Below are 72,089 nucleotides of genomic sequence, written 5' to 3'. Positions count from 1 at the left end.
CCTCATCTTCAGCAATTCACATCCTGGATGGAGGCCGAAATCCCCAGGGAATTTTTATGGAGCAGGCAGAGGTGTGCCCCAGACCTGGAAGACTAGAATCTGGAATGCCTCAGGGTGTGTGGTGAGCAGGCAGGTGAATCACCTTCTATACCTGTGCCCAGAGTTGCTTTCTTAGCTGAGCAATAGAAGATAGGGGGAAGGTCCAATGTCACCACCAAGGGAGAACATCCAATATCACTTCCCTTGGTGGTGTCATTGGGCCTTCGTTGCCCTTTCACTTTTAAACTAGGAAGAGGGGCCAGGGACATTTTGGATCCTGATACAACTGCCTTAGTGAGGAGTGAGTCTGAGACAATGACCTTCTCTCAAATTTGCAAATTGTTTGGTGTCATCCTAAAAGAGCACATGTCACTCCTTGGTCCTGTGTGAGCATTTGTGGCTGAGCCAAACTGTTACTCACAATTTTTTTTTTTCCATTCAGAATTCATGAACAAGGAATCAAAGTAAAGACCCATTTATTATAGAAGGATTAAAGACAGGGAGAGCTAACCACCTGAATAATTCTGCAGCTCTCACCTTGGGAAAGCAGACAGCATCAAAGAGACATGGGCCATTTGGAGGGCAAATGCTTTGAAAGGATGAGTCTCTCTAGACTTCCAAATTGGACTTCTACCGCAGGCTTCCCAGCTCAGGTGTGAAGCCTCCTCTGCCCTGGCATGCCCAGCAGTGAGCAGCTGTCCACATCTCAGGGTCTTCTAGGAACCAAGGCTCCATCTGTTCTGGAATTCAAGGGCACTCTGGAAGTCATGGGATAGTTCACCCGGGCAAAGGGCACAGGAAGCAAGGACATTGCCGCAGCCAAGCTCTGCACCAGAAAAAGATGTGACTTGGGAAAGAAATCAGAAGCCACAGTGAGAAAGAAGAAACTCAGAAATACAGAAAGCAACCATCCACATTCAACCACGGAAATTTGTTTACATGAATTTATATATAGTGAAAGGGATGTGCATATAATAAAATAAAGATGATTATGAGCGGTTAGGTGTGTGGCTCTGGGTCATTGTGCTTTTCAGGCCAGTGTGGGGCTCTGGGTAGAAAGTCAGGCCCAAGTTCTGACTCTGTTATGAGGTCTGGTACTTGGTAGGGGTGGGGTCCAAGCTTCTTATGATCACATGTGACCTAGCTGTGTTTTTTAAGGGTTCTCTCCTTACCCACCCCCTCAAGGACCATTCTGTGGATCCTGTGACATGTTCCACCATCACCTATAGAAATCACTCATAATGTGGAGCTGTGAGCATCAGAACAAGAGCAGAAATACAAATACACTCCTGCCCACGTGCATAGCCACATTTAAACACAAACATGGTTAATTCAAAATGAGAGCGAAATGGACATCGCAGATCAGGCTGCATTTCCATAAAGTCGTGTTCATTTATTGTTTGGCACTTTCATACATAATGCGTACTTCAAGGAAACTCATCCATTATCCTCTCTTAACCTAAGAGCCCTTCCCTTCCCAGCAGGTCCTTTTACTTCCATGTCTATAACTCCAGTGTGCCTGTGACACACACACCCCACCATGCCCAGCCTCTTGGTGATTTTTGTTGGCTTTCTAAAGCCAAGTAACTTCCATATTCTCTAGCTCACATGTGACAGTCAGAGTTGGAGACAGAACAGGGTCCACGTTCTTCATTATACCGTTACTGGCTCTGAGCTGGGCCATGAAGATGGGAGAGAGGACAGAGAATGGGATGGCTCCTCTGTTGCTGGAATATTTTATTATTTGGTCACAAAGAATGGAGTCTATTGTGGCAGCACTCTGTTCTGTTTTCTAGTTAGGGAAGTGACGATGCTTGCTTCTGGACAGAGTGGCGATAACGAGGAAAGCATCAGGGAGTAAGCAGGACCAAGGTCTTCAGAACATCCTGGAATAAAGCTTGGAAGCACAGGAGATGACATCTGTGACTGTCTGTGTAAACACACAGCCCACACATTTACACACAGTGTGACCTGTCTTTACAGTGAGGGAATGAATGGCCACCAGGCATGTGCGCTCTAGATAGTCTCTCAGAGTTGTATATGGTTCATAGCTGTCTGCAAGTACTAAGTGATATTTGCTGGGATGCCACCAAACACTCATCACTTGTAATTTGGGCTTCATAATTATGTTTCTTGTCAGAAATTAATTCCTAAGCACTATGTCAAACTCTGTCCAGACACTCCTCCTGTGAAATCTATTCTTTTAGGAATGGTTTTACAGACCTCCGCAAACCACTGAAATGGTGACACCGGCAGGTGTTTCTGTCTCAAGGTGAAAAAACAACACTGAACTTACAACATACAGCTACAGCATGATGTGACAGAACTATGGGCTCAGCACTATCACAGAGATTTTAGCTCTCAGCTCTGACCCTCACTTCTGTTGAGAATATTTTCTGGGGATAGATAGATGGGTCAGCAGGTAGGAATACATGCTATTTCTTGTAGAGGCTCCACACTCAACATCTGGAAGCTCACAACCACTTGTACCTCCAGCTCCAGGGGAGTAAACACCCTCTTCTGGTCTCCACAGGAACTGCATGCACAAACACACACACACACACACACCACCACCACCACCACCACCACCACCACCACCACCACCACCATGCACATGTGCACAAGCACACACACATGAACACATGCTCACAATTAAAAGTTAAAATGAGCTTTTTTTTAAATTTTAAATTTTTATTTATTTGTTCACTTTACATCCTGGTACTAGTGCCCTCCCTTCTCTCCTCCCAGTCCCACCCTCACCCTCTCTCCCTAGTCTACCTATTCTCCCTCCCCTACTCCACAGAGAAGGGGAGCTCCACAAATGAGCGCTTTAAATTTTTTTTTTAGCAGATGATAGGTTTGGGCTACACCTGATCATGTGATGATTGTCCCTTGGTTGAGTTTCTTGTGCCACAGCATGTGGTAACCTTCAGTCTTCACAGTTACATAGAACAACACATCAAGACCACACAACAGTTGTTCTGAATCTAGCTCCCCATCTCACCCAGAAATGGGATACTTGTACTTCTCTGAGCCAATCAAGGATGTCATGGGATATGCCCACTATCAAAGCATCCTGTCCTCAAACATATGAGATATGAAGAGGGTCTGCTTGCTAACAGTGCTGTAATGTACTAGAATTTTACTAAAAAAACAAATAGAGTGTTTCTTGTCCTGACTACCATAACTACCAAAACCAACATTATAATAATGCCAATGGAGAAGGACAAATCTTGGGAAAGTGATAGACAAGTGCATGAATTGATGGTGGTCACGGTTTTAGAAATACATACTTGTACCAGAGTCACTGTGCTGGTGACATTATGTGGTCATTTGTATGTCAGTAATATTTGTATAACTGGTTTCAAATTTAAATGTAGTTATGTAGCCATTACCTCTGCCTAGATGCATGTTCTCAATTGAGAAGAGACTGTGGGAAGATTCATTTGTTGTAGAAAGCTGAACCCATTCCACAAGAGCCTGTTGTCACTAGGATGAGAGAGTGGAAGAGCTGTGTAAACGTAATATTTCAGAGTCAGTGTATTAACCGTGGAGCATGCACACACATGTTGATACACATGCTGAATATAGCTGTTCATTTTTAATTAGTGGGACTGGTAAACAAGGGGACTGGAAGTGCATAGTTTGAGGAGAAATAATTGAACCCTGGGAGTCAGGCTAACAAGTGACACCTTTAAGAGCATTTAACGAAAACCTTTTATGTCAGCTTCACAGGAAACTCTGTGACCTGTGAGCAAGACAGAAGTAAAGGGGACAGATGTGAACCCAGAATAGCAAAATTAGGAGGGCAACATGCATACACACACCAAGTGAGGGCATTTCCATAAGTTAAGTCTCACAAGATTTAAAAAAAAAAAACAACTTTTTAAAATACTCTCAGAATGTGTAGCTGTCATGTCATTTGCCCTTTTTTTTTTTTTTTGGCACACAGGGAAAAAAACATTTCCATGAGACTATGAAAGTCAGACAGAGCTGCTCACAGGGGATATGTTGTTGAGAGAATAAAGAATTTTGCAAGCAGGGAAACAGCATTTGCAAAGCCCAAGCCATAGCCATATAACATCTGGAGGATGATCCGGAAGAAGATGGAGAGAAGAAGCCCTGGGAGAGAAGGTCAAAGGCCATCTTTTAGGGAGTTATGGAGGCCCTGGCTGGTCATTATAGTCCCCTCACCCCCACCCCTCGCTGCCAGCAAGAGTATAACATCTTTAATCACAGAGGAAGGTATGGGAATAGAGAATGGGATGCAGGAAACCCAGGTAGGTGCTTGTCTCTTGTGGTGTTCTCATGTTACGGCAGTGCCCAGACACTGAAATGACCATGGGAGAGAGAAAACATGTGGATCTGTTGAAAAGGTGTGTGAGAAAGAATGTCACCGATTTGTTCAAAATTAAAGTGCAGGAGACAGAAAGGGAATCGGACACCATTTTCATCCATTTGCCATTAACAGGAAGGTATGCCTTTGAGAATACAGGAGATGTGATACAGGAAGAGTTCAGAGAGGGGAGGGTAGAGAAACTTCCTACTCCTGCTGTGGCAAAGCCACTCCACTGTTATCACATCAAACTTGTTACATACACTGCCACCAGCTAGAAGCATGGTACTTTATGATTCTTCAAAGGATAGAACTTGAAACTTAAAGAATGAACCCCTCAGATCCCACTGCTATTAAGTAGCGGGGATGGGAGTAGAAATAAAGCCAAAATTTAAATCTCTGTAAATGCAGCTTCACTTGTCAGGTGTCAAGCACTATAGGGTAACACTTCCTGTTTACAGGGCATTGTACAAGCCCTTGAGCCAGTACTGCTGTCTGCCCCGACTGGGGGCTTGAGTTCCCATCATCTAGTGCAGGCTACCCTCTGGACATGGCATGGCATTTGAAGATGTGACCACGATGATTCTTCCTACTGCTATACCTAAGCCAGGTTCGTAGGGTGCACTTTCCTTGGGGGATGTCCATTAACATAGAAATAACCCAGGTTCTGTTTTGATCCTATTCACTGTGTAACAGGAGAATGCACTACAGACTACAGCTCGGAGTGGGGGCAGGGGAAGTGGTTGGCTAATTAAAATGCCAACCACTTGATTAAAACAGTCCAGTTGTGGTAAGACTGTGTTGTAAGCTCATGTGGAACAAAGATTCGTCATGGGATGTCTTCTAGGTTGAACATTCTGCCCCAAACATGTTTGAAGTCACAATAAATAAACAGAATCTTTGCTTTAAGAAACTGTAAGTGCAGATTAGAAGCAAGCAGACAAATGAGTCCTTTGTAGAAATGGTGCTTCCTTCCCTTTAACGCTGACTAATTGACAACTGTGTGAGTCTTTTCTTTTTCTATTTCTTTCCAGAGGGAAGAAAAGATTTGAGTTGGCCGGGATCCCATTAGCACACTAGCTGGAGCTAAGCCATCTGTCCCAGCTGCTGTGCCTTCAACTGCCACTCCAATTGACAATGAACCCAGAGACCTCTAATAATTGTGACTTGGGCAGGTAATTCCTTCCTTTTAGGGTCCATCTGTCCCTGCTCTGCACCTCTCTCCTGGGGACAACACTCTCTAGAAGGCAGCAGTACACTGCTGGGTCTCAGGATCAGCCTTGGAGGAGAGAGTGCCAGGGCCTGGAGACAGCAGGCCTGCAGAGCAACTGAGAATTTGTGAGGTTGTAATCCTGTCACCAGGCACTCACAGCATCTGCCGCTCAGCTCAGCCTGTACAGTTTGGGGAGACTAGAACCAACTGTTTTCACTTGCCAGGCTTGCTTGTAAGAAATACATTCTTTCCAGGAGTTGCTTTTCTTTATTTCTTTATGCATTTACAATTTACCTCAAGCCTTTTTCTTTTTTCTTTCTTTCTTTTTTTTCTCACTTCTCTCTCTCTCTCTCTCTCTCTCTCTCTCTCTCTCTCTCTGTGTGTGTGTGTGTGTGTGTGTGTGTGTGTGTGTGTTTGCATGCACATGCTTATGAACACCCTCTGCTGTATATCCTGCATGATGCATATGGAGATGGAGGCCAAATGTCAACCTCAGACATCGTCCTGGGCGTCTTTGGGACCAGGTCTCTCATGGTTAGTGCTTACCAGTGTAACTGGAAATCCTGGCTCCTAAGCCCCAGGGTTCCTCCTATCTCTGCCTCCCTCGCAGTGGGACTACAAGTGCATGACACCTCACCAGGCTTTTTTACAAAGGTTATGGGGCTCTGAACACAGGTCCTACTGCACTGCAGGCAGTTAGTACCTGTGACACCTCCCAGCCTTTCTCTTTTCTTTTTCATGTCTGGCTTCCTTATGGTGAAACAGTGATGTAAGGTGCATGCCTCCATTTTTAGAATTTCCCTGTAGCTGAACACAGCAGGCAAGACCTGAGTCTCCTGTATGGAACATGACTCTGAGAAGTTATTTTTTACAGCTGACTTTACAGTCTGAAAACACCCATTTCGTGATGTGCCCTGCTGACTCGACCTTCCATAGCCACCTGGTGAGACAGAAGTGAGGAGTGAGAGATGCCAAGGGGCCAGGCTTCGGTGGCATGAAAGGCTGTCCTGCTGTTGACAGCCTGGCTGTGACCAGCATCTACTTCAAAATGCAAGTGGGGAGGCCACAGCCATAGCTCCATGGCTCTCAGAGGGCATGTGAAAGCAAATTCTTTCCCCTGTGCTGCCTACTTCTGACAGTGTCTTGTTTTGTACCCTTGAAATACATGAATAGGTCCCAGCTGCCAAGAAAGCATAGAAGGAAAACGCAGGGTGGCTAAGGTTGGTAGGCTCCCAGGATAAAAAGACAGACCGAAAACAAGCCTTTTGTGCATTCCTGGTTCTGGGATGCTGATAAAGACTTAGGAATCCCACAGAAATCATCACCATGGACTCATCTGAACCAAACAGACCTTGGGAGGAGACACCAATGACCTCTGTTCCACATACACTAAGAAAGCCTCACAAAGCAAGACCAGCGCCATCTGCAAAGAAGCCTTAGCATCAGCGCAGAGAACTGGCCCAGACAGGGTCAAGAGAAGCTGAAGTTCTCTGGAGCCTGAAAGGAGGGTGGGAAAGCTGGAAGCCATCAATGTCCTAGCATGAAGGAGGAGGAAAGAGTGGGCACAGAGCCTGAGAGTTGGGAGTAGGAGGCAGTGCAGGGAGGAAGGGAAAGTCACAGGCTTCCTACAGACTGGCAGGAGGATGGACCAGGCTAGGTGGGTAAGGCAGCATTCCAGGGTCAGAGCCCACAGACAAGACTAGAACTGGAAGTCAACCCAGGGAAGTAACAGGGAAGGTCCCACCAGGCCACAGACCTCAGCAAGATTGCCACATGGCCCTGAATTCTACCTGAAAACACAGAGGTCCTCCCTTGCTACCAGGTACAACTTTAGCTCCTCAAGATTCAGTAAAAGCAAGCAAAAAAATACCAATAAGCTCTTAAATGAGCTGCTTGCCAGGTTTAATGTGGGCATGATGATAAAGCCTCACAAGTCACCAAAAGAGATGTTGCCTGGGTTTATAAAAACAACAACAACAAAATCTGAAGGAAAGTGAGATTTTTTACATTTAGAATGTACTTTGAATATCCATTCTTGCATTCACATACATGTGCATGCATTGTTTGTAATTCCTTATCTAGTCACAGAGCAGACGAAACTGTTTCTTAGGGTGATATGTCAGGAAAGCCAACAGGTGTCCCCTCCACCCTGATCTCTTTCGGGCAAACATCTGCCTGTGGGTGTTGCTGCAACATTTGCAGACTGCGAGATAGCTTGCCCTGAGTACCAAAAGAGTGGCCTCAGGTCGGGACCAGATGGACCTGGTGATGCAGTACGCAAGCAAGGGAGTCCATTCAGTGATAACTGCGTGGCTGAGTCCATGCAGGGACTACAATAAGTAACTATAGGGTCACCGAGGCCAAGATGGTAGGATGTCAAGGTGAGTGACACAGGCATGGGATGGCCAAAAAGAGAGAACAGAAACTGAAAGAATTATGGTGGCTACTTGGAAAGGATGTGCTTGAGAGAAAGCAAAAACCTAACTGTTCTATCTTGAGTAGCCAAGGAGGACTTTCTAGGGAGGAGCCGAGCCTACAGGAGGTGGGACTGTAGCAGAGCATGATGGATCCTACACAGACAGGAGTCATGTACACAGGGCTGGAGGTAATGGAATCAGAGCACTTCTTTCACAACTGTTCTTTTAGCTTTCAAATCTCCAGAGGGTTAATAAGAAAATACGGCAATTGTCCTCTTTCTGATTATTGGGGAGGAGGGGGGAAGGAGGGGTGCTTCACCCACTTAGGTCCACCAGCTCTTACTAAACTTCTGTGTGTCTCAGTGAACACTTCATATATTTGTATCATTTATTCCCTTGATCACAAGTATAATTAATGTTTCTTGCTGGTTGCTTTGCTTTCTAACCTATGAAAGGGAGAGTAACCATTTCCATAGACAAGAGGTCACAGGGCTGAGAAAGCCCTCTCCACCCCCACCCCCACCCCCACCCCCACCCCAGCCTCCAAATCCCTGCAGTGTTCTCTCAGGCCATTTCCACCATGAACTGGAGAAACCTGAGATGCTCCCACTGCCTTCTCCACAGTTGGCCCAGGATTTTCCCATGCTGCTCTGTGTGCCTGGAGCCTTCTGTGCGATGGGTGTACCAGCTCTCCCACCACCTGCCAGCCCCTCTCAAGAATGGCCAGATCTTGATTGATAAGAATTCTAATAATGAAATGCACACTTGACATTGTTTCTTTCTGCAGTGTCACTGACTGATGGTCAGAAGTGGGAGGGCCTCTGTGCTCCACCTTCACCCAGCTGACTTACTGGAACATGGCTGCACCCAAGGCTGATGACAGAAAAATGAGATGTGGTACTTGGGCCCCTCTGGGTGTGTTTTGAAAGACCCTTGTACAAGCTGTGTAGTTTCCTTCAGTTACTTTTGTTACTTATTTCCAGTAGAGTAAATATCTGCACAGTTCTTGCTTCTCACTTCTGGACGACACTTTTGAAAGGATGTTCTTGAAATGTGTTAACTCCTGAGTGTGTATGTGCTACCTCCAGCACCACTCTCTGGTTCTTGTTGGGACAGCCACATTTTTTCCTTTGTACCCAGGATCAATTTTAGGTTCTGTTTGTTCAGCACTTTTAATTTGTGACTGGGTCTCTCTCTGCAATTATGTCCTTAACTAATATATACTATATAAAAGCTATTTTCTCAATTAAAAAAAATGTAGATGGGATGTATTGTTTCAAGTATTCCTTATGATAATCTTGGTGAGTCAGTATCCTTCTATCATAAGCCTGACTCAGACGTGATTTAATTCCCTGCTGTGTTTTATCCTATTCCACTTTTTGTCAAGGCTCTGAAGCAACGCTGAACATTTTAGAACCCTGCCTTTCAGAACCTTTCCCTCTATGCTTGAATGTTTTCAAGCATGACTAATTTGATTTAGAATTATTGTGGAAAGGACTTGTTTTGATATCATTTTCATGGTGTGGGTTATCAGGAAGACTTTAAGGAACGTTCTAATAAGACTCTCTATTGAGTATCTGTGATTTGGGTAACGCTGTGGAAAAACATGAACGAGGCAATGCATGCGGTATTGCCCTCAGGAATTTATATTCTAATTAGGAAAATATACACACTGCAAGTTTCACACATACATATACTTATAAGATTATTATTTTTTTATAATGTGTACCTGGATAGTCTTTAAATCATAAAAAAAAAAAAACATTGATAAGTGTTAAGAAAAATCTCACAGGCAGCAGTAGGTTTCCATTTTGTTCCTTGTGATTCTAAGCATGGCTGTGCACCTCTCTCCCTGTGAGTTACTTTCCCATGGATGATATTCTCCTGTGCAGGGGTACTGCAGTTTCCTTGTCCATCTGTTCATCAGATCTTGGGGTCAGGTGCAAATCATGGCGATAGTGAATTGGGAGTATGTACTTCAGATACCCTTCTGAGACACTCATTCCATTTTCACCGGGTGTGCACACAGAAGATGGATTTATGGGTCTGCTAAGGGTTGTATTTTTAAACCCTTTAGAAGTGTCCACATTTTCCATAATGGCTGAGCTAGTGTGTCTTCCTGCTGATACTATGTAAGCTTTCTCTTTTTACCACATTCTTGCAAAAATCTGTTCTCTTTGGCTGTGTGAAAGTGGCCCCCCTTGCAGGTGCAGGGTTCCTCCTCGCTGTGGTGTGTCTGCATCCCCTGCTGAGCAGCAGAGACGACAGCCATTCCCTACACCTGTTAGCCATCATTATGTGTTCTGTGGGATGTTTCTTTTCAAGTCTTCTGCCCGTTAATCAGGCCACTTATTTTACCCAATCAAGTTGAATCTGGTATTAACCCCAAAGGTACCACTGCACATATTTTTTTTTCTCATCCAGAGGCTACTGTTTCACTTTGCTGTTCCATTTGCTATGCAGTGGAAGCATGCTTTGATAGAGGGCTTATTATTTACTTCTGGTCCTGCTTTATGCTGTTTTGGTAAGGTACTGAATGTCTGCCATGGTGTGGAACTCATCATTGCCAGGGTCCATGTCGGTGAGCCTTTCATGTTCTCTTCTAGGGGATCTGTTATATCAGGTCATACATTTGATTCTTGCTCATCTTAGATATTTATTTTTACGTATGATGATAGAGCCCAATATCATTCGTTTGCATGTGGAACTATGATTTGGCTACCACCATGTATTTTTCCCATATTGGATCTTCTTAAAGCTTTGGTCTAGAATTCATTGACCATAAACTCTTGGGTTTACTTCTGAGCTCTCTGTTTGCCTCATTGATCTCTGTGCCTGTTCCTCTCACACTGTGCTGAAAATTTCCATCTTGTAGCATTTTTTTTTCAAACCAGGAACCATGATACCATCAAGCTTACTTGCTTCCTGGCTTATAAGCTTACTGGCTGCACAGAGGTTTTGGTGGCTTGTTGTGAGGAATTAGACCCACCTTGCACCTAGGAAGGTTTTAAGATTTGAGTCAAACTTAAAATCGTTTCAGCTTTGCAATTTTTAAGTAAGACAATTAAATGTTAGCATTAAGATATTTAAATAATCTTCACCATTCTAATATGCTCTTCTACTGCTCCAACCAGTGATGTGGGAGGAGGCACTGGGTCAAGGTCCTGCTTTATGCAGAGTGTGGTAAGGTGCTGAGGATTGTTGTAACTCCCTGTCATGCACAGCACTTGCTTGGATAACAGAAATGAGGAAGATTTTCAGCCTGAGGATCTCTTTGAGCCATGGCTCTTTGAATATAAACTTTTCTTTCCTTTGCTTAACACATTAAATTTGGAGGTGTGCATTGAATCACACAGTAATGATTTCATTTGTGTCCTGGAAAATAAGGGCAAAGTCAAAGGCTTCTCCTTGTCTCTGCTCGGTATGATGAATCAAGCAGAGCTGCTCACCCTGTGGCAGCTGTTCTCAACCACTTGGCGGAAATCCCTCTAGTGGCTGAACAACCTTTTCACAGGGGTCGCATATCAGATATCCTACATATCACATATTTACATTATAGATCATGACAGCAAAATTACAGTTATGAAGTAACAGTGAAAATAATTTTATGGTTGGGGGTCACCACAACATGAGTAACTATATATTAAAGGGTCACAGCATTAGGAAGGCTGAGAACCGCTGCTCCATGATCTACCAATATACTCCATCATGCCATGCAAAACTTTGCGGTTGTTGTTTTCTTAACTTATCTATTCTCCTTCTTTTGGCCTTGCTACAGATGGAACCCGGGGCCTTCTGTACACTAAAAACTGCTCTACCACTGAGATGCGTCCTCAGGCCCAGCTATATCCCAGCCCCAGATGTTTTCAAAGAACAGTTTTAAAAGGCAACACTAACACTTAGAGAACCACCTCACCTGCTTCATGCAGAAGAGCTAGTGTTCTGGTTGTTGCACCACACTGAAGAGCCACCCTCCCCAACTCACTGGAGGCCACAGCTGGGGTTTCCTCTCCAGCCTCTCATTAAGGATATTCAATCAATAACAGCTAGGGAAGAGGACATGGGCAGCAGGGACAGGACCTGTTTACCTGCTCAATGGAATATTATCCTCTCATTTCATTTCTTCTGAAATTTTATAGTCTAGATGCTTGATCTGCTATTGTTTTCACATAGCACTACTTCTAGTTTCCATATTTTAAAGGAAATAGTTGAAATCTCAAAAACTATGTAAACAGATATTTAAATTAAAATAGGTTATACTCACCATGACATGGTCAAGAGAGAGAGATGCTTTTAGACTGTTGGATTTCCATACTTAGATGGAGATGTCAGAAGTAGACATCTGAACATAATTAGTGCAAAGCTCCCTCGAGGCATCTTTTAATGAACATATAGAGTAACCCAAAAGGAAATGAAAAGCATCTTGTTGAAGGTCTTTGCCAAGGAAGGTTATAACAGGCAAAGGCCAAAGTGACACTGGTCCAGTAAGACTAATGTCATCAAACAAAACAAACAACAAAAACAAACAAACAAACCCCAAAAACAGGGGGTAAACTTGGACCAACAAGACTCAAGAAAGAAATAAAATTTTTTTATACAGTTTACATTTCGCTGCAGATCTACGGCAGAGGTTTTCCTAACATCTCTGTATTTCTATTACAAAAACTGAAAAATAGAAAAGAAAATGAGAAGGTATATGCAGCCAGTCTTCCACTATGCAAAAACTCTATGTTAGAAAGTAGTCATTTACAAATGGCACAAACTAGAAATATATATATATATATATATATATATATATATATTAGCATTTTTGATAGAAAACTGTGTCTTTGATGACAATGGAGCAATTCATCAATAACCCAGGACCAGACCAAAGAAAGAGGAGCTCAGGGCAAGGATGCATTTGCCATAGATTGGATAGATAGATGAAGAGGAAGAGGAGGAGGAGGAAGACATAGGTAAAGGTGCTGAACATGAATGCAAGTCAAAGGCCTTGAGAGTCCAGTAGTTACTTGGGTCAGAAACTACACACACACACACACACACACACACACACACACACACAATATGACTGTGCCATGGTCACTCGGTCCAGAAATTCCAGACACAATTAGGCAATCTGAAGCTCATGCTGAGCAGGTCTCCTCCCTGGTGCAAGCTCACCCATAATTTCTTGCAATCAGGACTGTGATTGCTCTCAGTGTACCGGCAGGACAGTGTGAAAATTATAAGCCAAATAACCCCTGATTGAAGCCTGAGAGTTTCACACACTGCCTCTGCCTCTGTTACTCTTTACCTCCTTGATTCCTTAAATAGATAATGTCCTTTATTAGGACATTGTTTTAACAGATAATGTCTCAGATCTGAGCTCTTCAGTGAGGACTTTGTAGAAGTCAAGTGACACAAAATTATCCTGCACAATGCTTAAATGTTCCTTATGGTCTGGGTCTCCAAGCCATCCCTAAGCACAACCTCATTACCCTGTATATGATGCTTTGAATAAAATGTCTTCCCTAGTCTCAGGCATTTAAATACTTGGTCCCAAGTTGGTGGCATCATTTGGGAAAGGTTAAAAAGTGTGGCCTTGCTGAAAGCAATGAGTCACTATGGTGGGTTTTGAGATTTAAAGCCTGGAATTGGGGTGGGCAGTTAAGGGAGGTCAGGAAGTGTGGAGAAACTGGGAGGAGAAGAGGGAGAGAAAACTGTGGCTGAGATGTAAAACAAACAAACAAACAAACAAAGTCTGGTGTTTCTTTCAGTTCAGTCTCTCTATCCCATGCCTGCTGTTAAGGATGTGAACTCTGAAGCTTCCTGCTCTGTATGTCATGCCAGCTTGGTGACATGTCCCCCATAACGACAGACTCTTATCTCTCTGGAACCTTAAGATCAAATTAACTCTTACTTCTATAAATTGCCCTACTCATGATGTTTTACCACAGCCACAGAAAAGTGACTAACACACCATGAAACCAAAACAGGAGCCGAACTTTGTGGCCCAGGGTGTTTCCAACCATAAAAGGACATGCAGTGTGATCCAGGGGTCATGTGAGCCAGGGTCTGGCTTATCAGATCTGCAATCTTTACTGGTGGAAGCAATAATGTGTCTCTAGAAAGAATACTCAGGGTAGTTGAAACTTCCATGAATGAGCCAATGAATTCTTAGTATTGAACAAAACATCTTTCTGAAACAACACTCTGAATTTTCAAAGTGATAACATCAGTGTTCCCCATAGTCCTCTGATGAGTCAAAAGTGGGATTACTCTCTTGTGATGATTAGCTGCACCTTACAATTGTTATTGATTAAATGTTAGAGCACCACCATAGATAAAATGTGTCTTTAGACAATGCATCATGAATACTGAGTGCAGACATGAATTTTTAAACATTCCACAATAAAATAAAATAAAATAAGGTTCTACTACTCAGATGACTTTTGCCCGTAGCACTGTAAAACAGCATCCTAATATTACAGTAACAGCACAGATCTCCTCATACCTGTTACCCTTGGTCAACACAAGAACTTAGGTTAAAGTTGACACACTGCTATTATAGTACAGGGGTGATTTCTAAGTTGATGTAATGATGTTTTAGATATCTGTATGTGGTCTACACTCATCTCTGCTGGTTGATGAGACAAATAAATGTCCAGACAAAAATCAGTGTGGGGAGAAAAGGTGTTATTTGGCTTATAATTTCATGCCCCAGTGTATTATAGAAGAATGTCAAGGAAGGAACTTGAAGCACCATGTACACAGCCAAGAGCAGGAAGAGTGAGAGAGAGGGCAGAACAACAGAGGAGAGAAGAGAGAAAGAGAGAGTGCAAGATCTTTGCTCACTTGCTGTCAGCGAGCCTTCCTCTTTAGTTCAGGGACCCCCATCTAAGAAATACTGCCAACCACAATGGTCTTGGTCTTCCGGCAGCAATGAAGAATCAGGACAATCCCTTACAAACATATCTGCAGGATAACCCGATGACAATTTATTATTAAGATGCACTCTCATGAGGTCCTAAGATGTTTCACTTGACCATTAAAACTAAAGGGGCTGGAGAGATGCCTTTTTAGTTTAAAGTCTGTATTGATCTTTAAAGAGTTCAGGGTTTGGTTCCCAGCCACATTGGGTGCTCACAACTGCATGTACTCCAGTTCTGGGGCACTTATGTCTCTTTTCTGGTCATTACAGTTTCAGAATGCATGAGCTTATACACATACGTGCATACAAAAATTAATAAATATTTTTAAAAGTGTGTATATGTGCAGATGAATACGCGTGTACCGCATGTGCGCACATACATATGGAGACCATAACTCAATCTCAGCTGCCATTTCGCGGGTGCCTTCTACTGTGTTTTTTGAGACAGGATCTCTAACTGTACTTGTAACTCACCGAGAAGGCTAAGCTGACCTGTCAATGAGCTTCAGGGATCTTGAAGATTTTTCTACCCAGCTCTGAAATTACATGCACACACTCATCAGTCGGGTCCACTCTCGGGTCGCGAAATCCAGCATTTCTTGGAAATGCAACACTGTCCACATGCTGCAAGGTTAACACTTTGGCAGCTAGACTATCACCAGAGGATTTTTATTTACATTAAGAAAAAGGAGGCTCTTGGCTCAGATTTGACTAGGACCCCAATCTAAGCACATAGTTAAATTGGAGCAGGGCCATTTGTTCTGTGCACCTCCAGTAGCTGAGTGCCAAGCTAGAACTGGAAACCATGATAATAAAGCTATGTGAGACACGGAGTAGGCAGCTCCAAGAGCTGGTGTCTGACATGAGCTTCCTCCCCTCAGCTTCTTCAGAGAAGAGCAGGGAATTGCCTGCAGGGTGAGGCACAGGGGGAGAAAAGGGAGGGAAGACGGGATTGGGAGGAGATGAGGGAGGGGGCCACAGCCAGGATAAAAATTGAATAAATTGTAACAAATGATAATAAAAGTGAGGGAATAGTATGGCAGGTTCTCTCCAGAAGGAGAAGCTGAAACCCTCATCTGCAGCTGGTATGGCATTTGGCCACAGGCCAATGCCCTCAAGTTGGAATGAGAATGAAGCTGGCGTCTAAGCAAAGGGGTCAGTGATTCCTGGAAGGAAACAGTATCTCAGCATGGCTCCCTTAGAAGCTTGTTATCTTCATTTAAAAATTGCCCACAGTAGCCAAAATAGCCTACTTCCTTTGGAAGCACAGTAGTAAGTTTGTGTGGGGGATATAAGTGCTTGTGTGTATATGGGAGGCAGAAATAACCATTTTATCAGAGCATGAAATTCGAAAGAAGTGGGAAGGAACTCTCAGAAGATGGCTCAGTCTGCAAAGCAAGGTTATTGGTCCTCATGATTTCCTAGCACCCAGGTAACAAGCGGGATGTGGTGGTGTCCACTTGTAAAACCAGCACTGGAGAGGCAGAGGCTGGAAGTTCTCTGGGGCTCCCAGGCCAGACAGTCTAGCATACTGGGAGAAATCCAAGCCCTTGGAAGACCTTGTCACAACAGTGGAAAGTGCCAAAAGAATGACAGATACATTGTTCTCTGGCCTACACAGATACACACACACACACACACACACACACACACTAAAAGGTGATAAGGTTTGTTTCTTTCAGCAAAAAGCCTTTACCCTATAGGTATAAAATTTGTACTCTCTTCTCTCTGGAGTGTATTTGTTGATGAAATTATCAAGCTCAATAACTGACATCTTGTTACTAAGAGATCTCATGTGGTGCACTGTTTTATGAAGCAACTGAGAAACTTTTTCATTATCTCTTATGTTAGACTGGATGGGAAATTTATCCTTCAAATATTAGTATTTAAATGCATTAGAGTTAAAATGGATTCCAATGTTCTTGGAGACAAAAAGTGAATGCCTAATACAAGATAAAGGCAAAGTAAATCCTAACCTGGGGCATTTCTGTGTAACTGGATTACCAAGCCTGTGGTCATGCTTTTAACCAGGGTGTCAGCGAAGCCAGCAGGTTCTGCTGCTCTGTGGAGCAGTGGCCTCAGGCCTGTTTGGAGATGAGATCCGACTAAGCAGGTCTTCAGTACCTCAAACTCCAGTACTTAATCATACCAACCATTGAAGTATGATAGCATTGCCTACCATGCAGTCAGGATGCCAGCTCCCTCTGTGTCCTATCCTTAATGGGACTCTCACAGTTTTCACCACTCAGTATCATCATCGACGTTAAGAACATGGTAACATAGTCTTCCATTATACTGAGTGTATACATTCAGGATTCAAAAACAAATGGTTTCTGCTGTGTTTGGGGTTTGATGCATCAGATGTTAAATAAGATACAGTCCTTCATACTAGAAGTCTATAGAAAAAGATATGTTCATCACCAAATTCTAGACTGTGGAAGGACAGATTGGGGATGTGTGTTCTACAAGACATGGGAAAAGAGTCTCAAAGGTAAGGACTTCCCAGAACAAGGACCAGGGTCTGGTGTTTAGACAGGCCAGAAGTTGATTGTTTTGAATGAAAAGTGGGAGTGCCACCTTTCCAAATTCCATCGGTCTGGACCACCCCTACCACTACTGAGTCTGCATTGAGCATTTGGTCCTTCCAGTCAGCAGCTTCTGAAAATGCCCCAGTAGTTATATCATGCCCTTCCTCTGGCAATTAAGCTTCCTTCTCGTAGCCACATATGCCAACCATACAGGAATGTCATTTATAAAATGAAGTAACAAGGATGCTCAAAGGTCTTGGCCCCTCCCTCACTAACCATCACAATGCAAGCTCCGCTTGTGGGAAGGCAAAAAGGAAGAGACCCCAGTGAAACAACCCTCATCCACTGAACCCTGTAGAACCTACCAAGCCTACTCGGAAGTAGGCGCTACCCAAGCTGAACTGATGGTCTGCCATGTAACAGCACATTCCTTGAACATAAGCACTTGGAGAGAGTGTGTTGTTCGAAGATGCTGAGTTGTCACGTAACAGGGGATGGCATTGTCATCAGTTATTGCCTTAGACACTGACACTGTGTGTATTGTTCAGAACTGCTGGTTTTCTGGGCAACAGTAGATGATTCTCTCATTGACAATTATTTCCAAGAGCTTCTGAGCATGGAGCTTCTGAGCACGGAGTTCAAAGGCCACCCTGAGATATGCATTTTAGTCACGATACAGAGAGTGGGAGGGAAAGAGATTACCAACAGCAAGATGGAGGAGTTGAAGGGTTAACTCAGAGAAGCACTGCACAGGAAGGCAGTTCCCAGAGGCTGGGGTGGTCATGGGACAGTCACACCTCACTTAGATAAAAGCTGTGTGTCTGGGAGATCCAGCATATGACTCGATGAACAGAGTTAAAGAACAGTGTGCTGCACTATTGGAAATGCTATGAGAACATGTTATCTGCCATCTAGCTAAACTTAGGCATTCTACAATGGATGCACATTTCAAATTATCATGTTGTATAGTACAAAAATATGAAAGATTCATGGCAATTAAGATAATCTTTGCAACATAGAAAGTTTTGTTAAAAATGTTCTTTAAATGTTCAGCAAAATTAGTATTGTTGTTTTGAAGAATTAGCTGTAGTTTCTAAAATACACAAATCAGAGGTCTATAAAGGATGGCCTCTGGACACAATGCCATTTGCTTTCTGTTATAAATAAAGCTTTATTGGTATATATCCACGAATACTTATTCATACAATGCCATGGATGCATTGCTCAACAACCCCAGAGGTGAGATGGTACAATGCAGAGTATATACACTAAAGCTTAAAACTACACAATCCTCCTTTTGCTAATATGCTTGAGAGAGGTGGAGATACAAAATGCATGCAGGGAAAGGAACTCATGTTCTGGGAGCAGATGCATACCACATGTGAGCATGTGGCACAGCTAACACATTCTGCATTATGGCTGTGGAACCTTGAGAACTAACTTTTTTTTTTAAACCGAGTCTTCACTCAGTAATTGTCTTAGGGTTTTGTTGCTGTAAAGAGACACCGTGGCACCACCAAAACTTATTTTTCTTAAACTTTGTATCAATTCTTTGTGAATTTCACATCATCCGCCCCAATCCCACTCATCTCCACATCCCTCCATATCCACTTCTCCTCCTTGCAATCTTTTCCCCAAAGAAAATGAAAACTAAAAATACTATAAAATGAAATAAAAACATCTCACTGAGCTACAGAAACTCTTATAAAAGAAAGCATTTATATGGGGCTGGCTTACAGGGTCAGAAATTTAGTCCGTTATCTTCATAGCAGAAAGCATGAAAACATGTAGGCTGACATGGTGCTGAAGAGGGGGCTGAGAGTTCTTCATCTGGATCCACAGGCATCAGGAAGTAACAATGATACACTGGCCAGGCTTGAGCTTCTGAGATCTCAAAGCCCGCCCCTATTGATATACTTCCTCCAACAAAGACACACCTACTCCAACAAGGCCACACTCCTAATAGTGCCACTCCCTATGGACCTATGGGGTGGGGATGGCATTTTTATTCAAACCACAATGGTAATTATAAATGTTTTATCAGAGATGGCTTTATTGTGTCTTATGTTTGTAATTAAATCTCCAGCTCCTAGGTGGGAATTTTCATGACCAACATGCACTGTGAAGTTCATTGAGTCTGTGTCTTCCTTTCACAGACTAGAAGATAAAATCAAGGCATTGGTGACTTCCCACCATGCACTGCTTAGTTAAAGAGATTCAAGATATTCTTACCTCCCTCTGTGTAACTGCATCCCTCTGGCATCTAGTAAGTATATGGCACTCCATACTCCTTGAGGTGAACGCTTAGAGCTCACTTAACGAAGTTCTCTGGCACCTTCCCATAGTGGCCACCACCCAACAAAACAGTTGAGTGACCTCACAACAGCCTCTCCTTTAGGTAGGTCTGTGATCAGGCAGCCAATGGGAAGAAACATGATTTAAGCCATTTCCAGGTTTAATCTTCACTGGACTAAGGTTTCTGAAAGCTGAACTGCCAAGGAAAGTCCCATGGGAGCTGACTTCAGGAAGGAGGGTCCATAGAGCAGTGCTGCCCTCCATAGGTGATAGCGCTACTGTGGGAATGGAGCTCAGCCAACACCTGAGCAGGTTCCTGACTGTGATTGCAATGCCACCCACCACTGTGCTTGTGTGGGGATCTGATCAGCATGGAGGGAGTTACTTGACCATTAAAATTGGAGAAGCCAGCTCTATGTAATAAAAGTACATTTTCCAAGGTCTATGAAGTCTTCAGCTTTTCTTGTTAGAGTGTTCTCTTCTCCACAGACAGGCCAGTCCCACTCTAGAATGGAAGCTGAAGACTCGTAACTGCCCCAGTGACAGTCACTGTTAACTTTTACTCATGTTTATCCTTGGTAGTACACCACAGCCTGAAATAAGTATTGATGATACATGAAAATGAACTTGATGGTCTGATTTCTAAGTCTGGAAAATTAAACAGTTATCAACAGTATAGGCACACACACACACACCAACGTAAACAGCAGAAATTAAAATTACAAAAGGATTCAAGGACTTAACAAGAGGAGCCAGTTCCTGTAATGAAACAACCATTGATGGGAAGTTCTGTTAGGTACTTACAGGAACGACTAGAGCCCCACACCATCGTCCCATCAGCGTTTTATGTTCATGTGTCCTTAGACTACAGGAACTATACTGAGCTGAGGAGAAAATGGTAAGAAAGGTTAAGCCTCGTGAAGTGCTTCACAAAGGGCCCCAGGAGAATGTCAACCAGTTTTCCATTGATGTGACAAAATGCCTGAGGAAATCAGCTTACAGAAGAGACTTGTTTTTATCCTCAGTTTTGCAGGTGTTGATCCCTGGCTCCATTGCTTTGAAAGTGATGCCCAGAATCAGCATGAAGGCTGTCGGATGGGGAAAAGCTGTTCACTGCATGGAGACTAGAGAGAGAGGAAAGGAGAGGAAGAGGGAGAGGGAAAGGGAAAGGAGAGCAAAAATGGAAAGGGAAGAGGAGGAGGAGGAGAGAATAGGGAGGGAGGGTCCCCATGGACCAACTTCTTCCACCTGGACTCTACCTCCTGGTGTTTATTGATGCCTGCTACACAGCACAATTCAGTCCATTGTAAGCAGTGCAGCAGAATGTAGCCTTCGTTGTCAATGGGAATCCATGGAGTATAATGAAGAGCAGGAGTAAAAGATCACAGCAACTTTACTGGAAGATCACACGGGAGCAGGGGCTTGACAGACACAAGCTCGCTTAGGTGCTCAGAGAAAGAGAGAAAAACTGTGGAAGGGTTCCTTCAGTCTAACAGCCAGCAGGAAATCTGAGCTTTATTCTCATGATGGGAATCCACTGGAGCACTGCAAAAGGCAGAGGAAGAAAGTTTGGGGCAAAGTGTATGAGCCAGAATCTATATTAAGTACATGCTGTAGGGGCCACCAAGATTGCTCAGTGGGTAAACACTCACCAATCCTGACAACCCAGTTCAATACTAGGAACTCATAAGGCAAAAGGGCTCTCTGAGAACTAAGGAGCTAGGGAGCTAGGGAGATGAGCAAAGTGATTGCTGTGCAGCTTAAGGACCCAAAGAACCTGAGTTGGGATATGCAGAATCCATTTTAAAAGCCAGGAATGGTAGCACATACCTAAAATCTCAGGCTGGGGAGGTGGAGACAGCTAAATCCTGTGACCTTGCTAGCCAGACAGTCCAGACAAAAGTTTGAGCTCTAAGTTTAGTGAAAGACCCCATCTCAAAAAGTAAGGTACTGATAGAGTAAGATCAGAAAGGAGAGGAGAACCTCCCCTATCAGTGGACTTGGGGAGTGGCATGCATGCAGAAAGGGGAGGGAGGGTGGGATCGGGAGGGGAGGAGGGAGGGGCTTATGGGGGATACAAAATGAATAAAGTGTAATTAATAAAAAAAAAGTAAGGTAAAGAGTAATTGTGGGAGACAATCACTCCCACAATCCTGGAGACTGGGTTGTCCTCTAACCTCCACACATGCACATGTGGGTGACCTCTCTCTCTCTCTCTCTCTCTCTCTCTCTCTCTCTCTGTCTTTCTTTTGAGTTGAAGACTGCAAATAATAGGAAAATACAGGCCTCGACTTGGTAGTCATTCAGGTTGGAGGTGTAGCTGAGGAGCGGCAGTACAGACAAAAAGTGAGTGGCATGGAGTGACAGAGACAGCTGGTAGGCTGAAGTTTTTTTTTTAATTTAATTTAAATTATATATGTATTTATTATAATTTATTTACTTTATATTCCCGATGGAGCCCCCTTCCTTCTCTCCTCCCAGTCCCACCCACCTTTCATCTTCTCCTCCCATGCCCTTTCCCTAGTCCACTGATAGGGGAGGACCTCCTCCCCTTCTATCTGACCCTAGCTTATCAGGTCTCATCAAGGCTGGCTGCATCATCTTCCTCTGTGGCCTGGCAAGGCTGCACCCCCCAGGGGGAGGTGTTCAAAGAGCCAGCCACTGAGTTCATGTCAAGGACAGCCCCTGTACCCCTTACTACAAAACCCACTTGGAAACTGAACAGCCAATGGGCTTCCTTTGAACTGGGGACTTAGGTCCTCTCCATGCATGGCCCTTAGTTGGAGTATCAGTCTCCTCAGACCTCCTGGGCCAAGGTATTTTGGCTCTGTTATTCTCCTTGTGGAGTTCCTGTCCCTTCCAGACCTTTCTATCTCCCTCTTCTTCCATAAGGATTCCAGAACTCTGTCCAAAGTTTGGCTATGAGTCTCACTACCTCCTTCAGTACCCTGGTGGGGCTGGAGTTTTAGGTGTAAATATAACCAGAAGGTGGAGAGCAAAGACTATTTGCTGATGTTACTTAACAGCATGTTAGTGCTATGTGCACACACATATCCTGTCAACTGTTTCCTTAACATTGGTGTTCTACTTTCTATGCTGGCTGATATGTTGAATTTTTTTTCTTTTGCAAATCCATCCGTTTTTTTCCCCCAGAATTATTTTAGCTAAATGTAAAAATGAAATAAGATATGCGGAACTCACATTTCCATCATCTGAACCTGTGAGGAAGACATATGCTCATTAGTTCATGGCTGATTATTATTTCCACTCTAGAATCAATGCATGGGGAATTCAGTCACAAGGATATGGAGAAAAGACTGAGAGTGGCCTCAGAGACCTTACCATCCTCAGAGGCACGCTGCATTACTGGCTGTTCAGCCTTCAGCCTTCATAATTCTGGAAGAGAAAGCCATTGCTTTTTTTCTCCCATTGCCCACGTTCCCAAAGATTTCTAAGCTCTTTAAAGACAGACCAGGACTTTCTTGGGGAGGGGGGGCTTTTGCTATTGGTGTGTTCTACAGTACACAACCAGAACATTTGACAAACTGCCAGGAACCAATGGAACCAGAAGGATACACGGAGCATCTCAGCTGTCAGCTGCCCTCTCCTCACAGGTATCCCTCCTGGGAACAGATGTTAGGACAGAACCCTCTCACCTACAGATCTCAGATGTAGAGAAAAACCAGGAAGGTGCGAACAATTTGAATTTACAAGCAACACCCCACCCCCTTCAGATGGAGGTTTATGACTTACTTATACTTTTATTTCCTGCTTCGAAGGAGAAACCCTACATTTTCTCACCTTCTCAATAGGCTTATGGCTACAAGCTGAATGTCTACCCAGTGGCAAGCCACTCATTAGCTGAGCAGTCTGAAGCCATTATCTTCACAGCAATGTATTAATGCAAGGCCATTAAACAAACGGGGTGCTCTTTGAAAATGGTTGATGAGGCTCATTTTGGATTATGAATATCATATTTATTGCTGTTTTATGTGTAACACTCAAATTGATGGTTAATTCTTCTACCAGGAGCTCATAGTGAGGGCCATTAAAAAGGGGAGTCATTTTCCCCCTTTTAAATAGGTAAGATGTGACCTAATTTTAATGGGAAAACAAACAAAATGGTTACCTTTTTAATAAATGTTGAAACCTGAAGCTAAGGAGAAGGATAAGTGAATAAAATGCTTGGCTTAAAAAAAGAAAGAAGCACAAGGACTTGAGTTAAGTCCTATATAAAGCCAGATGCATAGCACACATCTGTAATTCCAGGGTCTTTACAGGAAGATGACGAGCAAAGACAGCAGAATCCCCCAGAAGCTCATGAGCTAGTACGTCTGTGTGCACTGAACTACCAGCAAGAGACTTTCAAAATAGGCCTGGGCCTTTAATGTGGATATGAATGTCTCACTAGAAAGGAGAGCTGGCAGCTACATGGAAAGATTGTGTAGAGCAGTGGTTCTCAACCTTCCTAATGTTACGACCCTTTAATACAGTTCCTCATGTTGTGGTGACCCCCCAACCATAAAATTATTTTCATTACTACCTCATAAGTGTAATTTTGCTACTGTTATCAATCGTAATGTCAGCATCTGATATGCAAGATATCTGATATATGACTCCCAAAAGGCTAATGACCCTTGAAAGGTCATGAGGTTGAAAGCCACTGCCATAGAGCAATAAAGAGAAAACTCCCAGCTGACAACACCAGAATCCATTCCTATGGAGGGGCATGGGCTCAGCAGAGATCCTGGGTATGGAATATCTCTTAAAAATCTGAACGTTTTCCAAGCACAGCTCAACTCTGTGGTTCTTATTAAAATATCACGGGCAGTTAAATTTCGCCTCAAATTGAGGCAGTCTCTGTGTTAGCAACATTGTGACAAATCTGCTCAAAACTGTGTCATTACATTCTGGATAGCCATGGATAGGGCATTTGTAGTTGTGACTGTGTGCATAGGGAGCCTTTATGTCCAGTAGCCATCATTATCAAAGCCCTTCAGACCAATGACTTCCCATACAGACTATGCTAAGAGACTTTGGAGAAAAGAGGTCACAGACAGAGAAAAATCCATCAGCACAACAGTTAACGGAACTCAGAAGCCAGTTGTTTGAAGCCATAAACTGTATTGCTACATTATGATGAGGTACTAAGATCTCAAGAGCAACACATCATCACAAATAATAGAGAGAGTCTTCCTGAGCAGCCTGAGACCCTTAAGCAGCTGAAAGGACTATCAGTGGTCTCCCTCAGGCTTTGCAGTGAGGACAGACATTCCACTCATCAGCACAGCCAACAGAAACACTTGTGACTTGATGTGGACTGGAGTAGCCAAGGAGCTGCAGTTCCTCCTTGGGCTTCAGTGTGATTGATTCAAATGACAGGAGCTGGAGCTGGTTGTGGCTGGCAGAAACCATCCCCACAACATAGGATACCAGTTTCAAAACCATCAAATTCCACCGAGCTGAATGGCTGCTCATTCATTCAACAAAGTTCATTGGCATGTTTACTCCTGTGGGGTAAAGGATAGGCCCCACCCTGAAAATCCTTCATCTGATAGGGGACAGAGACAAAAAAAAAAATGATGCTGTGGCCTTGCTCATCTCTGGACTCTGAGGTAGTGAAGAAGATATGTGTGAGCAGTGATGTTAGAGGAGACCAAGGATGTGGGTGTCTGTTCAGCATCTTGTGAGCCCCCCTGGCTACATTTACGGCGGCAAAGCATCACATATCCAGACTCAGTAGCGTGCCACTCAAAGGCATGGTGAGGGCCGACCCTCAGGACCTCACCTGGTCCTAACTACCTCCAAAGGCCCCATATCCATTCTGTGTTAACATGTGTTTCTCAAACATGAGCTTTTTTTTTTTTTTTTTTCAATGCAGTTTATTCAGGAACCTTGAACAATCATCTGACCCTGGGGAAAGCCAGCCCACAGCTTAAATAGCCTCTGGGTAGCCAACCCAGGCATGCCACGTGGGCAATGCAGATAAGTCCAAATACATGGAAGCAAGCCAGATCCTCAGCCTTAGCCAAATGTGGAGTTGTTCGTGACAGAGAGCACTCACCATGGGGAAGGTGGAAGGCAGAAACCAGCTCCATCTTTAAGGCACAGCATTCCGCAGCTCTCTACAGTTCCCCCTTTTTGTTTTAGACGCAAGAGTAGAGGTATGATCTCTGATATTAGAATGAATATACTTAAATTATAGCAGTAAGGAAAGAGCAGAGAGGAAATGTATAAGCCAGTGGAAGAAGGCAACATTGTGGTATAGCCATTTCCTCTGAATTCTAACATTCCCTCCTGGAGGAAACAGGAAGACTCACAACACTTGGCAAACAGAGAGAATGTCACAGGTTCAGGAAGGTACTGAGATGCAAAAGGTTTGTGGGGTCCTGTTGAAGACCACATATTTAGTAAGGGTTTCTGAGGAGAGGGCTGCCCATGCAGTATGCAGGAAGATCCAGGGAGGCAGGTTTCATGAGCTGTCACCCATGCTAGGTGGGAATTTGGTGTTTCATGTGCCTTTGGGTCACCCCTTCTCCTACAAATAATGCCAGTAAACACATGGTTCACTTAGCCACACTTGGATGGAGTCATTTCCTGGGTCTGAAATTGCTGGGCTATCTGGGGTAAGTGGTGTTTTCTCCTAGCTCCCTAGGGAAGTCCACACACCATATGGCACCTATATGTGAGGAAACCTCTCATCCGCACTGCTTTAAGCTAACTTCCCAATTCCCTTAGATGTCTAGAGCTTTTGTATGCTTACCAGTCAGCCCACTGGCTTTTCTAGTGTCGCCTTCCCTAGGTTTCTGTGTTTATGCTGGGGCCACTTGTTATTCAGCTGACACATGCCAGTTGCTGTGTCTCATAGCCTGCCCACGGGAGCCATTCCTACTGAACTGTCACATGACTACATATCAAGGATAGCAGTTAAGGGAAGAAAGATGCATATTTAAATCTGAGCAAAACAACTGCAGACGTCTAGAAAAGGGGCCATGAAACATAAAGAGTCCAATCAACTGCTTTGCACTCCATTTTAAAAACCAAATCTGGAAATTGTATATAAGGCAAACATCTTCCATTCACATAAGAAAAATAATGCATAACTCAGCCAATCTCCACTCAGGGTCTTGGCGGTGTATCAACATTTAACAAACGGGTGGGAATTTTTATCTTTGCTGTGATAGTAAGATATGGAAGACATGGCATATCAATTTTCTGACATGTTGTTTATGCCAATTTTTCAATTAGATGACGAATTGCCTCTCTGGCTTGTATCTTGTTGAGACCTCTATACTGAACAGTTCATCATGGAGAAAGTTTAGTGTGGCAAGGAGATAGGAAGAGGCTCTGAGGAGGCCAGCGCCAAGCCTATGACCAAGTAGGCATGATTAATAACTAATGATTAATGATTCACAGGTAACAGAAGCAGAGCAGTGGATCAGTGGGGGTCAGAGGGGAGTGGATCTCCCAAACCGCAGCTGGACTTCATTCTAAGGCAACAGGACCCGAGCTAAAAGAACTAGATACAGGCTTCATGAGGAGGTTGAGAAAAAAGTCCTATGGTATCTTGGTAACAACAGAAGAAAGAGGAATTGCTGGGAAATCCAGCCAGGAAGGGAGCTGAAGACTTGAGTATGAGTCCCAGAACCTCTGTTAAAAAAGAGGGGTTGGGGCATGGTGGCAATTCCCCCAGCACTGAGGAGGTGGAGACAGGAAGATGGCTGTGGTTTGCTGCCCAGCCAGCCTTGCTGAACTGGTGACTCCCAGGCAAGTGAGAGACCTTGTCTCAAAAAAATTAGATGAATGGCACCTGAGGAATGACTGCTGAAGCTGACTTCTTGCATCTATTTGAACACACACACACACACACACACACACACACACACACACCTGACATGGTATGAATCAGAATGTTCAGGACAAAGATGTCTCAAGGTGTCACTGGCCTTGGATTCTCGTTCTTCACAAACATGGGATGTGAGATGGTGGGCTGAACTATAACAAAAACCCTACAAAACCCACAAGAAGCAACAGGTGGCTCTCGCTGATGACTGACCTCTGTCAATGAGAGCAAACACACGAAGGAAGGGAAGGTGAAAAAAACATGTCAGTAACCAGTCAGGGGGTGTGAAGTATCCTAGGAAGCATAGCCCGAGTGAGACTTCACATTACTGGCAGTTACACGTGCTCCAGACATCAAAGTGTGGACTGACAGTAGCTGGCCATGTGAACACAAGAGGCATGTGGTATTTCCCACAGGACCACAATTTTTCTGTCTCACAGCTCTTAAACTCCGTGTAATCACTAGGTAGCATAACTGTTTGCTACGTATGATAATAAGATACATAAATGCAATGCAACGTATTTTGCAGGTACAGCAGTAGGTTTCAAGTAACACCCCTTCAGGCAGCACACATTTACTTTACTGTGCAGTAAAGTTTGGTCATGAAGTCCGGGGACCCTGGGTGAAGATTTGGCTTAGAGAAGAAAGGTCTTCAGTAAGGGTCTTGCTTCAAGCAAGCCATGGGAGGTGCTGAGCTCTTTGCAAATTTCCTCTGAGGTCTGTATAAAGTCCTTAACATGCTTTTTAAGGAGCCTGTCTCTGCCCCTGCCCTGAAGAGGCTACATAGGCAGTTCAATAAAGAGAAAAGATCTTTTGTTCATATACTAGACACATTCCAGGTGGCTAATGCCTCTGGGTCAGAAGTTATTGGCAGTTATTCTATTTAATATTTTAAATTTTAATGTTATTTGTGTGGATGTTTTGTTCACTTGTAGGTTTAACCATGTGTCTGTATCTGAAGGCCAGAAAAGGGCACTGGATCTCCTGGAACTGGAGTTGCAGAAAGCTGTGAGTTACTATGTAGGTGCTGGGAATTGAGCCAGAACAAACCAGTGCTCTTAACTACTAAGTAGTTTCTCCAGACCCCAGCTAATACATCTTAATACAAATAATGACATGGCTAAAACTTTAGATGCCTCTGTGGCATTTATATACACAAAGGCAGAATAAACTTGTATGTGCCTGTGTGTATTTTATAGAGAATAGTATAAATCATGACAGATAATAAAATCATAAGTAGAGCTATGAGGATTAACATACAAGAGTGGGTGACTGGGAGAAATCTCATGATCTGTGGTGACAGGTCAGCGTGCCTTTTCTCCATTTTCACATCACTAGAGAAATAAGTGACATTTCAGTTAATTGGGTGTTAAAGGACCAGTGGCTTTGTCAGAGGTCCTGAATATCATTTCAATCAATATAAGGTCTCAGAACTTATATTTCGCATGTCAGCATTCCATTTATCCTATGGTGCCACTAGGAAGATTTTGATTTTCTTCCCTATCAAGGCCTCAAGGGGTGTCAGAGAATACTGACAATCCAAAACTTAAATTCCAGCTCCTCTCCTTACAAATATCCGGGAACATATTAAATTATTTTCTAATTTAATAGAATAAGGTCCTTATTCTATATGTAAACTTACCCTCAAACCCTAGTGTTGTATCGTAGTCAAAAATAGCATCACGCAGCTATTTTTGCACAATGACCAGTACATGGCAATAGGCCCATAAACATTAACTATGACCACCATAGAAGAAGACCCTCATGGTCGTTTGTACTCTCGTGTGCACCCACATGAATATGAAAATACAAATGCGCAGGAGCACATACGTTTACACAAAACAATTCAACACGCTGTTTGGACTATTGCCCAAATTTAAAACGGTCGACTGAATTCTAGAGAGTCATGAAGAAAGAGTTTTCCAGTCACTTAACATTCCAGAAGGACCCTGTCATTGCAAAGAGAAAGTCCAAGTGTCTATATGGTCCTCTCTAAAATGGAGGTGCCTGGGAGTGAGGAGGCCATCACACAGGCCTTAAAGGTTCCACATAAACATAAAAAGAAACTAATAAAAGCAAAACATATCTTCTGATTCTTCCCCAAGAAATATATCTTCCATGAAATGCACCCGTCTGAGGCTGACCATAGGAATCCTAACCGTTTGTTGACAGGGATGGAAATTTCCAATTGAGAGAGAACAGCAATAAGGCAACAGAGGTCAAAGAGCAGGGGGAGGGGACAGCTGCAGAAGGTTGAGTGGCATCACTTGTTCTTGGAGGTCTAACTCACAGGAGGCCAGCAAAGGGGTATGGCTGGGGGAGGAACACAGGGAGCCCACACTGACCACATTGAAGGCTGCAGGTGGCATCAGGCAGGGGTTGCCCAAGAGCCTAATGTGAAGCTCTGCTTTCTTCAAGATGAGAACCAAGAAGAAGTCTGAATGTGGGGAGAGACGTTTCAACCCACAGATGCGCAGGGGTACCCATGGGATGGTGACTGCCCTGCTCGCTGCTTTAGAGCCTTGGCTACACAGAGTTCTGGTTGTGAAAGGGCTGCCATGTGGCACTGTGGCGCTCCAGCACCTACCATTAGATGACAGCAGCAACCCACCCCTGTCTGCAGATGTGGCTTCATGTTGCTGCAGGAAGCACCGTAGTAAGGAACTGCTTTACCTTCCTGGGCAGTGTCTTGGCTGTGGATGGGCTTTGAAGCCACCCAGGGTCATGCTCCCAGCTATCATGGGTGACATTTGTTCCCTATTTGACATGCTCTCTGCAGCCAGGACAGGGCTAATCTTCAGGCTGCCAGTGCCAAGCAACACAGTGTGTGTCACTCTGATGGATGTGGCCTGTGCCGTGCGGCTGGGTATTGCTCAAGCCAAAAGATTACTGTCCCCTTGAAAAATGAATGAAACATTCATGTGTGCTGCTGTGAGTTATCAGTCTCCACATAGTATCAAAACAGACTGCATTCCATACGCATGCTACGGAGTGCAGGAAGAAGAGCTTCAAAAGAGTGCAGAATGGCACTGGAAATCTAGACCAGCTGGTGAGATGCTTGAATCTGCCTCAGTATCCAGAACCTGCAGGGGGGAAAAATACCAGGCGTGGTAGCACATGCTTGCAATCCCAGTGCTGTGGAGAAGAAGAGAAGTAATTCTCTGGGGATTATGAGTCAGATAGCCCAGAGTTCTTAGTGAGTTCCAGGCTGGTAAGATAGTCTCTTGAAAAAGCAAAGTGGACAACGTCTGAGAAATGGAAACTGGAAAACAGAACCCTGTCCTCCAGCCTCATGATGTACTCATGCATGCATATATGCACACTCAGCCACAGATGCACCTGCACATACATGAATAAACACACACTCATTCACATGTGTGCATTTATAGACACACACTCACATACATAAATTGATTAGTGCTCTATAGTGAAGATCAGCAAAATCACCTGGCTTAGTCACTGTTTATTGCTGTGAAGAGACTCCATAACAAGGCAACTCTTATAAAAGAAATCATTTGATTGGGGGCTTGGTTACAGTTTCAGAGACTTAGTCCCTTATCATCATGATGAGGAGCATGGTGGCACACATGTCACTGAAGCAAGAGCTGAGAAAACATCCTGATTTGTAGGAGAGACAGATGTGGAGAGAGAGAGAGAGAGATTGAGAAATTTTGATTCTGGGGTTGGCATGGGCTTTTGAAACCTCAAAGCCACACAGCTACACACTTCCTCCAACAAGGCCACATCTCCTAATCCTTTTACTATTACCATGGGTGTTACTGTGGAAATATTAGAAGGATTAGGAGGTGTGGCCTTGTTGGAGCCAATGAGGGTCATTCTTACTCAAACCACCTCATCAATTGTTAATGAATTACCAAATAAAAGCAAGCTGTGGAGAGCCTGAGGCTGCCTGTGCCTCATCCCCTACAGAGGATGTTGACTCCTGTGGCCATCTCCTTGTTTTATGAATCAATGGTATTCTGTCCTCAAATACCACAATTATTTTCAAACAGTTTGATTCAGCCAGCATTTATGAACTTTAGTTTTAAATATGACAAGCATGAAGTTGCCACTCCTTTGCCTAACATGCTTATTGGTTTTGTCATAATGAAGTTTGAAGTACTGAAAGATGATAGCAGAATGTCCAGGACTTTCCCTGGGCTTAGGATGTACCACTCCATCACTGTGACCCACGAGGATTCACATAGTCCCTAAAATACAACCTGCTTTCATCACCACTTCTCAGTTCAGTGGTTTCATTTTCTCAGGCTTTTGTTACCCATGGTCAATTACGCTCTGAAAATATCAAATGGAAGACACTAGAATTTAAAGATTGGTAAGTTTTACATAATATTTATTTACATTCTATTTTACTTGTTATTGTCCATATCCCCCCGCCTAACTTATAAACTATTATCATAACTGTAAACTACAGGAAAAAGCACTGTCCTATAGACAGAGAACCACCTGATTCTTGCGGAGTCCACCCCTGGTCCCAGGATGTGTCGTCCATGAATTAGGCCATTGTGATAGTCCTTCCAGCTCACTATTTCCAGCAACATGACCTACTTTCTTTCCTGAGAGCCTCAGTTTTCTTTATTCTGCCTCAAACTAAACTGTCTTAGATATTACACTTTAGGACAGTTAATCTCAAAATGTCTGATTTTGTTGCTTTCCAGGGACTCTGAAAGCCCAGTGGAGGTCAAGAACATGGACTTTAGGATGACTCTGTCCAGTATGAGAAGGATGCATACTACTGCTTCCATTCAAACAAATATGGAAATGTTTTGGCTTTGGCAATGGACTGAGAGTAGCCTTCCAGGAGACAGGACCAGTGTGGTGGGTGAAGTGCCCACATGGACTTCTCGTGATGTGTTTATAAGGTTGACCAGCGTTGGAGAAGCTTAGATGTTGACACACTCAGAACTAGAAGTACACGTCCTTACACTATCCCATTAGTGCCTCTCAGGGCAGGTGACTTCAGAGAGAGACAGGGAAGTAGGAAAGAGCACGTTCTGCTCTGCATTATGTGTGTGCAGGGAGGCATTAGTCTCAGCCTCTTGACAGAACGTATTTCAAAACACTGAGGTATAATTTGATTGCCACAGGCCTAAACTGTTGGCTTCTTTCCCCTGTGACAGTAGGCAGGAGCCTCTGAACTGAGTCCAAGTGCAATGCTAAGGCAGGCAGAGTCTCCAGCTGTTTCCTGACTGTCATTATTTCTCCAGTTGAAGCTTTCTCCCATAAAAAACTTTTTCAACAACTTCTGAATCCACTGCAACTGCCTGTCTCCGCAGCTAATGTCTCTGAAAAGCAACATTCTCCACTCATGCATTAAGTTGTGGGTTAGCTGAGACTCTACACACACACAGGCTCTGTCCTCTTTGTTCTGGTACCTCCACAAAGCCATAGTGGTGTGTGTGTGTGTGTGTGTGTGTGTGTGTGTGTGTGTGTGTGTGGTGTGTCTGTGTGCATACATATCCTTTAAGTTAACAGAGGGATTTCTTTGCAAAGCAGCTTTTTCATTCAAAATCACATGAAGAAAATTTGAATTTAGGCTATCTTAACTCCTGTGCAACGCAACATTCAACTTCCTGACACTCATGGCATCACACGTCTTCAAACACTGAACCTCTACAGGAATTTAGACCTTACTCATATATTTTACTCTTATATATCAACGTATAACCATGGTATGTTCTATCAAAGCATCTAAAGGTATTTGGTGATCCGCTTAGCAACACACTTCTGAATAACTCTGTCTTTCAAGATGGAAACAATGTCAGATGTAGGGGCACATGCCTGTACTCCCAGAACTTGAGAGATATAATATGTATTATGTGGCATATTACTATGTTTACATTGTGATGTGCTGTTTACATTTACTGAAAAGCAAGATCTGGAGGTGGAGGAGGTCTACTACCCAAGTTGCATAGCTGAGCATGTTTATCTTGGAGGATCCTCCAAGGCCCTTGGTCTTGGGTTAAAGTGCCCCCCATCCTGGATCTGTAATAGGGAGAGAAACAGAAGGCAGCTAGGGAGAATTTAGAACATTGCATCCTTGAGAACAGGTAGCTGGTAAACCATTTTTAACATATTACTGTTTCTAATTCTACAATATAAAGTACCCTGGAGTGTGAATGGGAAGACAGAAGCTCATCCACAGATACAAACAAGCTCAACTGGGAACTCCAGCTGGCTGCCTCATCTTCCCCAGTCAGTTTTGGCTGGGCTGGATGCTATAAGCCCTCGATTTGATGGTGTTTCCTTCGTTTATTTTCTCAATGAGACTGCCCCAAGTCATGCTACAAACTCCTGATTTGATGATTTTTCTCATCTGTCTGTTGCTTTTGTGTCTGATGCTTGTTCTTAGTTCTTTTACTTTTGCTTGCTTTACATTTAACAAACTTCATTCAAAACTGAAAGTCTGGCTATTAGCCATAGTAGTTCATTCTCTGAACTATGTGAAACAAGAGGATGAAGAGTTCAAGGACAGTCTGGGCTGTTCAGTCAGTACCAAACAGCCCAGAGAGGGATGGAAAACAATGGCCACTGTCATCAGCTTTAAAGTGAAGAAAAGGAAATGGAAGAGGTGAGGGGGATGAGAGGTGTGTAGGCGGGTGGGCTGTTTTTCTTGTTACGCTATGACAAAACACCTGATAAGATTAACATAAGAAAGGAACGGTTTATTTTAATTTGCAGTTTGATAAGGGAGGCTGGTGGAAGGCATGTAGGCAGGAGCGTGAAGCCACCGGTTGGTCATAATCAGCCACACGAAGGGAGCAGAGAGGAAGATGTTGGGTATTCAGTTGTTTTCCATTCAGTTCAGGATCCCAGCCCACTGCACCTCGGTGAACCTGGAAACATCCTCATAGAATGTCCAAGGTGATTCTTAGTCTTGTCAAGTTGAAAATGAAGATGAACCACCCTAGCAGGGGAATGTGGGAAATAAGGAAAGCAGAATGAGCAATAGAGGAACAATCTAGAGAAACCAATCTCTGGGCAAGAAGGATAGTGACTCCTTTTATTTAATGGCTGAAAAGCTACCAGGGAAGTGAGCCCCCAGCTACCTCAAAATTAATGCCTCATTGACACAGGCTTTTCACACTTGTAATGAGGCAGTGGATGCTGGTGATAGCTGGAAAGATGGAGCATACAGGTGGACAAGCAGCAGAGTGCACTTGTTTTGTCTCTGTGACACACGAAAGCTCCTATAGCCCAATATGAAAAGAAAGCTATGCACAAAATCTCACACGGAACACTCACTAAAGCAGCCAAGGAATCGATTTGCTGAGCTGTAATTGTTTTTATATTTACAATCTCACCAATAAATTAAGGTTTAGTGCACTAATTACTCTGAGTATTCCAGGACCTGAACGTGCTGGGCTCACTCACTCCTCAGCTGGCAGATGGCGTCGAGCAGATGATTCTCCTGTGGGGAGCTGTGTAACTCTACAGAGAGGGGGATAATTGCATGTGGTACTTCTTATCTGGTCCCCTGACCCTGTTCATGATTCTAGCCCAAGTATGCATTGCCCACAATGTCTGTGTTGTACCCATTCTTTGGAAACTTTTCTTATTATCTGGTGTTTTTGTTTGTTTGTTTGTTTATTTGCGTGTTTCTTAGAATGTATTTTCATCATTACCCAGAAACCCAGGTAGAGTTATTAGAAAACAGGTTGGGAATGTTGCTGTTAACTGGTGAAGCCCATGTGTCTTTCAGGCGGAGTTCTCATTCTAACTAAACTCTCCATATTCAGAAACTTGTATAGAAGTTCTCTTAAGCACTGAGTGGCTACTGAGCAGCTGAACCCAGACTGCAGACCAGAGTAAGATCACTGCACAGATCTTAAGGAACGATGTGGGGATTAGATGTTAGCACTATGTGCAGGGTCAAATCTCTTTTATAACTGCAGAGGTCAACAGTGACTCAACATGATACACAGAGTCCTCTTGATATTTCCAAAGTACACAGTAAATTCTAATTCTCCTCCAGACAAGATGCCTTCTCATGAATGGAAGTGGGGCTGTCATCTTGCTAGACACGTGAACTAACCCCAGAAGCAAAAATCTTGCAGACACAAAGAAAGCCTGATCCATTCTCACATCACCTACTACGTGGCTCCTTTTAGAATATAGCATCAGTGACATGAGGCATGTGGTCATTCTCACAGGATTCCACTTCACCTTTGAAATGTCTACACATCCATCACCTTTGGCATCTGTAGCATTAACAGAGTTATCCCAGCAGAGCTGGAGAAGAGCAGAGCAAGCCATGTGTTTGCCTGAATGTGCAGCTAGAATTTCTGTGATCACTCTTGGTTTGTTGAGACTAGGACAACAGGTGTGGAGGATTGAAAGCTGAGTGCGTGACCTGCTTGACCCTCCAGTCTCCTGGTCAATTTACATGTATTGACATCTCTAGGGGCTGGAGAGATGGCTCAAGGCTTAAAGAGCACTGGCTGCTCTTCCAGAGGACATGGGTTCAATTCCCAGCACCCACATGGCAGCTCACAACTGTCCATAACTCCTGTTCCAAGGAATCTGACACTCTCACATTAACACACATGCAGGCAAAACAACAAGGTACATTAAATAAATTTTTAAAAATTCTACATATTCCACTATAAATATATAAGTGAAATAATTAACATTGTAAATAAAAATATTTCCAAAGTTTCATTATAATATAAATACTTCAAATTATGCCCTCCCTTGTAGACTCATAAAACAAACTGTGATTTGAAACATTTTTAAAATGTGTCAAACAAGCTTAAATCATGGGTTTTATTAGTATTAATTCGTATTTAAATATATGAATTTTTTAAATATGGTTATATGAAGGTTAAATATACTTTTCTATCATGATTAAATGCTTTGATTTTTGTTATAAAGTAAAATTCTAGAGCTACTTTTATGTTCATTCTCTATGTGTTGCTGTGTTAAAACCCTGTCTAAATATAATGTAAGCTTTGTTTAAATATAATGAAAAGCTTTGTTTGGCTTAAAGTTTACAATCTACCATTGAGAAAAAACAAGGCAGGAACCTGTAGGCAAGAGATGGAACAGAAGCCACGGAGGAATGCTGCTTATCAGCTTGCTTCTATTGGCATGCTCAATTTCCTTTCTTACACAACTCAGGTCCACTTACCTGGGCATGGAGGGCCCACAATGGGCTGGACTCTTCTTCATTAATTAGCAATTAAGAAATTGTCTCACAGGCTTGTACAAAGGCCAGTCTAATTAAGGAAATTCTTCAATTCTGATTCCTTCTTCCCTAGGTTAATGAACATAGATGACTCTAGGTTCATGTCAAGTTGACAGCTGAAGCTAACTATGACACTGTGGGTACTGACATATGGTCCCAGTAGCAACATAAGTGAAGAAAGTCAACAGTAATGGACACTTATCTTCACTATCCACCTAGATTAGGAGAGGTAGGTTGAATAACTGCTGAAGCATGGGGACATGAATGCAATTGTGGAATTGGGAGATAACTCAACTCTTCTTGTATCTTAGACATATTCTCCAAGCTCAGCATTTAGAGGTGGCTTTTTAAGTGTTCTTTGTTTATTTTATGCATATAAGTGTTTGTCTGCATGTCTGTTTGTACACCACATGTACACAGTGCCTTCAGAGTCCAGAAGAGGGTTTAATATTCCCTGGAACTGGAGTTACAGATAGTTGGGAACCCCCACGTGGGTTTTGGGAACTGAACCTACGTCCTATGCAAGAGTGGCCAGTGCTCCTAACCTCTGAAAAAAGTTATTCCAGGCTCCAACTTTTCTTTTTTAAAGTCAAAATTCATTTGTACCAATAAGTAATAAAGTTTAGAGTACAGGTGCTTTTCACATGTGGATGTGAAACTTTCAAAAGAGGATAGAATCTAGAATGTGTCAGCCCACATGAGCCTTTGACAAACTGAAAATAAAAATTGAAGGAAGAAAATTGAAAGAATTGAGAATTTCTCTAGTAACTTCACTGGCACTTGTGGTCACTTGATTCTGTTTTTTTCTCACGATGGTGAGGTAGAGCATTATAGAAATCATGTCGTAGAGCAAGGGGGTTCATCTTTGATGGGAAGGAAGAGAAAACAAGGAAGGGGTTGGGGGAGGTCTAACTTTAGTTGAATAGCCCTATCTACTGGTTTCCAAACACCCCAAAAGCACCATCAAATTTTGACTCCATCGTCCACGGAGTAGTACATCAACTAGGTCATGGAGCCCTTCTGATCCAGTCACTTTTCAGAAGTCTTACTCTGACCATTTCGAAGCGAGTCTTATTTGAGTGACTTAAGGTAGGGAGGCATTTGCTTTACAAACCATAGGATTCTCTTTCTAGCTCCCAAAGCTGAAGTTTACTTCATAATGCAGAAAGCAAGCACTTTATTTCCAGGTGTCTCCAAAGTCTCAGTAAGGCCAGCACTCCTCAAACATCTGAATTAAGAGTCTCCCCTGGGACATAAGGCAAACACTTAACTATAGGTCCCTGCAAAAAACAAAATACAGATTACAGATTTCCAGCATGGCACAGAGCCAACAGCCCACAACCTGAAGAGAAGATCATAGCACCAAGAAAGGATTCAAGCAAAGCATGAATCAAGCAGGCAAACATTATTTTCTATAATTCTGTGTCCAGCAGCTGGAGCATGTGGGCTTTGGGTGTAATCCTGCAAGGGCTTGGGCGGCTGCATTCCTGCGGTCTAGCTGGTAGCAGCCCATGTGACCACTGCGTTGGCCAGGAGTTACCCACTAGCTCTGGCTTTCCTTGGCAGGCATCCATGCTCCTGGCATCTCTCACATCCTGGAAGCTCCACTGCAACTTTGGCTTTCCTCTCACAGCTTCACACATTGCCATGTAGGAACGCACATTGCCTGGCAGCCCAGGCCTTTCTTAGAAACATTAGTGGAAGCCTCCATGACCCCATAAGCCTTGCACCCTTCATGCCTTCAAAATAAACAGTACATGAACAATGCTAAGATCTGTTGCCAGCCCTAACAGTATTTAGTCCCATTTGGACCACAGCTGCAAGCCTCTGAGTAGTTGGAAAGCTTAGCCTTGTTGGAAGGAAACTGAATGAAAGTAAATTGTATGGAAATAAATTCCAAGGAAACACATTTTTAGATAGCCCCATGTAATCAGGATACCCTGGGGCTCCCTTCTCAAAGGACTTTACACCCTTGAGCCTGCCATAGATATATTTTTGTTGACACCTGAGATACATTCAAAGTATTTCTCTTACCCAAGTTTAAAGTAGTTGGCTACTTCTGGAACTGCAGACTTGGTGGTTAAAGCACTTCCTCTGCAGGAATGAGACCTTAGTTCAGATTCCCAGAATCCATGCAAATTCCAGGCGGGCATGGGCATAATCCCACATAATGCAGAGATAGAGAATTCCCAGAGTGATCTGGGTGAGAAGACTAGATAGGCCTGTGAGCTGTGGGTTTGATTGAGGGACTCTGACCCAATAAATGTGAGAGAGTGATTGAGCATGATTCCTGACATCAACTGCAGGCTGCCACATGTGTACATGCATGTGTGTGCACAAAATAAAAATTACTTGGCTACTTTTTAATGGAGCTAAAGTCACACCTCCCTTGGCAATTTCTCCTTTCTTTCACATGATCCTTTTCTTGCCAAACTGCAAGCTTTTTAAGTTCTACTGCTTCACGCTTTATGCCCAGTCCCCACTGAGAATCTGGCTAACTGCCGCCAGCAGTAACTGTGCCACAATCTGGTTGCTCCCACATTAGTCTGCTGTGAAGCCTCTGTGCATAAGTAAAGTGGAGACAAATTCTTGATCTTCATGTATGATTAACAACCCCAATTCTCAGTCCAAGATCTACTAAACCACCTGAAAAGGCAACTTAAAGGAGAAAGAATGGTTTAGTTCAGTTTCAGAGAGCCTGGTTTGGGTCTGAAATCACATGGTTCTCTTTGTTCTTCACCACATGTATCAAAACATGTTGGTAGAAAGTTATGATAGAACACAGATCTATTCTTCCCATTGTGGACAGGGGGTGGGAGGGAGTAGGGTCACCATATACCTCTCAAGTAAACCCCATAGTGAAAAACTTTCTCCAACTCCTTTCCCTCCCAACTTCCTCTCAATAATGGCATTAGATTATGAGCTCATCCACATATTAACCCATTGGCCTGGTCAGAGACCCCATGAGCAAATAATTTCACCAGTCTGTACCTCCAAACATTGCATTTGGGACCAAGCCTTCAGCACTTATGTATTAATACTCTGAAATGCAAGCATGGGTGACTCACAAAAAGAAAACAGATAAAGATGACAGCAGGTTTATTTTGTGTCCCCAGACAAAGATGATTACACTTTTAACAAGGAGGACACATGGTCACTGACTTCAGTTCTTTCTAAAACACCAAGTGATGGGGCTGGAAAGAAAGCTAAGTAGTTACAATTATTCATTGTTCTTTAGGGCTTGAGTTCAGTTCCCAGGACCCATGCCACAACTGCCTATAATTCCAGAGGACAAGATGACCTTTTGGCCTCTACAGGCAGCTTTACATAATTTACATGCATGCCTGATATATATACAGACATACATATTATAAAATAAAAGAAAACAAAGCCAGTCAAGAACTTTTAAAGGCCTTCAAAGGAGTTGGACACTCCATGTGAGGATGCTCACTCCTTTTTTATTTCATGGAAAAAAGCCAGCCATTTGTCATAGACCTCCACCATTAGGATTTGCTTCTGAGCTGACATCTATTACAACCCCCACAAAAGGCCATAGGATTGGCTGTTTGGTCTCTGAAATAAGAGTCTGAGTCTGTGAAGAATGAAGAACCATCTTTATTCATGTGTTCTATGCTCATTAAAGATTTATGCAAGCATTAATTAGTGTAATTATTTATTTCTTTATCATCCTTGACTATCCTGCATAAAAAGTCAAAAAATAATTTTTCTGAGGTTAATTTCTTATGAATGCTAATATGATTAAATCTAAGCACTACAAAGTGAGAGCTGGTTGGTGTCCCTGGGAAAGCCTCATCATCCCAGATTGATAGGTGACTAGAAGAGGTGGTTTTTTTTTCACAGAAAGTTGCTTTGAGTACATATTGGGGAGCAAATCATCTGCAGACTTACTCTTCAACCTCACCCTTTCACACTCCTGAGCACTGCCACAATCTGTAAAAATGCTCAACATAAACAGTGGCCATTGATTTCATCAGGAGGTAAATTTGAGAAAGGCGCTTTTATGTCACGTGGCAGTCTGATGTCTACATGCATGTGTCTACACCTGCCGACCTGGAGAAGATACTATAGGCAGCACTATGGGGCTTGTTCCAGAAACACCAGGAGAGAAAGATCATGGTTGCATAACCAAATCGTTGTCTCTTTAAGGTAAATATGCATAGAGTGTACTGTGTGCCTTTCTTGCATAGAAAGTGCAGGTGTGTGAATGTGTATTTCTTTTATACTGTTCTAATTTAGATGGGAGTCTATAGACAATATCATTTTGTTCACACCTGCACTGGACTCCTCTGCAATTCCACTGGAGATAAATTTCTAAGGATCTGTTAAAAAAAAAAAAAAAGCAAAACTCATGAAGATAACCTAGAACCCCAAATAGATATATTCCATGGCAGTTCAGTCTCCAAGTGGGTTCCCTAGTAAGGGGAACAAGGGCTGTCTCTGACATGAATTTTGTGGTTGGCTCTTTGATCACCTCCCCCTGGGGGTGGGGGGAGGCAGCCTAACCAGGCCACAGAGGAAAACAGTGCAGCCAGTGCTGATGAGACCTGATAGGCTAGGGTCAGATGAAAGGGGAAAAGGACTTCCCCTATCAGTGGACTGGGGAAGGGGCAGGGAGAAGAGAAGAAGAGGAGAAGATGAAGGGTGAGATTGGGAGGGGAGAAGGGAAGGGGCTACAGCTGGGATACAAAGTGAACAAATTTAAAAAAAAAATTAAAAAGCAAAGCTCAAACATGGGACTAAATGAGAAGAAAACATATTACTACTGGGATCTTCTGGGAGGTTGGAAGTGGTGAGAAAAGAGAAGAGATGCTTCAAGAAGATTCAGAAGCTGCTATGCTGCACAACTCCAAGAATGGAACTGGACCCAGTGGAAGAAATGCTGAAGAGGTGGGGTGGGTGGGGCTTCAGCACAGAGGCGTCTGTGATAGTCTTCAAAGGCATGTTCAGTGTTCGTGCTGGACACAAAGTGGGATGCACAAAGTCTGGAGACTAAGAGAGTAACAAAAACAGAGAGAGACTTTTTTCCAACCCTGAAAAAAATCACAGCCCCTAGGTTCCATGTGACTACCTGGAGAAGACTGGAAAAGGACCATGGGCTCCTCTTGGATCTGCTCTTAGAGACCAAAAGGGACAGTGAGAACCTGTCAAAATCTAAACTAGGGTGCCCTGAAACATGAGTCAAGTTAAAAAAAATGAACCCTCGGTGAAATATGACAACGTCTTCTAACAGATTCTAGTTAAGTGGGGTCTGAGAACTGAGAAGTCACTACAGGGTTCCAGTGTGGAGATCACCTTGACAGGGACATTTGGGTGGGGGCTGGAGAAGGCACGCTCCTGGAATGGGCTCTGATGTGGGTGAGGAAAGGAGTGTGAGCAGAAAGGTGAGCTGTGCAGAGGCGACTGTGAGAAGAAAGGTGTGCGTGGCTTTGATTAGTCGGATGCGGGTTGCTTAGGAAACAAAAATTGGTAACAGATCAAATGGCATCAAGGAGCAGGCTCACATCTGAGTGCAGACAGAGGGATGAATGAGCCATGGATGCCAGACAGAAACTAATTAATTCAACCCTTGGAAGGAGAGAAGGCTTTGCAGAGCAGAAAGGGCAGACTAGTTACTTTTCTAGTTAGTGAGACCAAATACCTGACAAGAAACTGAAGAGGGAGTTTGTAATAGGGATACAGTGAGCTTGTGTTTTGGAAGGAATGCAGTGGGAAATGGGGGTCCAACTGCATTATACTGGTGGAATGAGTATAGAAATGTTTTATATCACACACACACACACACACACACACACACACACACACACACACACACACACCACACTATCTTATTTTGAGATACCATGACCAAAAGCAAGTTGAAAATGAAAGGGTTTATTTGGCTTACATTTCCATATCATAGTTCATCAATAAAGGAAATCAGGGCAGAAACTCAGACAGGGCAGGGACCTGGAGGCAGGAGCTGAAGCAGAGGCTGTGGAAGGGTGTTGCTTACTGGCTTGTTTCTCATGTCTTGCCCAACCTGCTTTCTTAAAAAACCCAGGACCACCAGCCTAGGGATGGTACCACTCACAATAAGCCGGGCCCTTCCTCATCAATCACTAATTAAGAACATGCCCTACGGATGAATCTTATAGATGTGTTTCCTCAATTGAGAGTTCTTCCTTTCAGATGACTCTAGCTTGTTTTAAAATGGCATAAAACTAGCCACCAACACACACACACACACACACACACACACACACACACACTCCAACTCTGTTATTTCTGTTATTTTTCTGTAGGATTTTTCCTTGGGAAATTACACATACACAGTTGTAACACACTGCCACACACAAATGCAGGGATAGATAATAGATAAGAAAAATAGTGTCTCAGGGAGGCAAAGTATACCATATTATCTGAACTAACATTAGAAAGTAAAAGAAAGAAATCTATTTGAAAATTCCATGATGTTTCCGTCCATTGACTTCTTATGAGTTCAAGATTAAAATTCAAAAACAAATGTCCACATGAGCAAGTTTTTCAAATGGGTCATCTATGCTATGACCTGAACAAACAAAGTCTGTGTGCCTTCAAATTCACTTAAGCTAATATCATACTGTGTGTGAATAACTTAGTTGGAGAGAGAAGAGCAAATGTGAAATCTTGAGGAGAAAAACCAGCATTTGAAAGTCACAAGTATGTTAGTTCTTTTTATTTTTATTTTTCTAATTGTAATTGAAAGTTTGTTTGGCTGTGTAAGATATTTCCCCAGAGGAGAATCTGTCACCGCAGTCAGATACTGAAATATGACACTGTATTGCATAGGTATATAGTTAGTGTGTGATGATTCAAAAGAAAATAATAAATACAACTACTGTGTCTTCTTCCATAGCTGTGATGAAACTTAAGCAAGACTTGGCAAGCCAGGCTTTTGCATACTGGCTGCCAGCGGTGATTTTGATGGACTGTGCAGGGAGAAAAGAGTTAAAGAAGAAAAATAACTGCAACATTTGACAGTTTATTTTGACTAGAGTTTTTTCTATTTTCTAGACTTTTTTTTTAAGTGACTAGATCCTTACACTGATGTCTTGTAATGATTATGTGGTTGACTGTACTGTTTTTACTATGGTAAAATGGAAAGAAATTGTGTTTAAAAGCAGCCACTTTTGAACCAAAACACATCAAAACTTTTTATAAATGCTATTCTCTTGGTGAAAACCGAACAACATTTCAGAAAGATGCTTTGACAGTCCTGCCTGTGGGCCAGTGTCTGTCCAGTTATTGGGAGGAACCCTGGCTTTTAGCAGGGGTGAGCACCCCCTGGTGGATGGAGGAAGCAGCTGGATGGTCCAGTTAAGGATGACAAGCACGGAGGGACAGTTTTGTCCACCCAGTCACTACACAAGCTGAAGAGGGATCTTTAAGGAGGCTCCACTCCACTTTTATACTTAAATTTTGAAGCTGTAAATTGAATAGCGGGGCATGATTTCTATCTGAGTGTGAAGTCTTGAGTGTCCAGCATGAAATAGACTTCTCACAGGAATTCAGTTCAAAGATCTGTCACATGAAAACCTGGCTGAGAAAACCTAGACCTCTCGCCAGCTCTTAGAGGGAAGACAAGACAGAGAGCTGTCTAAACTTCTTCTGAGTATCTCATGGCATCTCTGAGTCAGACACATGTTTGTACTCACAGGCAAGGATTGGAGAATTCAGTGTTCTGTCCACTCTACCTGCTAGAGTTTACATTTAATGTTCTCTAAAACACTGGTTCTATTCACACACTGAAAGGACATTTGGAAAGTATCTTGCCTCATCTGCACTGTTTTACAGGTGAGTCCTGATGTCCCCACAGAACACAGCATCCCTGAGGGCCACACAGCACAGGGACAGAGAAAGACTGCAGAGTTCATTCATATGCAGGATCATCAGGTCTCTGTCAGTTCTGTCTAGCCTAATCTAGTTTATCACCATTCAAAACAATTCATAAAGTTTCTTTGAGAGGCTTATATTTTAATATGTTATAGAATCCTTATTCCCGATGACCTGGCCATTGGGAGAAAATCAATAAGTACCACAGTAAACCTCTCCCTTTGTGTGACATTTAAAGTCCTGGGGATGAACCTCCAGCCGGCCTCAGGCCTTTTAGGCAGGTGCTCTAGCACTGAGCTGTGTCTCTGGAACTATTCATACCTCTTACTTTAGAGTCTCACTAAAGCATCAGCTCTGGCCTTGAATTCATTTTGTAGTCTAGAAACACCTTGAATTCAAGATTCTCCTGACTCAGACTCCTCAGCTGGAATTAGAGGCACCTTTCTAAGCCTGGCAAAGTGGCATTTCCCTCTCCTTCATTTGGTAAGTAGGCATTGATGTTTGTGACTTACCAGCTCAGTGCTGTGCTTGGAAGCCTAAGTTTGCTGCAAAATCAGAAGCATCTGCAGGTCACTTCCACTCAACCCACAGCACCTGCCTGGGCCATCATCACAGCAGGCTTCAGTGTGACAAGAAGGAGCTTGCTCTTAGGCAAAAGGGGCAGTCCTTGAAACTGGCGCCATTTGAGAAGGGATTAAAAGAGAGAACCCAAAGCCTTGAGGAGGAATGTTTCTCTGCTTTAAAGCAACAATCTGCCTCAGTCTAAGGAAGCCCGGGGCTAGGATTTGGGAAAGGGCACGAGCCCATCTGCCATTTAGCATGAAATGTGTTTGTAGATAACTCTGTCTCTGCTAAGCTCTGGACAGGTCTGATATTACTCCAAAAGGAAAAATAAAGAGCTGAACCCAAAACACTGACTGTCAAGGAGAGGCGTTGAGTTTGCCTTTAGAATGAGCTCCTAGTCATCAAAGTTTAAAACTCCCCATTTGTCAGCAGAGTGGCACAGGATTCTTTAGAAAAGACACAGCAGGCAAGATGAAATGAGCCCCACACTGAAAGACTTCTGTAAACCCACAATTCTCTTCTGTTCCTCAGGAAAGAGTATGAGGCATAATGCTGTCAACATGAGCACAGAGAGATGTGTCTTAACCATTAAACGGTTCCTGATGTTTTAAAGGGTTAAGTACTTAGAGAACAATAAGGAGAGAGTACTTTTTAGGTTACACACACACACACACACACACACACACATACATACAGGCTGTATTGAAATGTGATTCAGAGATGTTTGTGAAGCAACAAATGGAAGAAGCAGAAGACCTGGTGTTAGAGATCTTGCAGCTTACTCACAAGCCTAAAAGTGCTGAAGATCTGTGATCCTAACAGGGATGGCTCAGAGTTCTAGGAGGCACCCACTCGACTCCCAGGTTCTTGTTTTCTAAGACAAAGAATTGTTCCAGGGACACATACTAAGACAGTAAAACTAGAGACCATTTATTAAGAAAGTAGATGGCTGAGCAGGGGAAAGACATCCACTGAAAAGTTCTGGGCCAGGAGAGCCTTTTCTTCATAAGGCACTTACCTAACACCTGCCCTCCCTTCTGTCCGCCTAGCAAACACCTGCATGTGTGCTCTTTTTGTTACATGCGAAGGGTTTCCCAATGTTTTTGTCAATGAATGGGTTTCTTTCATAGGCCTGTCTCCCCATCCCTACTCTCCTTCCACAAGATGAGAATCAATTAGAAAGAGATCGGTCTACCTGTTGCAGACAACCTGAAATGAGTGCAGAGGCTGTAGAGAAGCAGGCAATGAGCAAGAAGTAAGAGCAGAGGCTCGGGACAGGCAGGCTGTGAGGAGGCCATGGCTCTGCCCAGTGTGGCTAGAGCCAAGGCCCACGGTCTCCTCTTCCCTTACATGTCCCTGGGGGGGGGGAGAACTCCTGAATTTCCTCGGGTTAGTGCCAGCCTTTAAGATGCCTCCACATCTCCAAAGGGCTACCAACCAGACTTCCGTCTCACATCCTTCTTCTACAATTAGGCTGAGCTATAGGTCCTTACTTGTCATGTATTGCTTAAGAAAACACATTTTTCTTGATACTGTCCTGAATGAAAAGTCAGCCTGGCAGGATCACTATGCATACACTGGTTAAAAGTCCTTTTTGACTTTCAAATCAAGACAAACTGAAGCCTTGCCAGAGTTGAAATAAAACTGAGCATTGTAATGGGATCCCAGACTGCATAAAACTTTGATTTCACCTTTCATGAGGAAGCACAGAGCCTTCCAAAGGAGTTCTGCAAAGAGAATTTGAGCCTAATCCTATAGTACCTACCTGTTCTCCTGCCCCTCACAGAAGACCTGAACTAAAAACATATTGCTGAAGTCCCTCACTTTTACAGACTCCCCAGTCTCCCTCTCAATCTGTTTGATCTCACTCATTCTCCCCCTCTGCCCTGCCAACTCCTTCCCTGTCCAGCTTGTACATGTGATAGAGAAGAAATGACTCAGTGAAACTCAGGTGCCAGTGGCACATAAGTGTGACCTAGTAAGTGATAGTCTCATGGGGCAGAAGGTCACACAGTGAGGATACCAGGAATCACAGAAACCTCTCTGGGAAGAATTTGCACTTCTGGAACAAAACACGAGAGCTCTGCTGCTTGGAAAAATATAAGGGCTGGTGAGCCCCAAAAGAAAGGGCCTGGGATGACCAGGAAGAGGTGGGAGAGGGAAGACAGGCAGGAAAGAGCAGGCTGGAGGCAACAAAGGAGTAAGAAAGTATAAAGGAACGTTAAAGAGGAAGGAAGTAAGGTAAATTCCTGAGGTCCAAGACCTTCCAGCTCCAGAACAAACCATTTAATAGCAGCCAGAGGCCCTTCCATCTGCAACTGATAAAGTATGAATGCACATCAGACCAAGCCTCCATGGGTACCACATTACCCAACAACAGGCCCTGTGAATGAGCAACAGACCAAGTATCCATAGTCATCAGGTTTGTGTGAACTGGGTCTGCTTTTCTGAGGATGAAGATCCTCTCAAGCTGCAGCCACTGTAAGACCCAGCAATTCCCCACAAAGGTGGCCTCTCTCCCCAGATCGCTCACCATTCTGACCAGTGAATGGGTGTGAAGGAACAGTGGTGCTGATCTTCTTCCGTAATTTTAGCCTGGTGAATGCCATTTAGCTGGCTTTTATGGAATTCTATTTACTCCTTGATTTGAGAAATACTGTAATATAAAATACCATGTGATGATAATACAATATTTAGTGTAAATAAATATACAGCCATGAGTGGTTCATGCACGGTTGCAGTATATTAGTGTGTAGTATGGCATGGTATGCAATAAAGAGAAGCAGAGGGCAGAAGCTCCTGTTCAGCAGACATTGTTCATAATCAATGTCTGTCCAGAGTCAGCTGACTCGGATTTGGCAGATTTGTGGCTTAGCACTGGCTCAACCCTGTAATCTAACCACACAACAGGAATGGCCATGGGGATGCTGCTGCTTGTTAGAAGGGTGGCCATGGGTGATCACCGCTTTTCCAGACAGCCCAGCTCTCAGTGTCCATGGGATACAGGGGGCCTGTCTACGTGTGCCAAGCTCACACCTTTTGGTCTGCTGCCATGGGGTTAATCATCCTGGAGCTGAATGGAATGCTGATGAAGTGTTCCCCACCGCCACCCTTTGCTAGTTAGCCAGGGCACTTTGATCCCCACAGAAGCAGCTTTCTCCTCTGTCCTGAGTTCTGCAGGTGTGTGCTCTGCCCTGAGATATTTATTTGCACAAAGAAGAGTTCTGCACATAGACTCAAAGGCAGCTGTATGGAATTGTCAAAGGGAGCCACCACCCAATGCAGAGTTCCATGGACACAGAGCAAATCTTCACTCACCTTTTTTCTGGCCTTTTCCTACCTTTTGTTGAATATTGATTTTTTTTAATGTAATATATCCTGATTGCAGATTTTCCTCCTTCTACTCCTCCCAATTCCTCCCATTCAGATCTACTTCCTTTCTATCTCTCATTAGAAAATAAATGGGCTTCTCAGGGATAACAATAAAATAAGACAAAACAAAAGCTAACACATCGGAATTGAACAAAACAAATAAACAGAAGAAAAAGAGCCCAAGAAAAGGTCCAAAAAGAGAAATTTTCTCATTTGTACACTAAGCAATTTCATAAAAACACTAAACTGATTATAAATACTAAGAACCTCTCTGTAAAAAGGAGAAAAGAAAAAATAAATAAAATAAATATTAAATAAATAAAATAAAAATTAAAAATAAACACATGAAAATTTAAAAAAAAAAAAAAGGAAGAATCCTGACATGGCATAGTGATACAAGAACAAACAACCTCCAAAGATCCCATTGAGTTCATTTTGTGTTGGCCATTGGCTGCTGGCCATACAGCCTACCCTGAAGAGTAGTTTGTTCCCACACGGAGGCTCTCTTGAAGGAGACTGGATTTTCATTTGGTGTCTCTAAGCCCTCACTTCACACCGTCCTTCTGTTTCTAGATTATCAGTAGTTACCGTATGGCATAACAACCTGAAACAAGAAATGGGCCTTCACTGTTTTTGCCCTTTGTACCCAGCACCCAGGAAAGAATATGTAATGAACTGAACCTTTTGAGCTAAAAGAATAAGAGTAAGAGAATGAGTTAACACCTCTACCTACGCATGACCTAGGTACATCCAGAAGAAGGCTTCAGGTAAAACATTTTTGGAATTTTTTATGATGGTAAACATGTATTACCTTCAAAGTTCATGTGATTCACTACTTAAAACAACACCTTCCTTTGGCTGCCTATTCTGTGCGTTTTTGTTTTTGTTTTTGTTTTCAGTTTGTTACATAGGTATCACTGCTTAGTATTAGAATATATCGGAATGTGGGAGTATTTTGAAATAAACTCTGTTGATAAAATATGAAAGCCATCCATTTTAAACCAAAACTAAATGTCTTTAGGATCACCAATAGTAAGGCATAAAAAAAAATCAAAGTTAGAAAAGAGATCAAAGTCTAGCAAACAGACTCCACAAAGAAGAGAATGGAAATTCCTGGAAGCCTCAGGAGGTGTCTTTCACATGTCCTTCTTGAGGACAAGCAAGGCCCAAATGAACAGGACCAAATCCCTGCCTCAGGGATCTTCAAAAAGAAGAAGCACCATGTCTATAGAGTATCAAGACAGAGAACATTCTGCACGCTTATGAGCTTTCTCAATCTCATTTCACGTTTTAAACACACAGTCTCCTATCCTAATCCAAAATCACTCTACTGTGCTTCACTGTACCGCCCCCTCCTACTTAGCCTAAGCTGGTATCCACTGGGCAACACCATTTAAAGTTGTTTCTTCCTCGCTGCTGGAAGTGACTCTGAAGAACAGGCCATTTGACTGATGGAGGAACCAAGGGAAAGCTTTTCAGCAGAATCTCCCCCTTTTCAGCAGACTCTCCCACAACCAGCATCTTAGCATCCCACGTAGGGGTTGGCTGACAAGGACAATCTGAGACACAGTGGCAACATTCTCCAAAAGAAGCCAACTGAACTTCCCCTACCCCATCTCCCTGCACCTGTGGCCCTTCCAAGTTTTTAATGTTGATGATGATTTCTCCTGGGAAAGAAAACATCAAACCAGCTTCCGTCCCAGATTAAAGATGTATGTTTCCATCTTCCTCCCCAACTTTTACTTCCTCAAACTGGTCTCTCACTGGGTTTCACCCTCCCTCCCTGCCTCTACTGCTAATGCACAAAAGTACAAGGGTATGTGTATAATGGAAACAGATGCACCCCATTCTGTTCTTCCCTTCCCCAACTTAAGATCAATTTGCACTCATTAAGTTAAAGAGAAAGCCCACACATGTCTAACAGAAATTCCATGGGGACCCCCACATCCATAATTCCAGGCAGACTCACTAGGATGTGGGCTTCCTACTCCCACCAAAAAAATCCATATAAATCCTCTAGGAAAACCATGCAGATCTTCCAAGAATCCCACACAGACTCATTTGGAAACCCATGTAGACATGCCAAGAAGCTAATATAGACACCAGGAAATCCATATATACTGTTTGGGAGCTTAACAAAAAAAATCCCAGATAGACCCACAGAAATACCATGCAGGCATGCCAAGAAATTCATATAACCAATCAGATGGAGTTCTGTTGTTGTTGTTTTTCTTTGGTTTTGTTTTGTTTTACTCCACTGTTGTTTTTCTGAAGACTTAAATGTCTCAAGACCCACTTCAAGTTAAACGATGTCACCCCTGACGGTCATAAAGTTGTGAGCTGTCCTGAGTTTTAGGTTCTAGAAGGGTAAAAGTTACTTGTTGAAATTTCAGATGGTATGAGTAGGATACTGTGAGTGTCACCATATGCAATATGCATGTAATAAATAAATAAAATATGCAATACTGTAATACACACCAGAATCATGAGACTATGGGTGGCACACAGCAGGAACAGCTTTTGCCTAGGATAGTGGCCTTGATTACCATCAAAGACTGACTGTGACCCCTAGCTGTTTATTGGAGAACAAGCTGAAACATAGCTTTTATATTCTTTCCTTCCATAGGCTCTCTTGACAAAATTCAAGTAGCTAGGACACACACCCTCTCTATTTTGGAGGAAACCGAAGCAAGCAAGAAAGATGGAATAATAGTTTTCTGGATGAGACTGCTCTGAGAACTCCTGTCTTGAACTCATGTCCTCAGCAAAGGCTGCTCTTGCTGACAAGTGAACTATCAACAGAGAGCAGCAGTCCATCCCTGTTCTTCACATTCTTCACAGAGTTTAAACACAAGCCCAGATACAAATAACCTAGAATTTCCAGCCCTTTGGGGTCCAGGGTAGTTTTCTTCAGATCATCAACAGTACTGGGGATATAGACATGGATCCACATCGAAGCGAGCCTGAGAAGTGCATTCAAATTCTGTCCCCAGGTGGAAGATCCTGCCTGACGAGGTGACACAGAGCAGAGCTGCTAGATGTCCACTCAGTAGGGTCGCTTTACACAAGAGCTGTCCCTCAGAGTTGACTTCACTGAGCTGAAGCACCCATGGGAATGTGTAAAATTGCTGTTGCAGAAGCAGAAAGCCTTGAGCCCGAGTGTCATCCTCCAACCTTGTTAGTAGTGGCAGCATACAGCGCACTTGATGGCCACTGTGTCCTCAGAAGTGAGTGTCAGGAAAAAGGGATCACTGCAACACCAGCATCCCTCCGGTGAGGAGGAAGCTGGCTGCTTCTGAGCCGTGGCCCGCTCCACACAGCTAAGCAGAGATTCCAGAAAACACTTTCTAACCCAACGCTAGTTCTGAACTCCTAACAAGTATCTAGAAAGAAGGCTGGTGAACAGCCCAGTGGATAAAGTACTTGCAATACCAGCATGCAGGCTTGTGTTCAATTCCAAGAGTCCAAGTCTAAAAGCTGGGCAATGGTGTCTTATGCTTGTGATCTGGGGAGGTGAGGCAGGTGGATCCCCTGGGTTTTGTTCCCCAATTATTTTAAAAAAGGGCAAGAAGGTGCTGGCCAACAATAGAGCCTGTATTAATAGAGAGAATGGAAGGTGTCCTCAGGAACAACACACATACATACATACATACATTTTCACATATACATATCAACAAGCACACATGCTAAATAAATAAACAAATGTATATAGAAATAGAAAAAATAAGGTTAGCACAGAGGGCTGGCCCCCATGCTGAAAACTGGTAAGATACAGCCAACACTGATGAGTGCAGAGCAATCACCCCAAGTGGGTCCACCAGGGAGTACTTGCCATGAAGGCATATTAAGTGAGACATTTTGGTAATCACTAGATGACAAACACATGCACTGAAATTGTCAAAAACAAAACAGCAATGACAAAATCTTTTTTTTATTACATTCTTAAATGCCCCCCCATTGGGAAACTGTAGACAATTTGCTACCTGGGGCCTTTCTTCCTCAAGTTGCCCATCAGAGATACTGTGAAATATCCTGAGGGTGAGTGTCCTAAGTCTTGATCCCATAATGAATCCAAATCGATTAGCATGCAAATCCCAGGAACTGAAATGCACAAAGCTCTCTGTGTCACTGATTTGAATGAAAGCAAAGTGTCATTAGCAGAAGCTCCCTCTGCCCCACCACTTCCCAGAAGCTGCTTTCTTCTAAATCTTCCTTTAAACATGATCTCATCCCGACCTAATGACGCTGACTCACAGACAGGATGAGGTAAGACACTTAGGGTAATGCATCACCCACCCGGTGGGTGGCTCCTGTGAGGGTCAGCATCCACTTTCACCGTGACACGGAATGGCAGAAAATGTGGCCACTGACTCAGGACAAGGAGGCTGCAGCATCAGGAGGCAAGGGAAGCCACCGCTTGCTTCAGCACCTAATCTTTGTGTCGATTTCTCAAAGAGGATAAAGAGGGAAATAACATTTTTAAGTAGTAAGTTAGAGTATATACAGAAAGAGTACATTGTATAATGTGCATACATAATGTATGCGCTTTGTATAAATGCATATTAGTAAATAATGCATAGCACAGGCCATGGTGACTCACACTTACAATGCCAGCACTCTAGAGGCTAAAGCAGAAGGACCCCTATGTAGTCAAGAGCAACCTGAACTACATCGTAAGAGACCCTGTCTCAGAAATGAGCCTTGAAAAGAAAATGAATCAAACATGCAACTGTGTAGGGTGCAGGCTATGCTGGACCAGCTGCACCAGTGCTGTTGTGTTGGTAGTTTTTGTTCTGTCATTCTGTCGTTTATTCTCATATACATAAAAGCATGGGGTCTGTGAGTAGAAGTACTCTGAGAATGTCCCAGTGCAAACGAAACTTCTCACAACCCTGGTAAGTCTCAGAGAGTCTCGTATTCTTTACTCTTGTATTGACAGTTGTTTTCTTTAAAAAAGAAAAAGAAAGGTTTATTTTTATTTTTAATTATATGTGTCTGCAGGGGAGTGGGATACACGTTGAGTGCAATTGCCCAACGAGGCCAGAAGGGAACTGAGTTTCCTGGAGCTGGAGTTATAGGCATTTTTGTGAACCATCTGATGTGAGTGTTTGAAACCCAGCTTGGATCCTCTGTAAGAACAACATGAGCTACCAGCTGAACTGTCTCTTCATCCCCAAGAGTGTATTTTCTGGGTTCCAGCAAACCTTTGGAGTAGATCAACTTTGATCTCAGTGTGCTTTATTAAGGTGCTATTGGGGACTGGGATGATAGTTTGGGGATAGAAGTGTTAGCTACACAGCAAGAGGACCAGAGTTTAGATCCCAGAGAAGTATACACAAACACTGGGTAGGCTTAGTGGCTTACCTGTAGTGCCAGTTCCAGTAGTCAGAGGCAACGGCCCCCCAGAGAAAGCTGTCTTGTAAGACTAGCCTATAGGCAAGATCTGAGTTTAATTGAGATACCCTACCCCAATGAATAAGGGAAAAGATGGAAGATATACAATTGAAGATGATACCTAACATTAACTTGGGGCCTCTAGGTGTGTGCCTGCATACAACTGTGTGTCCATATAGCTGTGAACATAGATAACACACGCACACCTCACATATATACATGCAAAGAGAAAAAGAAAAACAGCATCCTTTGTCTCCAGTGGGTATGCATACATTTACAGGTGGTGGTGGTGGTGGCAGCGTATATGTGTGCACTTGATGCCTTATGGCTCCAGTTGCCGTAAGAGCTCCTAATGACCGGTCTGGCTTGATGACCTGCGCACATGGGAGGTAACCTAAAACACCCTCAGCACAGAAACTCCATACTGAGCAGCTGAGCTTCTCCATCTGCTGCCCTAGTGCCACTTAGAAGTGTCTAAGAGGGGACAGACTGACCAAGGCCAAGTCAGCAGAGGCAGAACAGCCCCAGCTGCAGCTGCCTGCCAGCATGCTGCTCATTTGCTCCTCAAAGGAAAGGCCGATTCCATGCACCTGCTCCAGATGGGACAATCTGAGGTCACACAGGGCTCCTCCTCCACCCAGCCCAACTGCAGCTGCAAAAAAAGAAAGAGCCCCTAAGAGAACAGCATCCTTGCCTGTAATATCAGAGACATCCTGTCCAGCTAATGGAAAACCTCAGTGACTCTGCACTTCACTGCACGAAGGGACCACAGGAGCTGGCTGCACTGGTTCTGGGAAAGCAGGCTGGAGAAGAGGAAGCCTGACTCTTCAGGCCAAGTGGAGAAGAATGAGAGCTCAGCAGATTCCCAGAAAAGGCCAGAACCGAGTTCATGAACCTCTTTGCAAACTGAATGATCACACTCAGTTATCTCCAGGGTGGAATATATGTGTTTTTCCTTAAACTCCATTTCAGAGAAACCATTAATTAAATCACAAATGTTGGTAATGGGGGAAATAAAATTAGAAAGCACTGCCTCTCTCCTCTTTTCTTCTGACTCAGCATGGCACTGCAGGGAGAATGGCCAGACTTCCCATCCATCAGGTCACCTACTGGAGACAGAAGTCAGGGAACGACTTCTGACTTGTGAGTGCTGGAGGCCTGAACGTGAGTTCTATTTTCATCCCTTTCCAGCTTCTCTACAGAGGTTTTATGGCATCATATTTGCTCTTCTGCTTGCTTAGCTCCTATATTCACTCTTTTTTTTCTATCTTTTCAGTAACCTCTCAATTCATAAAACTTCCCCCCTTATTCAGATATTTTTCATTTTTTTTGAATAGCTTGTTTTTAAATGCAAAAAGCAGCTGCATTAATTTCTAGTAAGTCTTGATTAGTGTGTGATAAGCCATGTGTTTGCAAAACTATTTTGCGGAAATGAGCTTGCCTCAGTGAGGCAAAATACACCTTAAAAATTTAGTGCACATACCATGATGATAATGATGATGATGAGAGATAGATAGATAGATAGATAGATAGATAGATAGATAGATAGATAGATAGATACATAGATCAGCCTTGAATATTGCCTGTTTAAAATCAGTAGAATGAATAAAGGTCTTCATAGTATGAAAACTGTATTTCTGGGGCTGGAGAGACAGTTCAAAAGCTAACAGTATTTGCTGCTCTTGCAGAGGTCCCAAGTTTGATTCCACACGGCAGGTCACACAGGTCAGTAGTTGCATTTTCAGGAAACCCAACACCCTTTTCTGGACTCTGTGAACACCAGATATGTGTATGGTGTGCATATAGACACATAAAATAAGATAACTAAACCTTTAAAGTACAAAAAAAATATCTGTATGCAAGTTTGTTTTTCTTCCTATTCAAGATTTCCTCCAAGCCTCCAAACTCATACTGAATATATTAATTCTCATTTGTTCTTTCATTCATCTACTCAATCAGCTTAGGAAGCATAGACCATGCCCTAGATATCACATCTGTGTGAGAGCTCTGCAGGGGACCAATAGAATGAGCATAGAGTACAAGAAGAGGTCATTAGACTGGCTTCTGAGTAGTCCTGTGGTCTGGCTCCATTCCATGGTGGCGAAGCTGAGAACCTGGCACTTGCTCAGTCCAGGAGGCTGGGTGCCTCAACATTCTCAACTGGGTGATGGAGGTCTAGAGGACTCCTGGAGAACTGAAGGTCTTTAGTGGAAGGTCAATGAAGCTGCATTCTGAAGTCAGCAGAAGATAGAAGAAGCAGCTGAGGCAGCAAAAGTAGATGCACTCACAAGCGAAGATTAAGGCAGGCAGGTAAAGCGCACTACATTTTCTTCAGACCTCTTTCTACTGGAAAGAAGCCAGAAGGTACTGCCTCCTGGTGGTGGGGAGGAGGTGGTCTGCCCCTTTTAGTCAATTCTTCTCTAAGTATCTCATAGGACTACCCAAAAGTGTTCCTCTTAGCTCCCTCAAGATTCAAGATCGAATTGAGCTGATCTTCAAGGCTAACTACCACAACATATTTGAAGGAGCAAAGATGAGCAGTCAGATGCTGTGACCTTGAGGAGTTTATAAACGAGTGCATGAGACCAGCACATTCTTAGAGTGCAGACACATGAAGATAATTTGTGGAATGTTTGGTGAGGTGAACTTCCTTCACCAGACATACCCTTCCCATGTGAAACTAAATCTCCTAGGAAATGAAAGGGGAAGGGAGCAGTATTGTACACTGAGCCCTCAAGCAGGTTTTGCACGGGGTGCATTTAAACATCTGAAGCTCGCTTGAAAGCTGCCAAGTTGGATATATCACAGTCATGGCAAATTAAACCCAAAATTACCCAGCGCGACCTTTAGATTTAGTTCGTTTTACATGCAGAATTTCTGAACCTCCTGAGATAGAGCAGGCTGACCAAGGCCTCTAAATATAAAGCCTGAGGAAAGGATGGCTTCCATCCAACCATCAGCCCTTTGCAACCTTCACCACATCTTGTTATCAAGACTAACCCTAGGAAGTTCCTGCCAAAAGGGAAAAGAATGTGAATCCATTTACATGCCATAGAAACACAAGACTTGCTCTCAGATAGCTACCTGGTTCTCTTCAAGACCTCTCTCTTAAATGAGGTAAAGAAGTTAAACTCTTTCATATTTTAACAGATTTTTTAAAAAAATAAAGGACAGGAAGGGAATGCAAGAGCCTGTGCTGTAAATATGTTCAGTGACTATGGTCTTTTATCCCATAGTTCACTGTCACCTCAAGCTCATTAACTTCCAGCCCTTTAACCCCAAGCCCCTTCTCTGTTGGAATTCAAGCCCTAAAGCAACACCCGCCCACAGGGAGAGTGAACAGGAGGATGAACAGGAGGATTTCTCTCGTTTGAGAACCAAGAAGACAAGAAATCAGCACTCTAAGAGGTCATGGCGTCTTTCTCACTCCTATCTCTGGGAAGACATCTCCACAGAGAATCATTTGACTTATTTCCAAAATTGGAAATTTTGGAGTTTCCACATGATCCCCTAGTTGCCCTCTCTTTATTTTGTGTATTACTGGTCCTAACAGCTGTCAGTTCAGCAATTTGCTCCAAGTTTTCCTGGAAATACCACTTCTGCCTGCTCACACTAGGGCCTGAACTCTCTTTTCGGTCTTGGATATCTGCAGGTTTTTCCATAGGGATGTGCATGATTCCATCTCTCTCATTCCCTGGTCCAGCTGCTGATACCAACCTATCCTATTTCTTTCTGTGTGCACACATGTGCATGCACCTGTATGTGTTTCTGCATCTGTGTGCATGTGTGTGTGAAGGCCAGAGTTGACAATGGGTGTCTTCTTTGATGTCCAGTTTCTTTAATGGGTAGGGTGTTTTGCTGAACCTAGATCTCACTGATTCACTGATCTAGTCGTGTGTCCTAATGATCGCTGCCTTTGTTTCCCAAGTGCTGGAAAGCTGCATGTGGGCTGCCATGCACACCCCATGATTGAACAGCAGGCACTCTATCCACTGAGCCACCTCTCCATTCCCCATCTTACCTTTTGAATAGAATTCATTCCATTCACCAGAGTTAGGACATCAAAGTCAACATAATCTGAGGTGCATCTAACATTTGGGGTTTTGCTGACAATCACCAGCACCCACTCTCTTCCTGCTCCCTAATCAACTGTATCTAGTGTTATCAGTATTCGGGACTGTCCATGAGGGCCATGAGCAAGGTGCACTAAGAGACTTGACTGTACAAGCTGTGATGGCTACAGGAAGTGTGGAGAGTAGAAACTAGTTGTCAGCTTGCTATTGTTGCCTGTGTTGTAATCTTTGCACCGTCCTACAATAGACCTGGTTCATGGCTGCAGAGCCTGAGATATATTCTCATTCAATAATTTCTTGGGAACCTGCCTCCAGAAGAGACTGAAGGGAGCAACATGGATCCAGAACATGATTGTCTTTCCTCGTGAGGCTTTGTTTGATACTACACAGCCCCTAAAGCATGGAGGGAAAAAAAATTACTCTCCCCTTAACCTAAGAGCTTGGATTTATGGCCTCTTCTTCAATCGGCAATGGGCCACAAATGAAGCATTGGGGCTCTGCCCAGGCATCTTTTGACTAAACTCTATACATATTCTTATCTGGGTACAGAATTTGCTTGAGGATCAGAGCAGAGGATCAGAAGTACCCATGACACTAGCTTTCCATCCATCAGATGTCTGGATTGGCTTACATGGATCAATTTCTGTACAACCCTCACTCCCTATGTAGAAACATTATTTAATTAATTTCTCTATCACAGTGACTTTGCAATGAGAGCCATTCTTATATTTGTTCTCAAAAGCCTACCTTATATAACTTCAAGGGCATATATCTTCTTCAAGACATCAAGCCTGATAATGTTTTTTAATTAACAGTAGTTTCCTGACTAGTAGCAGGGTGTTTTCTTTTGAATATCAAGATGTGACTTAGTTCTACTGATTGAAAGGAAGGAGAGCTGGAAACCCAGTGCTCAGAAGCAGCATCAATCCTTCACAAAAGCTTGAAGACCAACCTGATTCTACTTTTGCTCAAAGTGGCCAATTACACAGTGACATCTGAATACAGTGACGGGAAGCCCGAGGTATCCCCAGCTCACACAGTTGTCTCAGCAGACTCATTTCTGACATCACTCGCATCCTGCAAATGATGGGTACCAATCCATGTGACTGATTGCCTCCATCTCTACTCAGGATCCTTTATACTGCTCCCTAAAGTCTACTTCCTTCTCCTGACCACTTAGCCCTGTTTCCATTGCATCTGCTGTTTCAGTGGAAGAGGCCATGCAGCTAAGGTTTAGCAATGGAGCTTGGGTACCAGGAGGGCCAGTCCAGGTCTATGGCATAGGAGATGCCACATGAACTTCGTATTAGTCTTCTCTTCCAGATAACACAGAAGCAGTCTAGGGTATGCCTATGTAAAGATTCTAAAACAGAACATGTGCCTGCCTTGAGTCCCTATAGCATGAAAGCCCCTATTGTGCTTTAGCCAGTATATACCCAGCAGCCAGAGACCCAACAAGTTGCCAAGCATGCTCACATTGAAATGATATGAGGAGGGTTGGTTTAAAGAGAACCATTTTCGAAGAGTGTAGGTTATAAGGAACATACATAGGAGAGTGCAAGGACCTTGTACCACTACTTTTCTGATGGATAAGCAAAGAGGGAGCTATGAACACAAGAGGGGTCCAGACATGACAGACCACACTGTAGTGACAGTAATAATCATTCAAGGATAAAGGTAGTCTATGATGACCTCACACCCTTAGATTCCTTCTCTGCTATCTCCCTGAGGAGGAGCTTCTTGTTGGAAAAGACAGGAGCCATGGAATTGATAAGACCAATATGGGTCAGCCTCTTGAGTCAGAGAACAAGGTTGTTATAAGATTTGATGGTCAGTAATAGATCAATAAAAGTCACTCTGGGACTCATTTCTTGTATCAATTAGTGATCCCTAGAGAATACTATTCCTAAGTAATGGAGTGAGAGAGCAATACAACAAGTCTCACATGCTAAAAAGGACCATATCACATGAATATTCAATGAGAGAAAGCCACTAATCTCATGGAAATTTTGTATTGTTAGAAATTCTATCTAATACTGCGTCTGATCTAATTTCCTAGCTCTTCCATCCATTGAGCATCTACCTTCTCTGTGAGGGGGGCAGAAGACGAATTGAAGCTCTCTGGCACATCTAGGTTCTGAAAATACTCAAAGAAGTTACATCGTGATGTTGTCAGCATTTTCCTTTCTCTGTAGTTCATTTGGTATCTATGTAGTGGTACTTCATAGTCCTATAATATCTAACATTTCACTTGCCTTAATTTTCACATGCCTTCTTGATATTGTTCCTCACAAGTTGGGTGGCTTAATGCTAACCAAAGTTTGCCCTGGAGTACCTTACCTGTGTTACATATAAAGAACTTATTCTATGCCAGATTTTTAGATTAAGACAAATGAAAATTTACCATGCCACATACTGGATTGAGCAGTCTTTGATAACCACCTTATCTTAGTTTGCTTTTTGATACTGTTATAAAACCAACCAAGACTAACTTGTGGAAGAAAGAATTTATTTGGCTTGCTGGTTACAATCCCTTCCATTAAGGGAAGCCAGGGCAAAAGTTCAAAGCAGGAAACTGGAGACAGCAACTGAAGCAGAAACCATAGAGGAATGCTGCTTACTAGAGTGCCCCTCTGCCTGCTTTCTTTAGACAACCAACTTTTCCAAGGACAGCACGACCCACAGACCCCTCAAATTTCAATCATCAGCCAACAAAGTACTCCACAGACATGCTCACAGCCCAGTCAGATGGAGGCAATCCCTCAATTGAGACATCCCTCTTCCCAAGTGACTCCAATTGGTGTCAAGCTGATAAACACTAATCAGGACACACCCTATCAAATCAGCAGAGAGCTCTGCAACCTTGTCCCACATCCAGGAGCAGCTACGGATGAGTGTCAATCACCCTCAGCCTCACCCTCACCCTAATCGTGACCCACATCCAGGAGCAGTTAGAGGTGCGTAGTCAATCATCCTAACCCTAGCTCAAGCTCTAACCCTAACCCCAAACCCAACTCCAACCACAACCCTAACCACAACCCCAACTGCAACCCTTACCCTAACATCTGCTGCAACTTCTCAAACCCATGCTCTAAAGAAAGCAGCTAGGCTGAAATGCAGATAAATGCACAGTGGCTTCTTACAACATGGAGATTTTGTTACAAAAATGGAACACTGGACAATTCTCATCAGCAGAATAAGTAGCTGATTCCTGGGCCAGACACCCAAGATAGATTGAGTGTGCCCAGCCAACTCCACTACACTCTAACAGTGAGACCCTTGGCCTGGGGCAGAGGATAGCAGGGCTGACCACAGGTACTGAGTGATGCCTCTTGACCTCCATATCTGAAAGGGACAGGTGTATGTGTTCCTCCCCAATCTATAGCAGCCTGAAAACATCACACACACACACACACACACACACACACACACACACACACAAATTCTGTGGGGAATAAAACTTCAGAATGACAACCTAATATTTCACACCTATGAAAGAAAGGGCTCCTTCTGCTTTCAGTAAAAAGTATCCATGCATAAACTGGACCAGCTTTGCCATTTTTTTTCCTTCCCTGTGGAGCTGTCTCCTGAAGGAAGAACGGATTTCTCCAATTGCAGACAGCCTGTTACTAGACCCACCTGGCATGTGGCTGGGCTGGGTACTGCCACGTTTTTAGCTCTTATCTGTGGTTCTAGTTTTGTACATGTTCATTTTTCTTTCTTTTGTACTTATCCCCCTCCACCCTCATCTCTATGTCAGTTCTTAAGCTGACCCTGAAATAACTGTTCTGAGGTCACAGGGTCATCTGACCAGGGGCAGATTCCTCTCACTCCTGTTTACAGTCATTCGTGCACTGGGTATGGTGACATTGGATGTTACTAATTGTGCCCCTCAGTAACTCGCAGTGACCTCCAGACCTTCAGCATCAGCTCTCCATCTCACAGAAGGAGTCCTGTGAGAGCCATTTCAGTCTTTGCTCTCTACCTTAAATGCACCACACAGCATGAGGGGGCCTCAGCTTATCTGCAGAGGATTGATTGTGGAAATGAACAGTTTGGTAGGAACCAAAAATAACACAAGCGTATTTTGAACTCAAAATATGTCCTTGCTTGATAATGAAATTTAAATTATATTTGGTTAGGATCAGCAAATCAAACCTAGATCATGGTACCCCTTCCTCCCTCTTCCCTTCTTCCCTCCTTTCTCCTCTCTGCTTTTTTTTTTCTCCCCTAGACAGGGTTTCTCTGTGTAGCCTTGACTGTTCTAGAACTCACTTTGTAGACCAGGCTGGCCTCGAACTCACAGAGATCCGCCTGCCTCTGTTTCCCTGAGTGCTGGGATTAAAGGCGTGCACCACCACATGTGGCTCTCCCTGATATTCTTAATGAACTCACACTAGCAGTTAATATCGAATAACTAGTACATGGTCCCAGCTGTCATGCTAGGGTTGCTCCGTCCTAGGAGAACCTGGCCAGCCATCCTTTAAGTTACACTCATGCTGTCAAGGAGTTGGGGTACGCAGCTCAGCAGACATTCCTATGGCCTTGATCACACAGCTGCAGCAAGGTTCCTGCCTCTTCTGTTCTCACTTCCTCTGAACTGCAGCTGGGAGCCTGTCTATTCCAGGACTTCAAAGAAGGAAACAACAGGATTTAGCTAGTATCCTAACTGCAGAGAACCCTGAGGCGAGTCTCTCTGGCTACAGGCAACTGGACAAGGAGACACACGCTCTGCCCCAAGGCTCCAGGGACATGCCTTGAAACCATCACCTGCACCAATATGACCCAGAGTCTGTGTGTCCCTTGAGGGACTTGGAAGAAAGGGCTTTGAAGGCGTATTAGGAGGCAGAAGGCTGGGTAGCTCAGATAAGGAATATTTAATTAATTTAGGCAGTGATAATTAATAACATAAACGGAGTTAGCATAGCTCTCGCATTGAACCTGCTGGTAGTTACTTAAATGGCACTTATCTTGTATCTTGACTTACAATGCTGATATAAATTAATTACAGCGTACAATAATGTTTACGAGCAGGTTGATCGTAATGTTTATTATCCAGCTCAGCATAGTCCGGGAGTGAAAAGAAATGCTCTCAGCAGCTACACAGGGTCACTAGGAATAAACCAGAACTGCGTCCGGGAAATGGCACCATATGGCCGCCCTATTCATGAGAAAGGTTATTGTTGGGGAAAGCACAATTGGCTGGATTGTGCTCTAACTGCCCCAGCTGCACTTGCCATGCCCGAGGAAGCTTGTAAACTTTCCCTGGCTTTGACAATGGTTGTGCCTCCCCCTCCTAGAGGATCAAGAAGCTGAACAGCTTGGCCATCCTGCCAGCTGGAGCAACATAGCTGCAGAGCTGGAGGTGGCCTTGTAGGTGACACTGGGCTGCTGCTGTCAAGGTTAGTGGGGTGTGGCTTGACAAGGCCTCTTCTTAGTATAGCGGCTGATTGGTGCTCTCGGCATATTTCAGTCTAAGAAAGGAAAAAAATTACAAGTGATTATATAAGTAGACAGAAGCTAGAGTGATGGGTGAGCTGTTAAGAATCAATACTGCCCTCCCAGAGTTCAGGTTTAGGACCTATGTTGGGAGGCTCACAACTGCCTGTATGTGTAACTCCAGCTCCAGGGGATCTGACACCTTCTCTTCCAGCCTCCTGTATGATGCACTCATGTGGTGCACACACATACACACACACACACACACACACACACACACACACACACACATGCACACACATCAACAGACAAACAAATAAATAGAAAACTAAGTAAACGCTCTGATTTTTACCACAAAATAGTTTTATATTCAAATAAACCACCTCTCTAAGCGCCCATAACTTCTTGTTTGAATTATGGTAGATAAATAAAATGTACCAGTTCTTTGAAATAAAGGACAACGAGTCCTTGACACAGTATGTGAGTAAGTGTGAAACAGTGCTACAAAACAGTAAGAGTAGCATGTTTGGGTAAAGTTCTGGGTTAATGCAATCACCAACATTTATTTGCAGGAGAGACATAGACAGGGAGATTGCTCAGAGGCTAAAGTGCCTGCTGCATGAGCAGGAAGTCCTGAGCTTGTATCCCCAGCACTCACCTAAAACCTGGCTGTGGTGACCCATGTCTATAACCCCACTACTAAGAGACAGACATAGGCACATCCTAGGGGCTCACTGGCCAACTAGTCTAGGGGAAACAGTGAGCTCCAGGTAGTGTTTCAAAAAATAGGGCGGAGAGTAATTGAGAAAGACACATGATGTCTCTCTTTCTATCTCTGTCTCTGTCTGTCTGTCTGTCTCTCTCTCTAGATATAAATAAGTTTCATCGGTTCTTAGTATTTTTGTACCTAGCTGCTCTACCTATGGATACCCATCCACACACACCCAATAGAGGTGGGGGAGAGAATAAAGACAGATCAGTTATGTGGGGTATGAGTTATGCTTAGCATTTTATACTCAGCCCTCCTATCCATGAACAACTTCGTCTTCTTTTAATTTACTAGCCCTTCAATATGCTGCATTGCACTCCTGTTTGCAAAGGCTTCTAAAAACTCTGGTGACACAATGTCTGGTTGCCAATTTTTCTGCTATTCGTTTCTCAAGAGTTAAAGCAACCTCGCTAATAGCCTCTGTCCTTTTCTCATTGCTGTGACTAAGCCCCTTGCAGAAGCAACCTAAGGGTTTATTTAGCTCATGCTTCTGAGATACAGTTCCTCATGGGAAGGGCCATGTTCATGGTGGCCCTGCTCAAATCCCAGGAGACAACCAGAGGGCTTGGCATACAACTGCAGGGGTATACAACTATACCCCTGAATGCACACCCATAAGGGCATGTATCTGCCATCTAGGACTCTTCCACATTCTCCCCAAACAGTGCCCCCAGCTGAGGCCCACGTGTTCAGTGCTTGTGCAGCCTTTCCCATTCACATCACAAGAGCATCACATATAAAAGAACTGAAAACTAAGGGTGGGGACCTGTCAGCTTCTGAGCACTAACATGGTTTGGAACCGGAAGCTCCTGGAGTTACAGGCAGATCATAAGATATTGGAGCAGACTTGCAAATCCTGCCAAATACCAGAACTGGAAAGAATATAGCAGGATTAATGAAAATGATCTGTACCAGGAGAAATCAGTTTGGTGCTTCAACCTGCTCCATAACTATACTTTATGTATTTGGCAATCATTTTCAATCAGGCTGATTGATACAAACCAAGCATGATACCTATGAATAGGGGACTGAAAACATTGTCGATCTCCCCTTGGTGTAACACCATGGCTTGAGAATAGAATTCTTATTGTTTCAGAATTTTATCATACACACAATGAGCTTTGATCACATCTACTCCTCCCTTCCCCCTCCAACTCCTCCCATATCTGCACCACTAATTTTTCTTCTCAAGTCTGTGAGAAATATTTTTAACCCGCTGAGTCCACTCAGTGGTTCAGGTGTGTGAATGGTTATAGAAACCTCTACCAGAGCGTAGGGAGCCTAAAATGCTGCCACATCCTTTAAAAACAACAACAAACTGAGTCACCTCCCCACCCCCCCAGCAGCCACCATTTCCCAGTAGCTCCTCATATGGCTGGGCCTTTGTGAGCCCTTGCACCATATATGCTGTGATGTGAGAAGGCTTGATCTTGCACAGATTTCATTCAAACAGCCACAACTGTTTCGAGCTCCTATATTCACTGATCCTGCTATGTCTAGTAAATACTGTTTCACAACCACCCCCCACTACTTCCTGTCTAGGTTGATCCCTGACCTCTGTGGGGTGGGGTCTTATCAGCTGTCCCATTTAGAGCTGAGCCCTCCAAGGTCTCTTCATCTTCGAACGCTGCCCACCCCCAGGTGTGCCTCTGTCTTAGTCACCATCTACTACAAAACAAAGCTATAAAGATAAGTACTTAAGGAGCAGTTTAATACTATATCCATTTAAATGAATAATGGGAGTATGTTCTCCTTATGGTCTATGACCTGTGTGGCTACAGAATATTTTTGAGTATATTTTCAAGTGTCCAGGAATCCGTGTTAAGATGAGGTTATAAGAGACGGTCTTGGTCATACTGAAGATCTTTGTCCACAATTGTGATTGTTACAATCTCACGTTTCCAGAATTTCCTAGAAATTGCCTCTAAGATAACTTAACACCCACTTTTCTTAAGCAGATATTTAGACATCTGGTGCCTCTGTGTGAAAACTTTATCCTGTCACTAACTCCTGATCGCTGTATTTCTGTTGCTCAGAACAGGTAGTTCCAACCTCCCTAAGATATGAAAAGACCCACCTCAGACCTCCCAGGGTTGGTACAGTGGCTGTGTGCACTATCCAAATCCCACCTGCTCTCTGCTAACTTGGAGATATTTCACAACATGGCTGTATGCTTGGAACCCAGGGAGAATACAGAGATGAAGGACCAACATGGCGAGGAGTGGACAGCAGGGCTGAAGGAACAAATGGAGACCTTAATCAAGCTGCATGTCCCTATCTCCGGGCCTCACACTAAGCAGTCTGCTACTTAAAGCCTATGTTCAAAACATACACTCTGGGTCATGTAAGCACAGCTTAGAGAGAGTAACTGCAGTATTATTTTCCATGTCTTACATCTCCCTAGGAAGCCTTGTCATCCACCTTCACTGTGCTGTCTCCAGGACACTTATTCTAGGTCTTCAGAATCAGTTCTCCTAGGGTTCAATCATACCTCATGGCCACAATTAATACAGCAGAGAAGAACACAGAAGGAAAAGTCACTGACAGCTGAGGGACAAATTTCAGGATTCTGGCCACAGTTCCACCTCATTAGAAGTGAAGGCCATGAACTCAGGTGCATTAGACAGAAAGTGTTCTATAGTTTCTCCTTAGTGACCTCAGGGACAAGAGCAGAATGGTTCAGGAAAGAATTTAGGGTCAGAAGCAACTGTGATGAACAGGGAAAGAGAAGGAGCCATCTAAGGGCCAGGCTGTTCTGATGTGGTCCATTGGATGCTAGAACATCTTATACACCTACTTTGTCTACTAACTTGCTCAAAAAAAGTAGTCTGGCTTTCTACTTCTAAGAGGCATCCTGCATAGCAGGCAGCTCCATCACCCTCAAGCTGAGACTTGTCGTTCAAAGGATTTGAAAGAAGAGAGAAGACCCAGGACATAGTTGTACACACTTTTAATCTCAGTATTTGAGAGGCAGAGGCAGAGGCAGGCAGATCTCTGTGATTTTAAAGACATAGTCTTCAACATTATCCTGGAGCATTGTGAATTCCAGGACAGCCAGAGCTATAGAGAGAAAGCCTGTCTCAAAAGACCAAAATAGATGGAGTGAGCGATCCTATTCATAGATAGATAGATAGTAGATGATAGGTAGATAGATAGATAGATAGATAGATAGATAGATAGATAGATAGATAGATAGATATACAGACAGACAGATACATAGATAGACAGAAGGCAGAAACCAGGACTAAACTGAATGGTTGAGTTAAACTTGACAAGGACACAGTCTTGGCTTCCCTTAGTGACCAAGATGAAGTTAACAGTTCTATCAATAGGAATCAGTACAAAACTGCCTTGAAGAAGCATTTTTTATGGAATTTTGGTAGATTCTTTACAACAGGGAGAAAGAGTTAAGCTCTTGATGTGTGAGCAGGAGCCTCCTCTGTGGCCTGGGAGATTAGATCCCAATGGCCCACAGCCATGCAGAGTCCTGCATGGAGGAAGCTTGCTGAAACGGAATTCTGGGAACCATTCTCAATTGCTGTCCAACAGTCACTAAAAATTGTAACTGATATTTTGGCAAATTCTCTAATCCCAGAACTGCTAGAGACCAGGGACCTGATGCTTTGTGCCTTTTTAGTAGGGACATTTTGAATACATTTGGGGGAATCACTGGGCTCTGGAAATCGAGTGTGTATGTTGGATATTCTGTGTATATTTTCCCTTGGTTTCCATCACAAACAAAGATATAAAACATAGTTTAGGAAAGCCACCCCTCAACTCCCCAATAGCTCCAAATTTTAAGTCACTTAAGGAAACAAAAATACATTCTTTGTGTATGTTTAATTTTAAGGATTCTTTCCTTTTTTATTCATCCTATTACTACATGCCTATTGAATTGAAATAAATATTCTGAAAGTTTAGTATTATATATATTCATGTTCTAGCAATCTTGCTTAACTGAAGCAATGGTCAGAGTGATTCTATATGTGAGAAATAATGAAGTCATAAACACAGAAAAATAGAGTCTAGATGACTGCCTGAAACATTTTTATCTGCAGGTTTGCTTTATCACTAACATTTTCCATTGATAACCCACTCAAAATTATTCCATAAACACATTCTTTCAGGGCAGCAGAGATCACTCCACTGCAGCATGAACGGCTTTATCAATAAGATAGAAGATAAGTGCTGGAAAGCACACAGAGGAAATCCCAAGCACTCCAGAGAATGTAAATGCCTGCAGCCATTTTGAAAAAAAAAAAAAAAAGCTAGAGTTCCCTTACAAAGTCAAAGATGAAACTTTCATTTGATCCATCACTCCCACTCCATGCTATACAGCCAACCGAAAGAAAACAGGGTGTCAAAGCGATAACTACTCTCCCAAATTCTGTGTAACACCACTGAGAATACCCAAGAAATGGAGATGTCATAAATGCCCATCACCTGATGATAAAGAAAAGATGGAACATATAACCGTAGATTAATACTCATCCACGAAAGGATGATAGTCTGTCATTTGTGACCACTTGAAGGAAACCAGAAACTGTAGTGTTCACTGAAACAGCGCAGGCATGGAAATGTAAGTACGACGTAGGCTCACATGTGGAGGATTTGAACAGTAGCTCTCATAAAGGTTGAGAGCAGATTGATAGTGATGAGAAGCTGTTGGAGGATATGGTATAGGGACATTTTGGCTAATGGGTGCTAATTCATGGTTATCCAGGAGCAAGAAGCTGTGTTATGCTATGGCAGAGCAGGTGACTGTAGTAAAATATAGTATAGTAAAATACTATACATTATAGTATTTAAATATACATTTAAATATATAAATACTATATATAAATATATATACTATATATAAATATAATATATAATACTATATATAAATACTATATATAAATACTATATAAATACATTATAGTATTTAAAGTATAGTAAAATACTATACATTAACAATCAATAAATAAACTAGGGGAGGGACTAGCTCTAGTTCCAGGGGATCTAGCATCCTCCTTTATTTTCTGCTGGAAGAGGGCACTCAGATAGTGCACATACAGACATATATACAAAACACTTATGCATATAAAAATAAATCAAGAAAAAATAAAACTGGAAAAAAGAATTTAAATTTTTTAACCACAGAGAAACAATAAATATTTATGGAAATAGATTCAAATTCTACAGAATGTGTATGTAGAACCCCAAAAATGTACACAATTTTAATATGTTTACATATCAGTTAAGATAAATTTTAAAATTTGAAAATAATTTAATAATCTAAAGATAACACAATTAATCCTTATTGGACCAGAGTTGATGGATGGGCATAGCCAAGACCATTATAAGCAAGTGAAATGGCTCCTTTGGTCCTAAATGACTGTCAGGTCCATGTTTCAGTCTCCACAATAGATAAGATTCTGGGTTTAATCCATTTGGTGACACTCACAGTCCAATCTATGAACCTCAGTTTTATTGTAATGTACCTTTATTAACTTCCATAAGTTTATGCTTTAACTTGCTTTTCTGTGTACAGAGTATTTAGATTATTATATAAATTAAACAAAATATGTCCTTGAAATTTCACAAAAATTCGACATGTGCTTTTCATAAACTATGAGATGCGTTCTTATTTAGAGAGCCTTTGTGAGGTAAGATAACAATTTGATGGCTGTCTCGAAGGAAACAGACAGCGCTGCTTTTTGATTTCGTACATTTTAAAGATACTGTACATTTATGGACATGGCTGAGCTCATCGCTTCATTTTGTAGGAGATTTAAAATACATGTTGAGAACCTTCAGCAGGAGACAGATGCTAGCTTGCTGCTCTGCTGTTATACTTCTGAAGGGGGAAAAAAATCAGATGAATCACAAAGTACCACCTCAGAGGAAGGAACAGGAAGTGAAATTAAGCAGACTCTGTGATAATCTATTAATGCTGTTCCCTGAGCATAGGTGGAGAAAATTCTAGGGAACGTTGCTCTCCATTCATTCAAAATAAATGGCATCCCTTCCCGGACACAAACAGAATTCCTCAAAGGCACCTAGGAGCCACACACTTCCCACATGTCTTTCCCATTCAGATACTTATTTTCATGTCATATGCTTTATTTTTAATATATCGTTTAACGACATTTTGCATCCTAAAATATAGCTTTATTGGGTGTGGATGTGGAAGCAGCTTGGAAGAGCAGTAAGAAAATAATTTTTTCTTAGTGCTCAGTTTTTAAATGTTTCTGTGCACCTAACCCTGTCAATCACAGACCCCCGGAGGCTTTTAGATATGTAATATTGACCTGATTTTTAAGACTTTTAAAGAGCCAGCTCCTTCCTGGCCAGAGACCTGGTTGGCTCTTAAGATTTTCTTCCTGTATGAAGACTTCACTTTCTACCCAGCTCATCATGACCCTGAAAGGGGCAGTGGTTTCTGTGGAGCCATTTTCATCTGTTGGGTCAAGACATGTTTCCTTGATAAGACATTTTGTTTATTCTGCAGTCAGTGAGCCCGTTTGCACTAGGAGAGACACCCAAAGCCTCATGAAATATTGACTAAAGGCCTCTCTGCCTGAACAAGTGAAGAAGCCTTCTGAACCAAGTATCTGATTTTCAGTATTAGGTTGAAAAGTTGCGGAAAGATAAACAGAAAAAAAGGAGGCAGGGTAAATATCATCAGAAGACAAGAAAATGCTCCAGGAAAGAAACAGGACTTCCAGGGATGTTACGTGTCCTTGATGGTAAGCTTGAGATGGAGTGGTGAGAGGAAGGGGCAGGTTAAAAAACAAACAAACAAACAAAAAAAAAAAACAGCATAATTAGAATTGTTCAAGCTTTGGTTGACAAGCAGTCACACAGACCCTGAGATTTCTGGAGCTTGAATCCCTGCTCAGAATCCTCTGCCAGTTTGAATCACTGCATTCATTTGACAATTTGTAGTAGAAATATCATTTCATAAGTTCCATTCATGACTCCCCCTCCAAAAACAAAAACAGAAACTGGGAGCACTCGTTTACACTGACTCTGTCCTGGGAAGAAAGGAGCCACGTGGCCAATGCTCTCATTTCCCTGGTTGCATACTGTTCAGTTGGTAACTTGTTTCTCTGAGTGGCTGGGTTGTCTGTCTGTTTGTTTGTTTGTAACAAGGAGAGAACTGAATATGATAACACTCTACAGGCCAAGAGGATGTTTAGCCTATGTAGGAAGTTCGTTCAGTTCTGTCTCAATTTTCTGGGCTTGCAAGCACGGTAACCTGGTTTGTCCAAAGCAAAGCCCACCCCACTCATCTGTCTGCCTTTCTTGCATAATGGAATCCATGATAGTCCAGTCCCAGGCTCCTGACACCCTTAGTCTGGCCCATCCGAACACCTGCCCCTCCACACCCCTCGCCATCCCTCCTGTCCTAACTCAGCATTCATCCTCCCCTCTCTACCACACAGCATAAATTCCGTGTCAATGTCCCTGCTCACAGTCTCAGTCTCTGTTCAGCGCTCCGTGACAACAAGGTGAGATGACAGAGGTTATCCGACCAGCTGCTGCCTGAGCTGGAAATGGCAGGCACTGAACACCATGTGTCTATACGTTCACAGATGTATAGAAGGGCCATCTATCAGGCTGCCGAGCTACAGCTGCCGCCCCATCAGGCCTGCTTCCTTGCCTGGCCCCTGAACAATAAGAGTAGTTCTTCAGTGTGTGCCGCACAGAATGGCTGATTTGATTAAGTCCCCAACTCCCATTATGCTAGGTAGGGGTGTAGAATTTCAATGATAATCCATAATGCATGACCAGTTTGTCACCATGGCAACATAAATTCAAGGTTACCA

The sequence above is a fragment of the Meriones unguiculatus genome, chromosome 1 (genome assembly GCF_030254825.1).
Source record: "Meriones unguiculatus strain TT.TT164.6M chromosome 1, Bangor_MerUng_6.1, whole genome shotgun sequence".
Taxonomy (NCBI): Eukaryota; Metazoa; Chordata; class Mammalia; order Rodentia; family Muridae; genus Meriones; species Meriones unguiculatus.
Note: the sequence above shows the minus strand (reverse complement) of the source record.